The sequence below is a fragment of the Musca domestica genome, unplaced genomic scaffold, assembly GCF_030504385.1.
Source record: "Musca domestica strain aabys unplaced genomic scaffold, Musca_domestica.polishedcontigs.V.1.1 32, whole genome shotgun sequence".
Classification (NCBI taxonomy): Eukaryota; Metazoa; Arthropoda; class Insecta; order Diptera; family Muscidae; genus Musca; species Musca domestica.
In genome coordinates this window covers 6,461,840-6,533,928 of record NW_026712311.1, presented here as the reverse complement: position 1 = coordinate 6,533,928, position 72,089 = coordinate 6,461,840, and the positions used below count along the sequence as shown (strand labels likewise).

General features: G+C 36.4%; 2 protein-coding genes across 2 annotated transcripts; both read right to left on the bottom strand.

Annotated features, from left to right (window-relative positions):
* Nucleotides 1–46,667: 46,667 nt before the first annotated feature.
* Nucleotides 46,668–47,717, bottom strand: LOC101890608 (dendritic arbor reduction protein 1). Its single transcript, XM_005186725.4, has one exon. It carries the CDS (start codon nucleotides 47,715–47,717, stop codon nucleotides 46,734–46,736), a length of 984 nt encoding a protein of 327 aa, XP_005186782.1. The 3' UTR covers nucleotides 46,668–46,733.
* Nucleotides 47,718–47,720: 3 nt separating this feature from the next.
* On the bottom strand, nucleotides 47,721–50,800 carry LOC101892571 (transcription factor SOX-2). The gene has a single exon (XM_005186739.4). The coding sequence runs from the start codon at nucleotides 49,398–49,400 to the stop codon at nucleotides 47,721–47,723; it is 1,680 nt and encodes a 559-aa protein (XP_005186796.1). The 5' UTR covers nucleotides 49,401–50,800.
* Between the last annotated feature and the right edge of the window lie 21,289 nt (nucleotides 50,801–72,089).

Genomic DNA, 72,089 nt, shown 5'->3' with positions numbered 1-72,089 from the left:
TCTTCTAATGCAGATAAAAATATTGGTATGGTCAAATTTACAAGAAAATCGAACATTTATATCCAATTTTATGCGAAATCATAATTTCCATATTCATCTTAGGTTTCTGGTTGAGAGAAATATTTAAACATAGAATATGTGAAGAATCGCTGACTTGTTTCGCATGTTATGACAGATAAAAGTATTGAAAATAGTGACCCTTTGTGCCTGAGTTACCAGAAGGGGTTCGCAGATATATATCATCTTCACAAAAGATCTTGTGTTAACAAAACTATTTTTATGTGCGAAATTTGAAGAAAGTTGGATGCTTATTTGGCTTTCTTTGAGCGTTTTGTTTTTCAAAATCTTGAACCCTATGTGGGGGAGGTTCCAGAAAAAATGGTCCGATCTCTACCACCTTCATAACAAATACTGTGTTAATGGAAATATTGAGATGTGCCAAGTCTGAATGGAGTCAGATGTTAATTTCACGGTTTATGAGCTTCATACATATTCAAAATTTTGACAATTTGTGGGGGAGTTACCAGAAGGAGTGAACCGATATATTCCATTTACACAGCTGATATTTTATTATATATATTTATATAAATAAAATTATATTTAAATTATATTTATATAAAATCGTTTTGGTTATTCAAAATGTTGACCCTTAGTAGGAGAAGTACCAGAAGGAATTGTCCGACTTCTACCTTCTTTATAACAGGTCTTGTGTTGATAGAAATATTGAGATGCGCCAAGTCAGAGCGGAATCGGATGTCAATGTCGCTCTTTATGAGTTTCATGGATATTCCATCTTCACACCAAACTTTGGGTTAATAAAAAATATTGTGATGTGTCTAATTTGAAGACATTCGGACCCTTACGTCACATTTTATAAAATCTGATTATTCCTTCTCTTTTTGTGCACTAAAATATTTTTTTTAACAATTTCATGATGGTCATGTGGCTGAGGGTATAAAAAATAAGGGTTCCTCCCGTTATTTGGTATTTTGATGATTTTTGTAACATTTGTCCACGGATTTGTCTAAAAATTTGTACATTTAGGAATATTGTATGTATAAGTCCTAGTTTTCGTATAGCCTCAATGTAAGGGTACCTCCCGATATTTGGTGTTTTGATGAGTTTTGCAACACTTTTCCACGGATTTGTCTAAAAATTGGTATTTGTAGGTCATAATGGGTTCTGACTCCGTTGGCGGGACATTTTACATATAGGTCCACGTTTTCGTATAGCCCCATATAAAGGTACCTCCCGATATTTGGTATTTTGATGATTTTGCCACACTTTTCCACGGATAAACTGGTTTTTGTGGCTAGAAATAGGTTCCAGCTTCGGTGGCAGAACATTATATTTATAGGTTTACATTTTCGTATAGCCCCCATATAACGGGACCTCCCTATATTAGGTATCTTGATAGGTTTAGACCCATTTTTCCACGGATTTGTCAAAAAATTGATATTTGTAGGTCATAATGTGTTCTAGCTCCGGTGGCGAAACATTGTATACATAGGTCCACGTTTTCGTATAGCCCCTGTATAACGGTAGCTCCCGATATTTGTTGTTTTTAGACACAATTTTTTCACGAAATCGTCTAAAAATTGGTGTTTGTAGTTCGTCTTGGGTTCTAGCTCCGTTGGCGGAATATTGTATATATAAGTCCTAGTTTTCCTATAGCCCCATATAAGGGTACCTCCCGATATTTGATATTTTGATGATTTTTGCCATACTTTTCCACTCGTTTGTCTAAAAATTGGTATTTGTAGGTTATAGTGGAGTCTAGCTCCGGTGGCGAAACATTATAGATATAGGTCCACGTTTTCGTATAGCCCCCATATAAGCGTACCTCCCGATATTCGGTATTTTGGTGATTTTTGCCACATTTTTCCAGGGATTTTTCTAAAAAATTGTATTTATAGGTTATAGTGGGTTCTAGCTCCGTTGGCGGAATATTGTGTATGTAGGACCACGTTTTCGTATAGCCCCCTTATAGGAATACTTTCGACATTTGTTTTTTGATGATTTTTGCCACATTTATACACGGATTTATCTAAAAATTGGTATTTGCAGGTCATAATGGGTTCTGACTCCGTTGGCGGGACATTTTACATATAGGTCCACGTTTTCGTATAACATCCATAAAAGGGTTCCTCCCTTTGTCTAAAAATTGGTATTTGTAGTTTGTCATGGGTTCTACATCCGGTGGCAGAACATCGAATATCTAGGTCCACGTTTTCCTATAGCGCACATATAACTTTTCCATTGGATATTCGGCATTTTGACGATTTAAGCCATATTCTTCAATAGATTTGTGTGAAATTTGATATTTGTACTTCATAATGGGTTCTACAACCGGCGTGAAAACATTGTCCATATAGGTCCTAGTCATCCCAGCGACTTTATTCACGAAATTATTTAAAACTTGGTATTTTAGAAAATTAAGAAAATTGTCGGGAGCCTGTTTTAGTATGGCCTCCAACCATTCTGAATTCGAATACTTTTGTATAAAAATGTTTTTTTTTTTAACATTGGTGGAGGGCATTAGAACTTTGGCTCGGTCGAACTTAATGCCTTTCTACTTGTTGTTATTAAACAATTTAAGAAATATTTTTCTCAGCATGCCTTCTATTTAGCAACGACCTCTCAGAAGGTCTTCTATATTTAGGCAATATCAAGTATTTATAGATGACCGTTTACGGTCAAGTGTCTCTTACGGCTGCGTTAGCAACCGTTTAAACATATTCAAAGATATTCATTTAGCAGCCCCGAAAAAACACAAACTACAGCTATTTCCTACTTTGCATATCAGCGTTGTTTTCATTACCGTAATCAAAGCACCAAGCAACGCCGCACCGTATCACTGTCATTGTGGCCCATACGCTGGGTCATAAATTTAAAATACTGTGGCACTATTTGTTTTTTATTCTCAAAGTCGATTCAGTCGAGCAGGTCTGTCACTCTCGTCGAAAGCAGACAGATTAATGGTGATCTCTCTCTCACTGTTTCTCTGTTCGGGGGGAATTTACATCTCCATTCCAACGGCGATTAATTGAGGCTAACTAGCGGTACTTGGATATTTGATAAAAAAAAAAGTAATAACGGTTTCCCGCAAGATGTCCACACAATGCATGGCCAATGAAAAACAATACCCCGAGGGCCCAGTCAAATGCAAAGTAGTCCAAAATGTGAGACAAACAAACAATATTTGAATGGTGGGGTTTTTTTATTGCCATGGAAATATCGGATGAAATTTTGTTATGATCTTTCGTTTTCTAATATTTGTCAATAACATATTTTCGATTTTTTTTTTTTTTTTTTTTTTTTTTTTGATACAAAACTCATCAAAGTTATGAGTTACATGTCGTTTGTTTTGTTGGTGAATGAAAAGGTTTTGAAAAACAAAAATAAGACGTACGAAACAAAGGGGGTCTTGTCATCACTGGATCTCTAACATTGGTAAAATAATGCATCATGGGTTTCTCCCCATTGGTCTGGTGTGACATACAATATGCAGTTATCTTCTTCTGCAGAGGCTAATGCTCCATTAACACCTCATTTCGAAAAACATTAAACCCATCAAATAAGTATTGAGAATCCCCACATTTTTTCAGATTTGAAATTGGATATCTTGGCCACTTAAAAAGTTGTTAAAATTCTTGTTTGTTTCAAGTTTCTCTCAAATATTCAAAATAATTTTTTTTAATTCGCCAGATTTGACACGATAAAAAATTCATAAATGCCTCCATGCCGAATGGCGAACGTGTGAATTTGTTGGCACTTGCTAATCGCCACAACTAATCCTAAATTTATTAATTATATGGAATTGAAAGAAAAAAAAAAACATCGACAGACAAACAAGAAATCGCATGGATGAATCCAATTCTAATTAATACCCTTATTTATGTTGAAGGCTTTCGAAGGTTTTTGCATAATTTCGAATACGAATGTCTGGCCGCAAGACATACCAAAATATTTAATTCTAAACATAATAATTTTCTGTTAAGATTATGGTAATGTAAACGATTGGAGGAGCTCTATGCTATTTATAGACTTCAATGTGTTACTTGAAAGTATTTTTTTTTTCAAAACAACGTGTTAGAACCCTACATACTATTTTAAGGACCATTAGAAACCTCTTAAAGGCTTTTGTACACCCTGAATATTAACATTTGTTAAAAATTACGACCTTCAAAGTTTTGACGAATGGGGCTTTCCTTTTGTAGATTTATTTATTATTAACTCCTTTGTAGATTTATTATTGTAGGCAGAGAGCGGGAGTAGCTGGATATAATCAGCTCCAAACCTACTAGAACTCATTCCGTCCAAAAAGATATAGGTTCCAAGGTGATAGGCTATAAATTAGGTATCATTAATGTTTTTCTTTTTTTTTCACAGAAAGAACGCCTTTGTGAATTATGTAAAGAAGACGGTTGCGACTTTTGACAGGTTGTTTGGGGTTGGAAGGCCTTTTAAGAATTCTTAAACTAAATTTAAAAATTTTTAAAATTTAAAATTTTCTAAGTACAAAATCTCAAAGTAAATAAAACAACATTGGTATATCATTCGGCAGTTTTTCGTATCAAGTAATTTATTAAGAGATATAGGAAAATTTTCAAAAAAAAAAAAAAGGAAAGGTCGAAAGTCGGTCTTTAGAGCTACAGCTGCCGTAAGAAATGAAGTTGACAGGGTAAGAGAAAAAAAGTGCAACAAATTTTTTAAATATTTTTTTAACATTTATTGAATGAAAGCAAAAAATGTCGGAAATAGCATCAAATTGTAGAATAAGTTTAGATTTGTTCGAATTGGTCACCTTTGGCGCGAATTATGGCCCTCAAACGGCCAATGAAACCGTCACACGCTGCCCGAATGTTGCTCTACGGTATTTTGGCCCATTACCTGCGAAGCGCTTACTTGAGGTGATCGACACTGTGGTATTATTTAGTGCTAACCTTGCATTCCAAAATACTCCAGACACAATAGTCCAAGGGATTGGTAACCGCAGATTTTGGTGGCCATTGTGCGCTGGAAATGCAGCGAAAAACGCATTTTGTAACCATTCTTGGATGACGCGTGCGAAGTGCGATGGTGCTGAGTCTTATTGGAATGTACAAGGCCAAAATGTTTGCGAGCCCTAGCCTTTAATACACCCTCCAGAATATTTTCGCGATAATATTCGGCATTTTTTCTGATGCCGCGATCGATTAATACGAGCGGAGAGCGACCATCGGCTGTTATGGCAGCCCACACCATCACCATGGCCGGCGATTGAGTTCTGGTGGCCAACCGATGGTGCACATTTTCAGCTGACTTCTTTGGCAAGTAAACACGATCATTTTTTTCGTTTACAAACTGCTGGGCAACGAATGTTTTCTCATCGGAGACGGAGAAAACCAAATTCGGCAGTTCACCATATTCGACCAAGCGAGCTCTTAGCTCTTTTGAGTCAATTTTCTTTCTGTTGCGGTGTAAGCTCTTGCACTTTTTGGAATTTCAATGGCTTTACCCCAAGCTCATTTTCCAATATTTGCCGAATGGAATATTGCGATATGTTCAGTTCACGAGCCATTTTTCGGCCACTGCGACGCGGGTTTCGATCAAGTCGCTTCTTTACTTTTCGAACCATTTCTGCTGACTTTGCTATTTTCTTCCGTCCACTTCCTTGGCGTCGGGCTACGCTACCAGTATCACGGTAACGAGTGATGGTACGATACACAAAAGATTTATTCACATTTTAATGCTGGAGTGCTCTAACTATAGCCACTTATGGTTTTCCAGCCAAATATAAATAAATCACACTATCACGCTTAAATTCTATTACGAATAACTTGTTTTCTGAAAAATTCTCATCAAAATGCTTTTGTACGCTTGTAATCAATATAATGAGCTGTCACTGGAATTATTTTAACAGCTGTCGGACGAGTGGCTTAGAAATGACAGCAGTCTGAAGTTGATTGTAGTTTTTTCATCTCACCTTGTATATTGGGAATTATCGGATGAAGATGTATACCGAAGCTTTATAAAAATCTGAAGCGATCTCGATAAAATTTGTCAGAGGTATTTTAGAGCTATATCTGATGTCTGGTACCAAAGATCATTGTTGTATACTGCATATTACGCATGTGAGGGACTTAAAACACTCAATTCGGATGAAACATATATATGTGGGAGCTATAGCTAAATCGGAACCGATTTTGCACCAAATTTGAAAAACTTGCTTCTAGACTTAGTTCAGTCGGAAGTGCTAAAATTCTTAAATCGGATATAGACATGTATGGGAGCTACATCCAAATCTGAACCGATCTTCACAAGAGTTTTAACTCTTATTTCTGAGCTGTATCTGATACCAAAGATCATAGTTGTGGAGTGAATATTACACATGTGAGGGATGAAACATATATATGGAAGCTATAGCTACATATGAATCGATTATCACCAAATTGCATATACTTGCTTCTAGACTGAATTCGGTTGGATGTTCCAAAATTCAGAACTTTTGGGCTGATATTTTCCATTGTGTGATTGAATGTACCAAAATAAAGGTCGTACCCTTTAGTGGAATTAAAAAATCGTCTCACATCGCTTTCATGCAATATTTCAAAACTTAGGGTCCTTGAAACGATTCAACAACAATGTAGTACCATTTAATACTTATTTTAAAGTACAAACTTTCATAAATCGTCTCGGTACCTACATTTCAAAGTCATATCTGTTATTATTCGCTTCAAAACAGTGTTGTACAATTTAGTACTTCTAGAGATTTTGATACCCTCAGCCATATGACCCAAACGTTCCTCATCGAAACAACGATTTTAGACCCTAAGTCTCTTGGGGCCAAATCCGTTTCAAGACATTTGGAGTCGATTTATCGACGTCCGCCCGTCTGTCTGTCTGTCTGCCTGGCTGATGCTCACGATAACTCTCGAAGGGAGTATCCGATTTGGTCCAAACTTGGTACATCGTAATATTTTAATCAAACTTATATCCATTTCGGATATGGGCAATATCGGTCCACTTCATCAATTACCTCTCTCAAAAAGGTCGAACTTTTCAAAGAAAATATTTTACTGCGCAGAAAGAGAAGGGATTATCTGATTTTGCTTCAGCTTTGCAAATTTTAACATTTGCATCAGTGCTAGGTCAGGTACGAAAAGGGACAATATCGGTCGACTTCATCAATCAAGTACCTCCCCCACAAAAGGTCGAATTTTTCAAAGAAAATATTTTACTGCACAGAAAGAGAAAGACTAATCCTAATATTTACATCAGTGCTAGGTCATGTTCGAAAATGAACAACATTTGTTCACTCCATCAGGTACCTCCACCACAAAGGGTCCAAGTTTCGAATAACAAAAACGATTATTATATTCGAAAAAAGCATCCGGCTCTCTTCATATTACACACAACCCATTATTTCTAATTATACAAGATCTACTGTGAAGATGGGATATATCAGTCCACTTCTTCTGGCACCTCCCCCACAAAGGTTCAACATTTGGAATAGGCATGAAGCTCATAAAACGCGAAATTAATATCCAATTTCATTCAGACTTGGAACATCTCAATATTTCCTTTAACATAAGATCTGTTATAAAGGTGGTAGAGATCGGACCATTTCTTCACCGGTTCACCGACACAATAAGGCATTTCGTACTTTTTAGCACCTAAGACTATTTGGTACAGTTTTGTACAAAATCTTATATATATACTTCAGATTATCACCCTTCTACATCAGAAGTAACTCAATGCTAATTTTAAGAACCCGAGCCGTACTCCTTCATTTTGGTACTAAATTGTATTTTTGAAAATTATTTTAGCAAAAAATATTACTTAAATCTTATCTTCTGTATCGTGACCACATCCGAAATTTTAAGATTCTAGACGCAGGGAAAGATTTTTTTGTCCACAAAAATTTAATACTTTTTGGTACAAATTTCTTTTGCCCTTACCATTTCTTCGGCTATTGAATTCTAAAGGAATTAAATACTGTAAATATTGTCTCCAAAATTTCACCCACACCACCCATAAATCACTTATCCTCGTCGACAATGTTATTAAATTCAAATCAAGTCAATATTGGCCTTATCATCATTCTAATTATTAGAGACTAGCATCATCAAATATTCAACATCATTTGTTTTATCTGCAGCATATGTTGCAATACCAGCAATGAAGGCCGTATAAAAATTACCACCCCTTAAAATCTGCCTTTCTGCTCCCAGTCCATCTCACCGAAATTATTATTTGATACAAAAAACCCTGGATCTCCATGCTTTGGTTACGCTCCATTTCAAAAGCTTATGTTGGAAGAAAATTAAATTTTTTATTACCTCCCCCCACCAAAAAAAAAGTGGCCGAAGATAGAGAAGACATAAAAATTTGCCACAGCCGAGTTACTGGTGTTTCAAGCTTAGGAATATTTGCTTGCCAAGGATGGCATGTCCCAAACTCTTGGCTGTCTCCAAGGCGAAATAAGGTTTCTTCAACACCCTTGCTCTAACACAGTAGCTGGAAAAAGATTTCTGTGGTAAACCCTGAAGTTATGAACAAGTGAAGCGCATCAGCCAGAAAAAATCAAACGCAAACGCTAAAAGATAACCCCATAAAATCTCGCACACTCACACACAAACATTTAAAGAATTTGAAATTAATAGCGTGCAAATAATTGGGATAATTTGATTTACGACATGAAAAATCAACAAAACGATTTTTGGTGATGATGCAGCGTTAGGAAGTAGCAGCAAAAAATCACGGAACATATGTTCCCAAACCAAGCATAAAAAATAATTTTTATTGGATTTTTGTGGATCAACCCTTGTTTGTGGTCCCAGGAAGATGGAGACTGATTTGGAATTTGTTCTCTTTTTGGAATCTGTACAAATAGAAAAGAAATTTTAAGGAAAGCAAGACATGAAGACCTCCGGCGTTTTGTCATTGAATTGTCAAAAAAATCGTCAAAGAGAAGAACTAAGAGCAACAATTACACTGTGTAAGACAAGAAATAATTTCAGGAAGCATCCAGCAGATTATGAAAGTAGGACTAAACAAGTTAAAAAGTTTAAGTCGATTTTGCCGACAGATGTATATCCTCAGCCAATGTTCGTTTATTTAAAAAAAATTGACTTCTGTTATGATTATTTAATTTGTTGACCCTTTATGGAGCAGGTTCCGAAGACATGGGCCAATATTGTCCATTCCATATCGACCCCAAATAAATATGATATAAATATTGCGACGTGCCAGGTTTGGACAACATAGACTACTTTCTTCATTTTATATGAGATATGTGATATTTTTTAGAAAATGTTACAATGTGCGTGGGGTACCAGATATACAGGGTGAGATAAAAAAACTGCAGCAAAGTCAAACGCCATAATTTTTAATTTTTTTTTTTTTTTAATTTTTTTAATTCAATTTAATTTTTTAAATGTTGGAAATAGCATCAAATTTTAGAATTGTTCACCTTTGGCAAGATTTATAGCCTGCCCGAATGTTGCTCTGCGGTATTTTGGCCCATTCTCGGCGAAGCGCGTGCTTGAGGTGATTGACACTTTGGTATTTTTTAGTGCAAACCTTGCTTTCCAAAGCACTCCCGACACAAAAGTCCAATGGATTGGTATCCGGAGATTTTGGTGGACATTGTGCGCTGGAAATGCAGCAAGAAACCTCATTTTGTACCCAATCTTGGGTGGCGCGTGCTGAGTCCTGTTGGAATGTCCAAGGTCTGCGGCCAAAATGTTTATGTGTCTAAGGCTTTAATACACCCTCCAGAATATTTTCGCGATAATTTATTCTGATGCCACAGTCGATAATTACGAGCGGAGAGCGACCATCGGCTCTTATGGCGGCGCACACCATCACCTTGGCCGACGCTTGAGTTCTGGTGGCCAACCGAAGGTGCACATTTTCAGCTGACCTCTTTGGCAAGTAAACACGATAATTTTGTTTGTTTACAAACTGCTGGACAACGAATGTTTTCTCATCGGAGACGGCGAAAACCAACTTCGGCAGTTCAGCACTTTCGGCCAAGCGAAGCAACTCTTTAGCGCTTTTGAGTCTATTTTCTCACAAGAAATAATTTTAGGAGTCATGCAGCAGATTATGAAAGTAGAGCTTAAAAAAGAAGGCACGGAAATCGGCGTTGTGAAAGTTTGTATAGCAAAGTCACTTTTGGATATTTTGGATTAAGATTCCTTTGAATCCCTGCAATTAGGACAATATTGTCTTCGGAAATATTGCTGATAAATATACGAGGATATTCTGGCCGAAATTATTCACTCTCAAGTGGGTAAACAAAGGGGTCTTTCGGGACCTTTTTAGACAAAATGGCTAAAAATCCCTTTTAACGGGTTTCTACGATCAAAAAATAGACTTAAAAACCTTAAAAATATATTTCCTTCACATTTTTCAAACTGTCCATAACCTTCAATCAAATTTCCTTTCAAGACCATCCTTTATCCCTTCAAGGACATCCTATAGAAAATTACCAAAATTGTCATCAGTCTGTCAGTAGTTCTCCAAGAAATATTCTTAAAAAATTGTATCCTTTAAAAAAGCCTTAAAAAATTGCTGAAGTTGTGTTTCCAAACATATAGATGTTTAAAAACGCGTTGCAGGGCTTTTAAGAATATTAGGATTTGCATAGTTGCAGCAAAATCGGATTACTGTTTCTCTTTCTAGGCAGAAAATATATTTTTTGAAAATTTCCACCTTTTGAGGTGGAGGTACCAGAAGGAGTAAACCGATATTGCCCATCTCCGAACTCGATCTAAGTTTAATAACAATATTACGATGTATCAAGTTTTGACCAAATGGGATACTCCCTTCGAGAGTTATTGGGCGCACCAGTCAGCCAGACAGACTGACGGACACTCGACTCCAAATGTTGTGGTCCAAAGGGACCTAAAGTCTAAAATCGTTATATCGACGAGGTACAAATGATGTATACCCTCTCCAGTCATATGGCTGAGGGTATAAAAATAAAGTCCATAAGAATATTCGTACGTTAAGGGCCACTATGGCAACTATTTATGTGATTGAAAATAAATTTTCAAAATCAAGTCTAAGAATGATTAAGGACTTTCCACATCCTTGAGCGCATGTCCTTAAAAATCCACAAAAAGTCCCTTTATAAAATATCCTTTAAACCCCACATTAATTGTTTTCAAGGTACTTGAAAAATATTTTTCCACGTCGATTGTCCGGTGTTAAATGGATCTGAGAGCCCATGGAATTTTTTCTTCAGAAATCCATGTTAATAATTCTGCGAGAGCTTCAAAAGTAAGATTAAAAATCCTCCAAATATACTCTCCCGTTTGTTAGTTCCAATCATCCACACCCTCATAAAATTCCCTCCTTTAGCCAACCCGTCTTCAAGACGCATAAATATCTTCATGCATGGAAGAAAGCATGAAATCGACATGTCACGTTGGAAACAATGTCGCCAATAATGTTATTGTTTCATTTCATCTCATATCAAGTAAATCGAAAAGAATCTTCCTTAAAGAATGGTGGACAAACTGGGGGCCATTGCAAGCTTGTCTCAACCAAAGTTTCCTACCACGTTGTCTTCAAATGTTGCTTTGCCTGTTTGTGATAGGTTCCAGCCCTACAGGCAGAAGTTCTTAATGATAGCAATGAAGATGTGCGTCATACATGAACACGTGAGCTGTCATACGAAGCGGGGTCGTTGGGAAAGTTAGGAAATAGAAAATGCGACTTGTTCAGGAATATATAATATTTCAATATTTACCATAAACTGAGGTCTTATGTTTTCAGGTTCAGCTCTACCTCTGCCAAAAAAAATGTCTCAGCAAATATAAAAATCATGGCAAATTCCGAAACTTCTAGAACTGCCCCCCCAAATATTCTTCTTTCAATTCGCACGTTGTAAAATTTCTTAAAATTATCTTCCCCCTTCTCCTCCTCCTACCTTTACTTCTTCTTCTACATCTTGTTATTATTATGTAAACATAATAGGAATTGACAATTCCAATATTGTTCAATTATCAATTGAATGAATGGCTATGACTGTGACTGGAAGTGGCAAACAACACGTGCTCAATTACCATGCAGTTACAAATGTGTCATATGTCCGATAAAATTATGGGAGAACTTAGAGGCCACTTTGACTTCCTCAGCTATTTCTTGTTCTTCTTCTTCCTCGCCTCCATCATCATCATCATTGGCATGGAGTGGCATAATGAGGTGACACCCAGTCCAAACACAGTCGACAACTAAGCAGTGTGGCGGCAAAAAGGTATCAATGAGTTGTGTTATAAAGTTTTGACAGATCTAATGGGATGTGTGACATGATGACGTTCAAGATGAGGATGATGATGATGCTGGTTAAATATGCGTATCCATAGGTGTGTGTGTGGCTATTGTTTGAAGAGTTATGCATCGGTGTGTGTATGTGAGCATAGCAATTGAAAAACTTTTAATTATGCAATAATTCAATTTATTATTAATAGCCCGGATTTTTTTTTTGTTGCTCACCAAACACGCACACATTCATAGGTATATACTTTGTGTAAACTACAAAATAATTAAATAATAAAAAATGCAATTAATTTGCCATATATGCTCACGCACACACGCTCGTATATTCACAGAGTACAAAAAACGACTGACCCGTAGTCCAGCTAAAAATAAAATTAAATTCAAATTAAAATACAATTTTTTATTGCCAACCAAACGTAGCTGTGTGAGTTTTTTTTGTGAATTCACCCTACATCAATATTTCGGTTGGGTTGTGGGGTTGCAACATTACCAACTACTCATTTCTTAGATCAGGAAGGAAGAACTGATTTTCTTCTTTTGAAAGGTCAGAAGGTGTCCTTAGAGAAGTCCAGAATAGCATTTTGACCTAATCGTAAACCAAGAGGTCTTCTCATAGAAAAATGCCGCAAGACGTAAAGAAGACTTCAGTTCGTTGTAACAATAGACTCAATGTCTACATATCGGGGCCTAAAGTCCTAATAATAAAGGAAATCAAGTATTTTTATAGAGAACCTCAAAATACCCTCTGAGGTCTCTCTTTTAGGAAACAAGACTCTTCTTCAGGAGGAGTGGTTCATCGAAAGGTAGAAGCTATTCTCTCACTGGGGAGCAGAATATATACCCTAAAAACCGCAGATGCTCTTCTTCTAGAAAAACATCAACACTTTTCATATAAGAGCTGATGGTCTTCTCCATAGAAGAGGTGAAGGTCTTCTTCTCCATAGAAAAGCCGAAGGTCTTCTTTCCCATAGAAGAGCCGAAGGTCTTCTTCTCCATAGAAGAGCCGAAGGTCTTCTTCTCCATAGAAGAGCCGAAGGTCTTCTTCTCCATAGAAGAGCTTAAGATCTTCTTCCAGAAGAGCTGAAGGTCTTCTTCTCCATAGAAGAGCTGAAGGTCTTCTTCTCTCATAGAAGAACTGAAGGTCTTCTTCTCTCATAGAAGAGCTGAAGATCTTCTTCTCTCATAGAAGAACTGAAGGTCTTCTTCTCTCATAGAAGAACTGAAGGTCTTCTCCAAAGAAGGTATTTTCTTAGAAGTGAAGAGGCTATTATCTTGGAAGGGAAGAAGCTATTTTCTTAGAAGAGCGGTAGCTATTCTCTTATAAGAGAAGAAGCTATTCTCTTAGAAGAGAAGAAGCTATTTTCTTAGAAGAGCGTTAGCTATTCTCTTAGAAGAGAAGAACCTATTCTCTTAGAAGAGAAGAAGCTATTCTCTTAGAAGAGAAGAAGCTATTCTCTTAGAGGAGAAGAGGCTATTATTTTGCAAGAGAAGACAATATGATCTCTGAAGAGAAGATGTTATTATATTGGAAAAAAAGAAGATATTCTCTTAGAAGAAAATAAGCTATTCTAAGAAACTATTCCCAGAAGATAGGAACATAACGTTTTTTCTCAGATAAACAGAATACTCTTCTCCTAGAAGAGCTGAAGGTCTTTTCCTAAAGGGCTGTAAGATTTCACCGAAAGAGATGAAGATTTTCTCCGAAAAAAAAAACAAATCCCCTCTCTCTTTTGAGATCAGATAGACCAGTTGTAAAGCAGAGAGTACATAATTTGTATAGGGCACAATTGAGTCGATCTAGCCTTGCAGAAAATTGTTTTTTTTTTCTTATTTAATGTATTTTTATGGCCAATACACTCAAAAAAGCAAATCTGAACAGTCAGCTTGGAATATTGTCCATATACATATGTATGTTTGGCCTGGAGTGGGGCCAAGGGAACACAAACCCAACAACAAAAATAAGTAGCAGCAGCAAATAAAAAAAAAACAGAAATTGCAAAAAAAAATATAAATTAATTTATTTTTGCGCATGGAGCTGGGGGGCAGACATACATAAATACAGACGTTCATACCTGCACATATTGACCTGGGTTGGTCACATACGCACCTACATGCCAAACACACATATGTGCAATACATACTTAATCCGTTATCAGAATGTATACATCTATGTGGATCTGCCTGGGTGTGTATTTGTGTAAAATACGCAAATTAATTGGAGCTTTCAACTTGCCCCCTCTTACTAGAGAAGTATGCTTGTCAGCGTTCACCTCTTGCTCTCCGGCTAGCTTTACAGGCGGTTTATGTCCATCGCTCAAAGGTACGGTCGAGGACCATAATAGTCCATGGCAAACTGTCGGCATGGCATGGTCCGTTACTTGTCGATACTTCAGATGAATTTTCCAGGTGAATGATGCGAAACAAATAATCAATCAATCAATCGGCACCAAAAAAAAAAAAAATATTTACAACCAGACAGAGAGACAGCCAGGCAACCGGACAACCAAACGAACAACCCGGCATACCTAGAGACTTGGCTTTTGCTTATGTTTGTTGGAAGCTTTGCAAGTACGAATTCTATGTGTGGAATAAGTAACATTCAAAATACTCAACTCTGTGATTATTCGAGTATTCGGGTATTTCCGTAAAAAAACTCAGAAAAAAAAAAACAAGTAAACAAAATGAGACCAAAGGTGGGGTCTTTCGGTCACTTGTTTTTTATATATATATTGTGGAATATGTGCACATATATAAATACGTTTGTATGTAAAAGGCCAATAACAACATCAGGCATGACCATAAGCAGGCATTTTGTTGTTATGCCAGCCACATACAATACATACATACGTATATACAACAAATTTATGTATATAAGTTACAGATTTAAATTAAATGCAAATATGGCGTAGTTACGATCGGGGCCAAGAAGATTTTGGGGCTCTCTCGAGAGATGATAACAAAAAAATATTTAAAACCAGTAAAAAAAGTCTTAAAATCGGGCGGGCCGACTTTATGATACCCTACACCACTTTGCTTATTTAGTAGAACTCCACATAACAAATAAAAGTTTTTATGCACAATTAATTCGAAATCGGATAAAGATATATATGGGAGCTATATCCAAATCTGAACCGATCTCGATAAAATTTGGCAAAGATATTTCTGAGCTGTATTTCATATATTTCCCTGAATATCGTTGTTACGGAGTGCATATTACGGCTGTGGGTAACAAATATGACAAATCGGATGGTGAAGATCTGAGCCGATCTTCACCAAATATGATATACTAGCTTCTTGGCTCAATTCGGTCATAAGTGCCAAATTGCATCCCATTTGGACAAATATTAGACGTTTGGTGTACAATAAAAGGTAGATCGGACGAAGTTATATATGGGAGCTATATCCAAATCTGAACCGATCTCAATAAAATTTAGAAAAGGTATTTCTGAGCTGTATTTAAAATATTTGCCCAAATATTGTTGTTACAGAGTGCATATCACAGCTGCGGAGGCCAAAATTAACAAATCGGATGAACAATATATATGGGACCTATAGCTATATCAGAACCGATTTCGATAAAATTTGGTATACTTATTTGCAGGCCTAATTTGATGGTATGTGAAAAATTCCATACAATTCGGACCGATATTACACGTTTGATGCACAATAAAAGGCAAGTCGGACGAATATTGTATATGGGAGCTATATCTAAATTTTTACCGATTATCTCCAATTTCAATAGAGTTTGTAATTGGGCCAAAAAAATGATTTTTGCAAAATTTCACCTGGATCGGGCAATAAATGCGAACTGTACTTTGTTTACAAAAATACATGGACAAGCGGACGGACGGACATGTATAAATCGTCTCAGAATGTTGTTCTATGGAGATCCTCAAAAGGAACTATGGGTCTATCTTGTTTCCTTTTGCCTGTTACAAACAAATCCACAAAGACATAATACCCTGACCACCTTGTGGTGTAGGGTATACAAATCTCCCAATTTTCTAACAAAATAACTAGCCTTCAGATTAGTTTGGTCTACCAAATGAAAACCACTCACCTTCTCTGCAGAAATTTTTAGCCCCGTCCCTGTTTATATAAATATGTATCATATACATATTTACATATATGCATATGTATATTGTACCTTTATATACACATATATTTTTTACATGCTCTTAATTAAAAATGGTTACTTGTTAAATTGCAATTTGTCCAAATAAAAGGCAGGTTGGGAAAAAATAACAGAAAACTTTAATATTCTTAAATGCAAAATCACAAAAACACCAATAACAACACGAACACCAACAACATCAGCTTTAAGGGTTATCAGAAAAATTTCCAATTAATTATTCAGAGATAACCATTCAGGTTACATAATTGGGTGTGCAAAGCTGTGGCGGTGATGTGTTTAAAAAAAAATTGAAATGGAATAGAAATGAAGATATAATTGAAGGGTGGAAAGGGTGTGCATTCCGGATAAACCGAAGGATTCATTTAGAAAAAAAAATCGAATTAGAACACCTACAAGGGTTCTTCCATAGACTAGGTCTAGTGGTGTTCATTTTTCTGTAGATCGATGGCATTATTGAGGTTTTTTATAGATGGAATCCTATAAGATGTCTTCCAGAGATATTATCGAACCACTTTGTGACCGCTTGGCTATATTAATACATTTTTGAACTCTTGCGGAGCCATTAACTTGGATTTTTCGGTAATATCATTCAAGAGCACATTTTCGAAATACTATTTTCGGAATTTTTTTTCGATTTTAAATAGTTTTTTTTTTTTTGATATTTTAATAAATATTGCCTTTGAAAAATCTATTTTTAAAGTACTTGGAATGATGTCATCCAAGTTCATTTTTTCGACTTTTAAAAAACATCTTTAAAACAAAATGAATATGGATTTTAAAAAAAAAAAAAACATATTTTTTTTAGGGATTTGAATTTTTGAGAAATTATTTTATTTAGATTTTGATTTAAGGGAAGTTGATTAAAAGTGGACACAGCCGTGTTTTTTTTTTTTTAATTGAAAGGATCTTATTTTTTTATACTTTACTTCGATTAAAAAAAACTTTCGAAGGTCCCTCGGCAAATCAGAATGGTGGATTTTTTGTATACATGATTATACTCTCAGCCATATGGCTACAGAGGGTATATATCTTTTGATACGGCCTAGTCGAAATAACGGTTTTAGACCCTAGGTCTCTTTGGACCAAATCCGTTTGGAGTCGATCTAGCGATGTCCGTCCGTCTGTTTGGCTGGCTGGTGCGCACGATAACTCTCGAAGGGAGTATCCGATTTGGTCCAAACTTGGTACATCGTAATATTTTTGTATTTTGAAATTTTCAAAAAAATATATTTTTTGCACAGAAAGTGAAAGGATAATCCGATTTTGCTCCAACTTTGAGCATCCTAATATTTGCGTCAGTGCTAGGTCAGGTGTGAAAATGGACAATATAGGTCCTCTCCATCAAGTACCTCCCCCACAAATGGTCAAAATTTTGAAGTATTACAACTCTCATAAACTGTGATATGAGGGTCCGATTGTCTTCAAATTTCACACATCCCAATATTTACATTAACCCAAGGTCTGGTGTTAAGATGGAATATATCGGTCCACTCCTTGTGGTACCTCCCCCACAAAAGGTCTAAATTTTCAACAAAAGTACATATTTTTTGCACAGAAAGAGAAATGATAATCCGATTTTACTCCAACTTTGCAAATCCTAATATTTGCGTCAGTACTAGGTCTAGTGCAATAATGGACAATATCGGTCCACTCCATCAAGTACCTCCCCCACAAATGGTCAAAATCTTGAATAATTACAACTCTCATAAATTGTGATATAAGAGTCCGATTGTCTTCAAATTTCACACATGCTAATATTTATATTAACCCAAGATATGGTGTTGAGATGGAATATATCGGCCCACTCCCTCTTGTACCTCCCCCACAAAAGGTCGAAATTTTCAAAAAATATATATATTTTTTGCACAGAAAGAGAAACGATAATCCGATTTTGCTACAACTTTGCGCATCCTAATATTTGCGTCAGTGCTAGGTCTGGTGCGAAAATTGACAATATCGGTTCACTCCTTCTGGTACCTCCCCCACAAAAGGTCAAACTTTTAAAAAATTACAACACTCATAAAATATGATGTAAGAGTCCGATTGTCTTCAAATTTCACACATCCCAATATTTATATTATGGTGTTAAGATGGAATATATCGGTCCACTCCCTCTGGTACCTCCCCCACATATGGTCTAAATTTTCAAAAATATATATATTTTTTCCACAGAAAGAGAAACGATAATCCGATTTTGCTTCAACTTTACAAATCCCATCATTTTTTGTTGGTGCCATGTCAGGTTCGGAAATGGACAATGTATTGACCCATGGCGATTTGTTGATTTAAAAACAAAATATTTTTGCAAGGACCAACAGCACTGATCCTTGGATTTTTAAAGAATTTTTTTTTTTGAAGGACCAACGAACCTCGAATGTTGGTTTTTTAATTGGAAAGAACCAGCTACTTTGTATTGTGTTTTTTCATCCTTTTTTGAAAGACCTCTTGATCTTACATCTTGGATTTATTAAAAAAAAAAAACAAAAAATTAAGGACCAACTGACCACGAAGTTATTTCCAATGTTAATTTTTTTTTAATTTTTTTTTACGGACCGACCTTCTTAGGATGAACATCTTCTCTAGAATCATGGATTTTTACTATTTTTTTAAGGTTTAAACACCCCGAATCGTTATTTTTTAAGAATATGTCTTGAAAGACCAAATGATTTGGAGTCGAAATGTTTGATAGACTTCGCATTGTGAGTTTTTCGGCTTCGAATTTTATTTTATTATTTTTTTTTTTTTTTTTTTGAAATCGTTCGAATAGTTGATTTTTATTTAATTTATTTATTTATTTATTTTTTTTTTGAAGACACAACTGAGTCTTTGATTTCCTTTTTTTAATTTTCCGAAGGATCATTTGACTTGACTTCGAACCGTAATTTTTTACAATATTTTACTAGTTATCAGGTCCTAGATTTATTTTGTATTTTGAAAGAGTATTTTTAATGACTAGTAGACCAAACGCCGGGGAGTTTTATAATAAAAAAAAATAATTGACTGACCCACCTCAAACCATTAATTTAATTTTTAAGGAATATTTTATGAAGGACAATTTTGAGAGAATTTTATTTAAGTACTAACACAGATTGAAGATTTCTTTTTGCGTGGCACAGCACTTCATCAATCAACACCCAAGTGATGGCCTGTAGGATATTCCCGATACGAGAAACATTCCTATTTTTTTAAAGGACCCCTATTTTATATAAATATTAAAGTAGGCGTTAAAATTCTACACTGCATTCTAAGAATAAGAAAATAGTTGCTGCTACTGATATTGCGGAAGCGGTATGTCCATGTATCAAGATTCCGTCACAGCTGCAAGCTGTGATAAAGACTCACACGACGATAAATGTGTCCGAATTGCTGCCACTACTTACTGCATCACCATAATGCAGGTTCCATAACAAATTGTTTGTGTTGCAAACACGGAGCTGAAATACTCAACAACCAATGCCTTACAAGAATAAACGCTGGCACAAACACATACACACTCATAAATACGATATGTTAATATCTCCATGCTGATATTAATTATGAATGAATGCAGCACATACAAACAAACATAGTATCTAATGCGAAGGAATGAAAAAAACGCCCTCTTTTCCATAGCCGAGCGTAATATTATCACCATAAATTGTTTCCCTTCCACAAATGTCACCCATACTGCTAGAATCTATTATGCGGGTGTTTGCCATCCAATCTCTGTTTCGGGGGGAAGTCTACTTAAAATTATCTGTGATTTGTATGCATCTGCGTTGCTTTTTTAGAGATCAAATATTTACTGGGATTTTTACCCCTGAATTTTATGCGAATTTTCTGGAAAAGATCTTAAGGAGGTTTTAACTGCATACATCTTAAAATCTATATAGGATGTTAAAAAAATTGTGGAAAACACATTGACAATTATTTAAAAATGGAATTTCATTTAAAACACAAAAAAAGCCTTAAATTTCTAGAATAGTATGTGAAAGTTTTTTGGAACTTCCGTTAGAAAAACCTCTATACTAGAGGCTGAAAACTCCGATGTAAGCCTTAAAATAAATATTAAAAACGCACATCTACTAAATTTATTAAGTTTTTGAAGAATATAAACAAAATACACATCTCTGTCAGTCTTCCAAAAATATTGTCGCAAATAGAAAGAAGAAATCAGATAAAAGGTTCTGATGATATTTGAAAAATATAAAATCTGTATCTTTATTTTATCTTAAGAAAACCTGGTTTTGTATCAATTATAGCTCACTCATATTTTTAGAAAACTGCAACTTATAGTCCTTCAATAATATCCAAAAATCTAATTTTTAAAGGCCATTAAAGATTCAAACGTGGATTTTCAGGCAAAACTAGGGAGACAAAAAGGGATTGATTATTAATATTTTTTTTTTTTTTTTTTTTGTAATTTTTTGAACAATCATAGAATTTTCAAAACTATCTTAACCTTAGATACCAACAGGATTATATTTCAGGATTTAAACTCTTTAATTTACCTCATTACCAAATTTAGTACAATTACAGACGCATATCCGAAACTAGCTCCTTCTCTCAACCACAGGCGCCAAGAGTAACACATTTCAGGATTTCAGCTCTATTCCTTGGCCCAATACCAAATTTAGTACTATTTAGTAATTTTCGAAAATAGTACACATTTTCCAAACCACCTCCATATTTCAATCCCAGAAACCTCAATATCAAATTTTGTACTTTTCGTACAAATCTTAAGCACAGATACCATTCGCAATCTTAATATGAAATTTCAGAATTTTATTTCTTTCCCTTCACCCAATACCAAATAAAGTACCATTTAGTACTTTTTATACAATTATAGTGCACATTTCAAAGACCACCTCCATATTTTCCGGTAAGCACTATTTGTTCACCCAATATTAAATTGTACCAAATGTAGCACTATTTAAAACCACATCTTCAAAGTCAAACTCCATAATTTTTAATTAACGAATTATGGCCTTAAAACGGTCAATGAAACCGTCACAAGCTGCCCCCAATGTTGCTCTGCGCTATTTTGGCCCATTCCCTGCGACGCGCTTGCTTGAGGTGATCGACACTTTGGTACTTTTTAGTGCCAACCTTGCATTTCAAAATACTCCAGACGCAATAGTCCAACGGATTGGTATCCAGATATTTTGGTACCATTGTGCGCTGGAAATGAAGCGAGGAATCTCATTTTGTAACCATTCTTGGTTACAGTTGCGGTGTAAGTTCTTGCACTTTTTGAAATTACAATGACTTTACCCCGAGCTTATTTTTCAATATTTGCCGAATAGAATATTGCGTTATGTTAAGCTCACGAGCCATTTTTCGGCCACTGCGATGCGGTTTTCGATCAAGTCGCTTCTTAACTTTTCGAACCATTTCTGCTGATGTTCCTGTTTTCTTTCGTCCACTTCCTTGACGGCGGGCTACGCTACCAGTATCACGATAACGAGCGATGGTACGAGACACAAAAGATTTATTCACATTTAAATGCTGGAGTGCTCTAACGAAAGCCACTTGTGGTTTTCCCGTCAAATATAAAGAAATCACACTATCACGCTTGAATTCCATCACGAATAACTTTTTTGCAGGAAAATTCTCACCAAAATGCTTTTGTACGCCTGTAAACAATATAATGAGCTGTCACTAGAATATTTTTAACAGCTGTCGGACGAGTGGCTTAGTGGCTTACAGCAGTCTGAAGTTGGTTGCACCCACCAGCAGGGATCCCATTACAAAATGTCAAAACTCCAGCTTCATCCGTTAGTACAATACGCACATTTAGTAAATATTTTTTAAAACCACCTTCATATATCAAACTTAACTTCCAGCCTTGATTCTCATACCAAATTTCAAGTTTTTAGCTCTATCCGTTCATATAAAATCAAATGGAACCATTTTAGAATTTAGTACGAACTTAGAACTTTTCGTAACCTTAAAGGTTGAATTCCCAAAACCCTTTGGTACATCTTTCCTGCGCTCCATCATTGACTCTCCTCCCCAATTTCAGAATTCTAGCTCATTCCGTTTGTCGAATTCAAAGTATTTTCTTAGTACCATTTAGTACTTTTCGTCCCCTTTTAGTACAAATTTCCGCAAATTACGCCCCAAGACTGACCTTCGTACAAATTTCAAGATTCTAGCTTCAGCCCTTTCGACTGGGCATTGATTCTCCATCATTCAGTCATTTAACTACTCTTTTATAAATATAAATATATTGATTTAAATATTAAAAATAATTGATAATTTTTTATTTTTATTTCAGATCCTAATTTACGGCGTTTGATTGGTCAGCTATGAAGGTAAGTTGCTGGTCGTTCATAAATAAGCCCTTAAATAATTATTTAATTTATTTTCCCACCCCCATACCTTCACACAAATCTGGTACCTAATAAACTGCCAACACAATGTTCCACACTTCGTCATATCGTGACGTAGATACATGCCAACCTATCTAGTTTCTTATTATTGTAATATTAATTCATAAAATTTTATTAATTTAGACTCGCACACACACACACCCACCCCACCTCAGCCTGATGTAAACGATAAGATGGCGGATTAATGGAAATCATGCCAAAATCAAATAGACAAGTGCCATGGCAGGCAGGGCCCACAGTCTTCGAGCGCATGATTATAAACGAATGAACGAACACGAACACACAGCAGAACCCAAAACCCATACTTAATAGTAGTCTGCTATTTGTTTCTTTTTTTGTTTTTGCTTTTTGTACAGGCGCATAAGACCTCAACTGAATTCCTCTACACGTTCGTGAAAAAATAAGTTACTTTTGAATTTCGTTGCCCTGTTGGTTCAGGGCCGCCATAGGCACGGAATGGGGGCAAACCTGACATATCATATTAGGGGGCATCGAATGAGAGCACGTTGTTACCGAGTGTAACGTGATGACTGAATGGTCCATTGGGATTCTCCAAACAAAAATAATTGTGGTGTGCTCTCCCGAAAAAAAATGTATCACTTATTCTTCCGCCTCTACGCCATTTAAATATTCATTCAGACCTTATGAGTCATTCGAACTACTTAGAAGACTGAGAGCAAGTAGAAGACTTAAGTTGCATATGCATAGCTGAAACACTCTCATACATGTGTTTAGCATTATGCATTGTCTTACTTTTCCTGTTTGGCAGTAAGCTATCTCCGCTCCGCTCTGCTCCTATAACCACATAGTGGCTATAGACTACTACAATCGTAATTCTCTTTTACCAACATGTTTGCATTTTAATTGTTCCAGCAATGCCTTCCTCATTATGTCATTTGTTTCATCGCCATTCTCTGGCGAGCATTTGCCAGCAGAATGTTGTGCAAAGACATGCAACAGGTCTATCAAACTTAGCCGGTTGTAATACCAAAGGCACCGCAAGGCGGGAACATTTGACCACCAATGACCACCAATGGCACTGTGATTATAAAGGAAATGTGGAAAGAAAATTTATATTTTTACCCTCCACCATACTATGGAGGGTACATTTACTGTCATTCCGTTTGTAACTCCTCGAAATACTCATATCAGACCCTACAGAGATATATATACCAAGGATCAAGGGTAAAATTCTAAGTCGATTTAGCGATGTCAGTCTACCTAACTGTTGTAATCACGCTATCTTTCCAAAGAATTGAGAGAGAAGGCTAGAATTTTGCCAATAGGCAGGTTAGGTTCGTAAATTGTCCATGTCGGTCCATATTTCGCATTGCTCTCACTTAACTCCCCATATTCGGTATTTTTATGATCTTATAGACATCATAGACCAGAATTGTTTCCAATTTCGCGTTTAAAGTTCGTAATACAACCTACGACAGAAAATTGTCTAAGCAGATCCACGTCTTCGTATAGCCCACACATATCGGTAACTACCAATAATCGGTATTTTGATGATATTAGCCACATTATTCACCGGAATTCTTTCAAATTTCGTACTAAAAGTTCGGAATCGGTACTACAGCCTATGACAAAAAATTACTTACGCAGGTCCACGTCGTCATATAGGTCCTCGTTTTATAATATATTACGGTTTTGAGTTCAGACATTTTTCGGGGATTTTTTTGACATTTTTCAAATTTCTGTTTTTAGCTGTATCTTTTTAACCTTCGAAAACCAGGCGGATGGCCTACGTAAAATCGACTCCAAGTCTCTTTATATGTCCAAAGAGACACAGGGTCTAAAATCAACATGAGCACATTTGGATGTACCATTTATTACAATTGTAGTACGTATACCCGAAACCAGCTCCTTCTCTCAACTCCTCAAATACCAATAGTGAACTTAATATCAAATTTCGATATTCTAGCTCTATCCCTTCAGCCAATACCCAATTTAGGATCACTTAGTACTTTTCCAACTATTATAGTACACATTTTCAAATCCAATCTTATACACAGACATTAACAGTGACATCTATCACAATTTTTTGATTTCAGCTTTAGTCTTTCACACTATACCAAATTTAGTACTTTTTCGTACAAATATAGGACGAATTTCCAAACCACGGCCAAATCTCAAACACTGATACCATCAGTAACCTCAATATCAAATTTCAGAATTTTATCTCCATCCCTTCAACCTAATACCAGTACTTTTCGTACAACTATGGTACATATTTCCATCAGGCTACACATGGACAGCGACCCTAATACCAAACTTCAGATTTCAAACGCTATCTGTTCACCCAATACCAAATTGTACCAAATATCGTACTATTTTGTACTTTTCGTGCACTTGTAGTACACATTTCCGAACCACCACCTCTTTATCACAAACCAACCAAAACCTGGGAGCCAATGCAAAATTTCAAAATGCCAGCACTCTCAGTTCACCGTAGATCATTTAGTACAGTTCGCATACTAAACACAGATTTCCAAAACCAAACCAAATTTTGAGTTTTTATACCCTCCACCATACATAGTATAGAGTGTATATTAAGTTAGTCATTCCGTTTGTAACTGGTCGAAATAATAATTTTAGACCCATCAACGTAAAATTCTAAGACGATTCTAAGACGTCCGTCCGTCTGTTGTAATCACTCTACAGTCAAAACGAATGAAGATAGGAAGCTAAAATTTTGCACAGATCGGTCTTTTTTCGATATTCGGTATTTTGATGATTGTAGCCAAATTTGTCAATGAAATTGTCTGAAAATCCAGAAAAGGAGTTCCTTCTGAGTACTTTACTTCCTTGAAGAGTATTGTCCAATTAGGTCCACGATATCGTATATTCCCCTTCCGATATTCGGTATTTTGATGATTTTAGCCACATTTTTCAATGGAATTGTCTGAAATTCTACACAAGGAGTTCTTTGTGAGTACTTTACCCCCTGACCCCCTATTCAAATAGGTTCACGATATCGTATGGCCCTTAGTACCTTATCCCCTGGAAGAGAATTATTTATATAGGTCTATGATATCGTATAGCCCCCATATAACGGTACCCCCGATATTCGGTATTTTGATGATTTTAGCCACATTTTCAATGGAATTGTCTGAAATTGTACACAAGGAGTTCTTTATGAACACTTTACTTCCTGTCAGAAAATTGTCTATATGGGTCCACGATATCGTATATTCCCATTTAACGGCACCTACGATATTCGGTATTGTGATGATTTTAGCCGCATTTTTCAACGGAATTTTTTGAAAGTCCACACAAGGAGTTCCTTATGAGTACTTTATCCCCTGAAATAGAATTGTCTATATAGGTCCGCAATATCGTATATCCTCAATATATCGGCACCTTCCAATATTCGGTATTTTTAAAATTTTAAGAGATTTTTTAATGGATTTTCTATTTTTGAAAATTTTCTAATTGATCCCAAACTACTTTTTTACTTGTTACTCTATCCGTTCGTATAATACCAAATGGAAACATTTTAGAAATTTTCGTAACCTTAAAGTTCCAATGTCCAACAACCCTTTGGTACATCTATCCGCATAGAACACTTATTTCTTAATTTTAAAATTGTAGATCTATTGGTTCAAAACCCAAAGTTTCCTACCTACCCCAACCCTAAAATCTTACAGCAATCTCTATTCTATATTTTTAGGATTCCTTCCCTATCGGTTCGTCCAAATGACATGGCGCAAAAAATAGTATTATGTATAATAAGTACGAATTTCCAAAACTCTTTTACATCCCAATACTACCTCCGGCAGTAAACTTATTTCCAAATTTCAGTACTAAACTACAACCATTTCTCCAAAACTACAACCATTTCTCAATCCTACATTCCTTCAGTAATCTAATTTCCAAATTTCAGGATATCAGCTCTATTGGCTCATTCCAAATTGTATCAAATTTAGTGCCATTTAGTACACATAAGTTCGAATTCTCAAAGCTTCCAACATACCATAATCCTAGATTTTAATACATATGATAACAAATTTCCAAGTGTACCTTCATATCCCAATTCTACACTTTGACAATAATCTTATTTCCCGATTTCGGTATTCCAACTCTTTCGGTTCTCCTAAAATTTATATTATACCAAACTTAGTGCCATTTAGTACACATAAGCATAAATTTCCATAACTACCTATATCATACAATCCAATAGAAATCTTTCTTTCCTAATTTCAGGATTCCAACTCTAAAAGTTCTTCTAAAATTAAATTTGTACCAATTTTAGTACACATTTCCATAACTGCCTATATCATGTAATCCAATAGAAATCTTAATTCCAAATTTCAGGATTCCAACTCTATCTGTTCTTCCAAAATTTTAATTGTACCAAAGTTAGTACCATATAGTACCCATAAGTACGAATTTCTAAAACATCGTACATACCTCAGTCGTACAATCCCAGAGTTATCCGAATACCAAATTTCAGCATTCCAGCTCTTTCAGTTCACCCAAATCAAAATTGTACCAAATTTAGTACCAGTTGATACTTTTCGTGCATATAAGTAGAAATTTCGAAAACTACCTCCATATCCCAATCCTACACACCGCCAGTTATGTTAATTTTAAATTTCAGAATTCCAGCTCCATTCGTTCCTTCCCAATTCAAATTGTATCAAATTTAGTACTGTTTACTAATTTTCGTATACATGAGTTCCCACTTCCAAACCTACTTCTTTACATCGACCCCACACAGCAACTTTTGATTCCCATTCTAAATTTCAAGTTTGACATGATACGAAATGGTACCAAATATAGGACATTTTAGTACTTTTCGTACACTTATGGTGCGACTTTCAAAAAACCGCTTTGGTGCATGCACCATACACTTCATCAGACCCTCATTCCAAATTTAAGATTTCTAGATGTATACAAAGGGTACCATATTTAGTACTTTTCGTAATCTCTCAGTACAAGTTTCCAAAGTCCACGCCTCGTCTAATATTTCAAGATTCCGACTTTAACCGTTTCGTCTGGACGTTGGCTCTATATACTCAGTCATTAAGTACACTTATATCGTGAATTTCCAAGAGCCCTTTGGTACATCCATCGTACACTCCATCAGACCCATCCTTCCAAATTTAGAACTATTTAGAACTGTATAGATAGGGTACCATATTTAGTAACTTTTAGTACTTTTCGTACACTTTCAGTACGAATTTCCAAAATCCACGCCTATGCACCTAGACTGACCCTCGTGCAAAATATAAAGATTCCAAACTCAGCCATTGGTTGGTTCTGGGTAGTCAGTCAATCAGTACACTTACAATACGAATTTTCATGAGCCCTTTGGTACACTCCATCAGACCCTCAATCCATTACGAATTTCCAAAATCCACGCCTATGCACCAAGACTGACCCTCGTGCAAAATATAAAGATTCCAAGCTCATCCATTTCGTCTGGTCGTTGGTTCTGGGTAGTCAGTCAATCAGTACACTTAAATTGCAAATTTCCAAGAGCCCTTTGTTACACCCAACGTACACTACATCAGACCCTCAATCCAAATTTAAGAGTATTATATTTAGTAACTTTGAGTACTTATCGTACACTTTCAGTACGAATTTCCAAAATCCCACCCCTGACTGATCCTCCGTACAATCCATCAGTAGCCCTCATTCCAAATATAGTTCTAGCTCTACTGGTTCATCAACTACCAAATATTTAGCAACTTTTAGTACTTTCCGTACCATTGTGGTAGAAATTTCTAAAAACTCAGCCTTGTCTGACAACTTCGGACCTAAAGTGACCCTCAACAAAAATTTCAGGATTCTAGCTTCCGCCGATTTGTCTGGGCATTGATTTTCCGTCAGTCAGTCAATTAATCCTCTACTCACTTACATATATAGATGATTTCTGTACTTCTGTACTTCGCCCTTGTCCAAAGCAACCCATTCAATCTTGAAACATAACCTTCAAATCCAACGACCTAAATATATCCACACAAGGTCACCGCGACTGCAAAGTTATAAAAATCCAATGACCTTGATTTACTTGTTCCCAAATTTCCCACAATTAAAAGTTGTTACCTTTTGACACCTTTCAAACCCACTGTTCGTTCAGCTTCAACTTCGTCTTCTTCGATTCTTGGGTAGTCATAGTCGCTGTGAAAGCGAAATAGGCAACAACAACGACAATGTAAACATAAAACTATGAACTGTGCGGCAGCAATAACAACAATATCAGGTATAGGTACGCTATACAGCTGCGATGTAAACCGAGGAACTAGAATGAAATTCTACAAAAACAACAAAACTATATTGGTGATTATTATGATTATGTTTGGCATATTTATGAAAGCTGATGACGATGATGAAAATACTTGAAATCTATGGTACTTGAGGCCAAGAGTGAAAAAGAGAGAGAGAGAGAGAGAGAGGGCGACTAAGACTAGTTCTGTGCCTGTCTGTTTGTTTCAACACCTTGCTTTTCACCTTTCCAACATTCGATTGTTGTTGCCAACTCCCGATATATGCAATCTCTTTATGAGGGCCATAAAAATTTGCAATGTGTGTGTGTGTTTTGTGTGGGAGAGTTGAATCCTGGCATGTGTGAATTAGCCCGTGAGTACTGGGCTGTGACATGCTCGAGATGAACCCATGATTAGAGACTACTTTTGTGGTGACAACATTTTTATGGCCCCTAACAAGTGTTGATCCTTTCCTTGTTTAACCTTTCTAGGAGTCCTTTCACTCACTGTCGAATTCACCTTTCGACGACTGACTGATAGCCATCCAGCCAACCACTTGTCAGTGTAGAGATCATAAAAGGCTTTGGTTTTAAACTGCCGAAAAGGCTGCAGGTTTATTTTTCTTTTTTTGTTTTTATTTTTTTTCTCAGGAGATTTCTCTAAGAGAAGCTCCTCAGATTATGGGCATGTGCTAAGACAAACCAACCATAAGTCCATGGCAGACTCGTTCCTAGCGTTCTGTAAAGGCTTTGTTTAAGTATAAGGCGTGGATTTTAGAGGTTCATTAAGCCCTTTTACCTTCGCCCCTTCGTCCTATTATGCCATGAACCTCTAAGCCAGCGTATAAGCAGGTGTTTTGTCGTTAAGGATTTATAGCAATTTCCTCCTCCACCCTGCAGTGACAGGGAGACAAATACCAGGCCTGACCCATAATACAAACTATGAACGAGTATTAGCTAATCTTTTTGCAAATCTCCACGAAATAACGTTTGATTAATTAAATGTTCTGAAAATAATTTGTTGATTGCAACAAATTTTCGTTGACAAAACGAAGCGAAACGAAAAAACAAAACTCTCACGCTACCAATTAAACCACATATCACACATTTAAGCAATGAAATGGAAATAAATTTTATCTTGACTGGTCATCAGCAGTAACATCACAACACACAGACAGGCAGGCTGGCAGGGAGTCAGACTGACTGGTTGCTTTGGCTGACGGAATGACTGGAAGCAAATGAATTAAATTAATTGCTTGAAAGCAAAAAAAGCGAACTTAATGTATGCAAAATAGAAAGGAGAAAAAATGGCTTAGAATCGATAAAGCTGACCATGTTTTATATAAATTAGAATACTTACCTGTATATTACCTCAAAGATTTCGAAGATGCTAAATTCTGGTCTGATACTATCTCCAAAAATATTCTTAAAATATCTTTTAAAAAATATTCAATCAGTCAATATGGCTTAAAAAATGTTACACTGTACAACCTAAACAATTTTTAAACGAAAAACTCAGTCGATTATGAAAAAGTTAGATCTAAGAATTGGAGACACTTGTATCCGGATTGTTGAAGTTTACCTCCCAATATTAAATTAAATAGAGGAAAAAATCCCACTCTTCAAATTTTTGTTTTTGAAATTTTCATATTAAGATTATAAAAGAGGTCAAAATTACCGAGCTGCATACATTTCAACCAATTCGTTGAGCTTCTGCCATTATCTCATTACCTATGTATACAGGGTGAGATGAAAAAACTGCTACCAACTTCAGACTGCTGTCATTTCTATGCCACTCGCCCGAAAGCTGTTAAAATTATCCCAGTGACAGCTCATTATATTGTTTACAAGCGTACCAAAACATTTCGGTGAGAATTTTCCAGAAAAAAAGTTATTCGTGATGGAATTCAAGCGTGATTATGTGATTTCTTTATATTTGGCTGGAAAACCACAAGGGGCTATCGTTAGAGCACTCCAGTATTTGAATGTGAATAAATCTTTTGTGTCTCGTATCATCGCTCGTTACCGTGATACTGGATTCGTAGCCTGACGTCAAGGAAGTGGACGGATGCAAACAGCAACAACAGCCGAAATGGCTCGAAAAGTAAATAAGCGACTTGATCGAAAGCCGCGTCTCAGTGGCCGAAAAATGGCTCGTTAGCTGAACATATCGCAATATTCCATTCGGCAAATATTGAAAAAATAAGCTCGGGGTAAAGCCATTGAAATTCCAAAAAGTGCAAGAACTTATACCGCAACAGAAAGAAAATAGACTCAAAACAGCTAAAGAGTTGCTTCGCTTGGCCGAATTTGGTTTTCTCCGATGAGAAAACATTCGTTGTCCAGCAGTTTGTAAACAAACAAAATGATCGTGTTTACTTGGCAAAGAGGTCAGCTCTGGTGTGCACCTTCGGTTGGCCACCAGAACTCAAGCGTCGGCCATGGTGATGGTGTGGGCCGCCATAACAGCCGATGTTCGCTCTCCGCTCGTATTAATCGACCATGGCATCAGAATAAATGCCGAATATTATCGCAAAAATATTCTAGGCACGCAAACATTTTGGCCGCAGACCTTGTACATTCTAACAGGACTCAGCACGCGCCAACCAAGAATGGTTCCAAAATTATTTTCCACACTTCATTTCCCGCACACAATGGCCACCAAAATCTTCGGATACAAATCCGTTGGACAATTGTGTCTGGAGTATTTTGGAAAGCAAGGTTGGCACTAAAAAATACCCAAGTGTCGTGCATCTCAAGCAAGCGCTTCGCCGGGAATGGGCCAAAATACCGCAGGGCAACATTCGGGCAGCTTGTGACGGTTTCATTTTCCGTTTGAAGACCATAATTCGTGCCAAAGGTGACCAATTCGAACAAATCTAAACTTATTCTTAAATTTGATGCTATATCCGACCTTTTTTTTATTTTCTGAAGTTATCTGCCTGGTGCCCATTTAGACTACCAATTCACTATCAAGAATTAATAAAAAAGCAAATAATTTCGGCTGGGCCAAACAATTTTGCTCAAAATTTAGCCTATACGAAAACATGGAACTGTATAGGAAATTTTCTCTCATAGAAGGTGATGCCATTAGGAATATAGAAAATGTAGCGAAAATCGTGGAAATACCGAATATTGGGAGGTATATAAGAATATTGGGGGGGCTATAAGAAAACCTGGACCTATATAGGTAATGTTCTGCCAAACGAACTCCAAATATCGATTTTTTTAATAATTCCGTTAGAAAATGTTTCAGTGACATTAGAGCCTTTCGAAACCATAGACCCATAACAAATTTGAAAAACTTCCCTTGAAATTATGACAAAAATCATCAGATTACTGAGTATGAAATTTTACCTGAATAAAAAAAATATAAAAATAATGGCATTTGACTTTGTTGCAGTCTTTTTATCTCACCCTATATATGTAATATTGCGGAACGGAATCGTTTTCGGAAAAAATTAAAAAAAAATGTGGAAGAGAACGGAACTCTTTTCAAGTTCCTTTGCGATAGAAACTTTCCAAACGTCGTTATACGTGTCTTCTTTTTTTGCTTTACATTTATAATCTGCTGGATATTCCCTGAAATTATTGAAAAATTGAATTTAATCGGCCAACTAGACCATTATAAAATCTATAATTGCAGATCTGTCAGCACTTCCAATATTTTACGCCTTTAAATCTAATAGTCCTTCAAAAAGCTTATTTAAAATAGACCGATATATCTCATCCTTCCATTTTCATTTTTCATTCATTTTTCACAATAAATCTGCTTTGTTACCGCTTACCGCCAACCCCAATTGCTGACACAGCTCTACAACATTTAGAACTGTGATCAATTTCCAATAAATTTTAAATTAACTACCGAAAAAAATAAACAGAGAAAAAACAAATTATCGTTCAGCATGATTAACTCTTAATATCGATACCAAAAAAGCAGAAAAAGAAATACAAACGTTTGTATCAATTTCCACCCCTTTCAGCACCCCTCCTTAGCTCGATAGACTGACAGACAAAAAACCACAATCATCAAATGTATCACTTAAATTCCTTTAATAATGTCTGATGCTATAGAGGCTGTTGCATTTGTTGATACTTTTTTCTGTTTTATTTGTTTGCGTTTTTTTTTTGTTGTTGTTGTTTGTAATCAAAATAAATTTCAAAACACACTTATACTAACACAAAACTACAAATGGCAACAACTACAACTACAAAGTGAATACAACGAGAGAGAAAAAAAATAACGACTACTGCTGCCGGTGTTTTAATGTTTGTTAACATTTTGTTAAGCAAATAGATTTCGTCACCAATGGGCCATTGTAGTATCCCGCCAAAGCCCATCATTATTGTTATCATCATCGTCGTCAGCCACAGCCACGGCAGTAGCAGCAGCAGCCATCCATCGGATGGCGATGATGATACGAATTGGCAGCAGTTGTGGCAAAAAAAAGGTACAGCAACAGCGACAAATTGCTTGTTCATGTCTGGCAGATAAAATTGCAATGAAATGAAATGATGGGAAAATGAAAATTTTTAACAAAAACAAGAGCAACAACAACAAGAGCAGCAATAATAAAATATCATCGACTGCAACAGAAATAAAATGAAATTAATAAACGCCAAGCCGAAACAACGAGTCGGACAGTCAGTTAGCCAGCCAAAACATCATTCACTCATATTTTTATTACACAATCTCAACTGACGGCCAGGCTGGCTGGCTGGCTGGTTGGGCTCACTGACTGTAAATCATCATCAGAGAGTAACAATAAAACCAAAAAAAAAAGAAACCCAACCAAAATCAATAGCATCATATCCAGCCAAGCGGCCAGCCCAATCCAAACCACAATTGGCAGAACATTTGCAATTAGGAAGCAATTACCGCTTTTTTGGCATTAGAAAACAAATAGCCGCTATTTTTAATGAATTGTATCGAAATGGGGCGAGACATCACATTTTTGGGTGAACTCTTCATGGGGTTTTGAACGGAAAATGACTAGGTACTTTTGACAAGAAACAAAACGAGCCAACACAGCGCTTGTCCTTTTTATACCCTACACCACATAGTGGAAAGGGTATAATGTCTTTGTGCATTTGTTTGTAACATGGAGAAGGAAGCGAGACAGACCCATAGATACTTTTAAGGTTCTTCATAGAATCACTTTTTGAATCGATTTATGCATGCCAGTCCGTCTATGAAATTTTGTGAAAAAATGCAGATCGCATTTATTATCCAATTGAGATAAAAATTTCCAAACAATATTTGTTTATCCCAAGGACGAACCCTATTAAAATTGGCGAAAATCGTTTCAAAATTTAGATGGAGCTTCCATATAATCTTTATCCGATTTCCGGTTAATTGTGCACTAAATGGCTAATATCAGTCCAAATGACCTAAATTTAAGCACATCCGACCGAATTTAGTCTAAAAGCAAGTACATCAAATATGGTGAAAATCGGCTCAAATATAGCTATAGCTCCCATATATATGTCTCATCCGAATTGGTGTTTAAGTACCTCACATTCGTAATATATACCCCACAACAATGATATTAGGTACCAGATTTCTTATAGAGCTTGGAAATACAGATTTGGATATAGCTCCCATATATATGTCCCAAATCCGATTTCAGTTTTATTGTGCAAATATTGACTAATATCAGCCCAAATGGAGTGAATTTCCGGACTTATGTTTCCACTCCGATATATTTTTTTAATATAATCCTTCTCGCAGTGATATCATGCACTCTTTTGAAATGTTTTTTGGTATAAATGATAAAAATGTCTCCGTCGAGTTTGGTGAAAATCGATTCCATATATTAGTTACGTCTGAAACTGCTCTAAAGCCAGAGGTTGACAAGTGATATTATCTACTCCAAAAAAAAAAATCCCAATATAAATTCTTCTGTTACGAGAGCTCTACAAAATATGCATAGTGGTGTAGGGTATCATAATCCGGCTCCGCAAACTTTTGACTTTGTCAAATCACTGTAGGAAGGAAATAATTCTCATTCACTTCGTGACAGGGTATGATTTGCAGCTTTCAATCTATATTCGATTTCTGCATCAGATACCAATAAAAATTATTTTGCTTGAATAGGTTTATGTTTCCCTATAGACCCCAAATATCGGTGTCTCCCGATACTTGGTATTTTAACCATATTTTCGATCAAATTGGCTTAAAATTCTTTAAAAACTTGATACATCGTAATATTGCTATAAAACATGAATCGAGTTCGGAGATGGGCAATATCGATCCACTCCTTCTGGCACCTTCCCCAGAAAAGGTAAAGACCTCTTCGCAAAAAATAGATTCATTTAAAGAACAAGAAAGAATAATAGAATTTGGTTTAAAATTGGCAGATCCTAATATTTGTATCAGTGTTATCAGGTTGGGAAATAGACAAATATCGACCGACTCTATCAAGTCCCTCAAAAATTTGAATAATTACAACTCTTGTAAAATTTGAAATGGGAGTCCGATTGCCTTCAATTTTCTCATATTGTAACATATCTGTCAACACAAGATTTGGTATAAAGAACGGATAGAACGGATCACTTCTTTTGATAGCTCCTCCATTCCTTCATTCTGATCAAAGGGTTACAATTCCGAGCAACCAAAACGCTCAGAAAAAACGAAATAAGTATCCGATTCATTCTAAACATCACACATTCTAACATTTCTGCTTACAAGTGATCGGTTATGAATATTGTATATATCGGTCCATTCCTTCTTGTACCTGCCCCCACAAAAGTGGCCATCATTTTGAAAAAATCTTTAAAAATGCAAAATAAACATCTGATTCCCTTCAAATTTCACATATTCAAATATTTTTATCAACACAAGATCTGGTGTAAAGATCTGCCCCTGTCATCTGCACCTCATCCACTCATAAAATGTTAAATAAGCTTAAACTTCGCACATGCAAATACATCTATATATACAATATCTAGTGGAATATAGCGGAGCACCCCTTCAAATATCTCCCCGCCAGGGGACAACATTTTGAGTACTTATAACCCTTATAAATTATATGAAATTAAAATTATATAAATTAGGTATATCTCGAAGTTTCAAAAAAACCTGATGTGAATCTGGAATTTTTCGAGCCACTCCTTCTGATACCTACCCCCCAAGATGACTTTCCTTTTGAAAATCTTCAAATACTTTTCCTGAGACCCCAATAGACACCGGCGTAGTCAAGGGTTTAACCCTAAGGAACCAAAATTCTCAATTTTTAAATATTTTCGGAGCATTTTGCTTGAAAAATACAACTTTTTGTTCAATGGCTCCTTCTAAAGCAAAAATCTGAAGAGATTCCAAAAAATGCCACTATTTGGTATCTCATAGCGTGGAATTGAAGATTGGCTATATGGCAGCCTTCCTCAAAATATTTGCACTGGCAGTTGTAAGAGACTCTCTCGTCCTGACAAACCAATTACAAATACAAATCGGGAGAGAATACGTATGCGTTGTTTATAATTTTTTTTTCGTTCGTGGCTATCTATATATATTATACTGGGTTCTAGAACCCAGAAAAATTGCATATTTTTTTTTAGTTTTTGACATACAAATCGGGAACCTAAAAGTCGAGGCCTTAGTGTATCTTTATAAAATTTCATTGTTTGCTCATAATCTACTGTTGCGAATATATATGGTAATGTCGGCCTTCAATAAAAATTTATTTACTTTTTAATATTTGTCCCTATGACCTCCTCTTAAAATAACTAAAAAATAGGCCTTTAATTAAAATGAAGGTGAACTATATAACAACTGAATGTACTTGGTTCTTTTAAAATAAATTCGAATAGCAACACCTTGTTTAGGCTTATTATTTATCTTCCTTCATAGGTGTATAAAGTTTTAAGGTTTGAAGGTCAATGAAACGTTGATAGAAAAGATGCACACACCCCCAAAAAATTCTGGGGGTTGAACTGCCAAAAAAACTAATAAATAAATAAAAGAAAATAAAAAAAGTTTGCAAAGGTGAAATTTCAAATAAGTTGATCTAATATTTGCTTAAGTTGATTATTTAGTTTTTGTTGTTGTTGTTTTTTTATAATAGAATTTAGCAATTTTTTGGGCTTTTCTAAAAATGTGTTTTTTGCTTCAATTGTTTGGTTAAGAGTTGCTTCTTCTGTTGACTCAAAATATTTGCCTCCAAAAACACAGATGGTACGGAGAACTCTAGTGCCTATAACTGGCACATTTTTTATTTGCCTTAATCGTATACTAATAAAACGAAAGATATCTATATTTATATTTATTTAATATGTATTTCTTTTTTTAATTTTAAAAATAAAAAAATAAACAAATTAAGTTCACAAAAAAAAAAAACTGTGAAAAAAATTGTCCCCCACTACCCCCACCAAAGGCTGCCAAAAAGACTAGGAAAGCTTTAAAATGATCAATGTTTTGTTTTTGTCTAGGGTTTCTTTTGTTGTTGCTTACGTTGTTTCTTCTCCCCCTCTCCCCAAAAAAATACTTTATTAGTCCCTCTTTATTTATTTGTTTATATTCGTTTAAACAACACAAAAAAAAAACATATCAATATTCCAAAAAGTAAGAAACAAAAAATGCCAACACTTGCTGCATGAAATTTATTTATGATCCCATACCGGTTGAGTCTTTTTTACCATGCTTGTCTGGCCCGTCAGCCAGGGCTTTCAAATCGCCAGTTCGATTATGAATTTATTCATAGTTGTTGAAATAAAATATTGAAGAAGGTGCCTCCAATGATAAATCGTAGTTTTAAACCTCTGAACCGTAGAATATTTCCACATGTAAATCAAGGTGTTCGTATTTTTATTTTTCTTTGGATGGTGTCTCTTGTTGTTATGAAAGGTTAACATTTTAATAAAACATTAATTTTAATATTTTTTTATTGGCATCTTAATCAAATGTGCTAATATGGCATACTAATTGAGTTGACATTAACTGGCACTATATGTCAAATTTTTTGCCTTATGTTCAGATATGGAAATCACGAAAATTGGGAATGTTAAAAATTTTTAGCATATTTAAATGAAAGTCTAAAAGGAGAATTATGAAGGGACGAATATTCCGATACAACTTAAAAAAAATTAAGTTTTATTTTTCCCAAAGAAGGGACTTCAAATAGAAGGCCAGAAGGTCTTCTTAAAGAAAGACAAAAGGTCTTCTCATAGAAGGTCAGAAGGTCTTCTGACAGAAGGCCAGAAGATCTTCTCATAGAAGGCCGGAGGGTTTTTACATAGAAGACGAGAAGGTCTTCTCATAGAAGACGAGAAGGTCTTCTCATAGAAGACGAGAAGGTCTTCTCATAGAAGACGAGAAGGGCTTCTCATAGAAGACGTGAAGGGCTTCTCATAGAAGACCAGAAGGTCTGCTCATAGAAGGCCAGAGTGTCTTCTCATAGAAAACCAGAAGGTCTTCTCATAAAAGGCCAAAAGGTCTTCTCATAGAAGACCAGAAGATCTTCTCATAGAAGACCAGAAGGTCTTCTCATAGAAGGCCAAGAGGGCTTCTCATAGAAGGACTGAAGGTCTTCTCATAGAAAGCTAGAAGGTCTTCTCATAGAAGACCAGAAGGTCTTCCCATAGAAGAGCAGAAGGTCTTCTCGTAGAAGTCCAGAAGGTCTTCTCATAGAAGGCCAGAAGGTCTTCTCTCTTAGAAGGCCAGAGTGTCTTCTCTCTTAGAAGGCCAGAAGGTCTTCTCACAGAAAGCCGGAAGGTCTTCTCATAAAAAGCCAGAGGGTCTTCTCATAGCAGGCCAGAAGGTCTTCTCATAGAAGGCCAGAGGGTCTTCTCATAAAAGAGCAGAGAGTCTTATCTCTTAGGAGGCCAGAAGGTTTTCTCATAGAAAGCCAGAGGGTCTGCTCATAGAAGACCAGAAGGTCTGCTCATAGAAGGCCAGAAGGTCTTCTCATAGAAGAGCAGAAGGTCTTCTCATAGAAGACCAGAAAGTCTTCTCATAGAAGACCAGAAAGTCTTCTCATAGAAGACCAGAAAGTCTTCTCATAGAAGACCAGAAAGTCTTCTCATAGAAGAGCAGAAAGTCTTCTCATAGAAGAGCAGAAGGTCTTCTCATAGAAGAGCAGAAGGTCTTCTCATAGAAGAGCAGAAGGTCTTCTCATAGAAGAGCAGAAGGTCTTCTCATAGAAGAGCAGAAGGTCTTCTCATAGAAGAGCAGAAGGTCTTCTCATAGAAGAGCAGAAGGTCTTCTCATAGAAGAGCAGAAGGTCTTCTCATAGAAGAGCAGAAGGTCTTCTCATAGAAGAGCAGAAGGTCTTCTCATAGAAGAGCAGAAGGTCTTCTCATAGAAGAGCAGAAGGTCTTCTCATAGAAGAGCAGAAGGTCTTCTCATAGAAGAGCAGAAGGTCTTCTCATAGAAGAGCAGAAGGTCTTCTCATAGAAGAGCAGAAGGTCTTCTCATAGAAGAGCAGAAGGTCTTCTCATAGAAGAGCAGAAGGTCTTCTCATAGAAGAGCAGAAGGTCTTCTCATAGAAGAGCAGATGGTCTTCTCATAGAAGAGCAGATGGTCTTCTCATAGATGAGCAGAAGGTCTTCTCATAGATGAGCAGAAGGTCTTCTCATAGAGGCCAGAGGGTCTTATCATAGAAGACCAGAGGGTCTTCTCATAGAAGGCCAGAGACCTTCTCGTAGAATACCTAAAGGTCTTCTCATAGAAGGCCGATAGGTCTTCTCATAGAAGGCCGATAGGTCTTCTCATAGAAGGCCGATAGGTCTTCTCATAGAAGGCCGATAGGTCTTCTTAAGAAGGCGGGAGGGTCTTCTTAAGAAGGCGGGAAGGTCTTCTCATAGAAGGCGGGAAGGTCTTCTTAAGAAGGCGGGAGGGCCTTCTTAAGAAGGCGGAAGGGTCTTCTCATAGAAGGCTGGAAGGTCTTCTCATAGAAGGCCAGAGGATATTCTCATAGAAGGCCAGAGGATATTCTCATAGAAGGTCAGAAGATCTTCTCATAGAAGGTCAGATATCTTCTCATAGAGAGCCGAAAGTTTCCCTCAAAGAAGGGCGGAGGGTCTTCTCATAGATGGAAGACTAAATGGTCTGCTTATAAAAATCCAGAATGCCTACTCATAGAAGGCCCAAAAGGTTCTCTCATAAACGGCCAGGGGAGTCCTCTCATAGAAGGCCAGAAGGTGTTCTCGCCTTTATCTTTTCATACAGAACACTATTCAATCCTCCAATATCAATTTACACTTGTTCAATTTCCTCTCCTCTCTTTTCCGCGTTGGATAAGGATCAATTCTCCCTCTCTCCATACTTTGTCACGACACCTTGTCTAATCTCTTACAATCTCACTCACAAATCCCTAGGTACGCACAGAAGAAGGGCACACTTACACACCCACCCTTACATGTACCTGTTATGCTTATCGTGACTGCACATTGCGGAAATTCCCGTAATATCGGAAATTCCAATTGCCCACATTTTATGGAATGTCATAAACTCGAAAACAATAGGTGTTAGTGCGAAAATCTCTTCTGTGTCTAATCTGGTGAAGGAAGTTGTCGCAAGATGCAATGCAATTCAATGTCCTTTGCCTCTTGTAGTAACTTTAGATGCGGCGTTTTATTGCGTTTTAGTCAGATTTTATTGGGCCAAGAATTGTGAAGATATATTTGCTAAATAGGGCTTAGAGTTGTTCATACCCATTCAGTTGCTTGGATAAAAGTGGTACAGGTAGTAATCGGTTGTTCAGTTATTGTACAGGTACACTTCAAGGATTATCGATCAGTAAGCTGTCATAAAAGTTCTGTGTGATCAATCATTGGTAATAAATTGGGATTTTATTTGAAATGAAATTAATTTGATTTCACTTGATTTATTTGAGTTCAATAAATTCAATAAATTATTGATATGAGGGTTTCCAATGTAGATTGTTTGCACTCGGTAGCTTCGAAATATATATTTTAGTTCTCTTAGTTGAATTGAATTATCATTTCATTCGAACCATATTTTTTAATCTCGCTGTAGAAAATATTGAATTATAATTAACCTAAAAATATTGGGCAAAATAAACCAAAATTACAAATATTATTAAAAGAGTTTTTTTTTTTGTTAAATGTAAAAAAAAAAAAATTATAAAACTTAAAGTAGAACAAGTAAAACAAGCAAAAAAGCTGTAAGTTCGGACGGGCCGTTAGGGTCAATACGACGACATGGACCTGCATAGGTAACTTTTGTCATAAATTCAAATGCGAAACTTCACAAGTAAAAAAGCTATAAGTTCGGCCGGGCAATTTTCAAAAAAAAAAAAAAATAAATAAATAAATAAAATAAAAAATAAAATCCGTTAAAAAATTCTGTTAAAATCTTAAAAATAAAATGTAGCCGTATGTTAGGGTCTGTACGACGACGTGGACCTGCATAGGCAACTTTTGTCACAAGCTATTACAATATTCAAATGCGAAACTTGCAAAAAAATCTGAAATCATCAAAATTCAGAATATAGGGAGGAACCATGGGAGTTGTAAAATGTGGACCTGCGCAGACAGTTGTTTGTCACAGGCTGTAGTATTCATTACGAACTTCAAATACTAAATTTGAAACAATTCCGGTGAATAATATCGCTAAAATCATCAAAATACCGAATAATGGGGGGTACCGTTATATGGGGGCTATACAAAGACGTGGACCTGCACAGACAATTTTCTGTCTTAGGCTGTAGCATCCATTTCGAACTTCAAATACCAAATTTGAAACAATTCCGATGAATAATGTCGCAAAAATCATCAAAATACCAAATATCGGCAGGTACCGTTATATGGGGGCTATTTTATCAATCTACTTCAATTCGTTCGGAAGCTAGAGTGATTTCCTTAGACGGACATCGCTAAATCGACATACAATTTCATACTGATCAAAAATATATATACTTTGTGGGGTCTAAAATGTATATTTCGAGGTTTTACAAACGAAATGTAAAACTTCCATACTATGGTGGAGGATATAAAAACATAGCCAACGTCTCCTCTAGATTTTTCTCAATAACATAACGTTATTTGTTTTTGGTGTTTTCTAACAGAATTAGTTGTAATTTTACAAATTAGACTCATAGTTTGTTGATTTTGGATTATTTACCATATTCACACAAATTGGCGGTAATTTGTTCACACAAATTTGGCGGTAAACAGTTTCATGTAGTCTAGCCACCCTCGAAAAAAATGTCAACATGGGTTCAGTATTCGATACATCCCCCATATAAGTCAGAAAGTCATGAGGTACAACTTTCTGTATTCTTAAGTATGGAAAACTGCTTAATATAGGATTCTGTCAAAAGGGAGAGGCTGGAGGGGTTTGGGTTTCCAGTCCTTTAGCAGGCTCTATAAAGTACATATATTATTAATCAGTGTAAAATTCTATGCCGATTTAGTCCCTCTGGCCAGTCTGTGCGACTTTAGAAATCACTTTCGAACCCGTTATATCTAAGGTAGAGCTATGAAACATTGTGAAGACATTGATATTACTCCTAGGATATTTAGAATGGAAACAGTATAAATCGATCTACGTCTAGGTATCCAAAGTTTAGTATTTTCAAGATTTCAGGTTGTGTGAATAAAAAATCTCCAAACCAGGTTTATAATTTGATATATCCTCAATACAAAAATACCATTTATCCCTAACCGAATGGGCGGGCCGTAATTGGAAATGTTGGGATTGTATAGGCTCTACAAACATTTTTCAATATAGAGTCAAGGCTTGACATAAGCCTCCTATTGTCAATTAAAAATTTTGTAGTTCATCTTTCTCTAGCCGAAATGATTGTAATGACTGAAATCTAATTGGGTAGTACGTGAACCATAATGGGTTGTTGTATATATGTATGTAAAATAAATAGATCTTAGTTATACTGCTTATAATCCAAAAACCGCTGGACAGAATTCTCATCAATTCAGAATGGTCTCTTGCCAGACAATAAAAATATTTTTGTTACATTTTTTCAATTTTGTCATATTTTTATCGCATGCGATTTTTTCAATTTGACTTACAATTTTGAATTGTTAATTTTCTAAAGTTTTTCTACGCCCTGCAACACTATGTGTTGAGGGTATTATATACATGTCGCAATTATCGTGCGATGTTATATTCTTCTGACTTTTTTTTGGAATGAATTTTTTTAATTTTGGATGGAGCCTGAGATGTTGTGGATTTTCTTTTAAATTTTGCTGACAATTTCGTTATTTTGTACCATTTGACAACTCAAAAGAAAGTGAATGAATCTGATTTCAATTTAATTTTAATATTTTTACAACAGAATTCAATACATAAATTAGAAATACATAATGAAAAAGTCGTGTGTTTTTGGCCCGGAATACTCATTCACCGAAGTGGTTTAGACTTTTCCGAAGTGGTTTAGACTTTTTCACATTTTATGTGGTTACGTTTATATTTTATCAGTTGATGGTCCAGGAATAGGTTTCAAAATGACTACGTCAGAAATTTTTTGAAGGTTGAAAATTCGATGATATTTTATCTAGTTTGTCATTCTGTTTGTAACACTTCGAAATATACATTTTAGACCAAACAAAGTTTATATATTCTTGATCAGCATAAAAATCTATGTCGATTTAGCGACGTCCGTCCGTCTGTGGAAATTACTCTAGCTTCCGAACGAAATGAAGTAGGTTGCCAAAATTATACTCAAATGTATATTATGTCTGCAGAACTTTTGGTATTGAAAATGGGCCATGTAGGTCCACGTTTTGGTATAGCCCCCATATAACGGTATGTCCTGATATTCGGTATTTTGATGATTTTAGCGACATTATTCACCGGAATTGTTTCAAATTTGGTATTTGAAATTCGTAATGGATACTACAGCATATGACAGAAAAGTGTTTGTGCAGGTCCACATTTTGGTATAGCCCCCATATAATACTACCTCCCTATATTTATGATTCTAGCTACATAATTCACCGATTTATTTAAGTTTCGCATTTGAATATTATTATGGCTTATGACAAAAGTTGCCTATGCAGGTCCACTTCGTCGTATACCCTAATATAAAAGCTTTCTTACTTGTTTAATATTATATTTTAATTAGATTCAGAATCTTGAAGCTGAACTGTGCAACATGGAGGCATGTTCCCCACCGAATTGATTAAATTGTAGATATTTTCTCAAAAAAAGTTTCGATATGCTTTCTGTCCACGCCGGCGATAGATGCTATTTACTTTTAAATAAAAAATAATTAAGAAATATTTTTTGATGAAAAATATCAAAAACTTAGAAAATTTAGCTATATCGTTGAGCCTGAATAATATTAAAATTAAACTGGGATGACTACTAGAATTTATTGGTCTTAATTCACATTCTTTTAGTTCCTGAGGACATCACAGTCTTTCCGATTTTAAACATAATCCTAACATTGGATGTATAATTCTCTGCCTAAACAATTTTCCTACAAATAATTACTTCAAAATCTAAATATCTTAAACTTTTTTTTATTTCTCCTTCGAGACGAGCTTAACGATCAAAAATTTATGGTGAAACTCAACTAGGATTTCTGTTTAAAGGCAAAAAATTAAATTAAAATATAAAGTATTGACTAGCATGAGTTAAGCCAGATAAAAATTTCCGTTAATAGTCTCCTCCAAATTTAACTAAACATCGGAAAAAAGTATTTAGGTTTCCTGTCTCCGCAATCAACATCATTGTATTTTTTAATCATAAAGTCGAAAATTTATTATTTAGAAAGACATTCAATCGGATTTATCCTTTTCAATTTGAAACGAAATTTCCCCCGAAATATAGTATAGTAATAATAAAAATATATAGTAATAATAAAACTGTGAACATGTATCAAAATTTCGAGGAGATTCCTACAAATATTTTTCATAATTTTTGTTGTATTTTATATGAGTTAAAAATAATTTCAACCCTTTCCAAAGGTTTTCTTTTTTCTCAAAATTTAAAATTATTATCAGGCATTGTAATCATGATCTGACTGCAAATTCTTAGATTACTTCCGATATATTTCTTACATCGGAAAATAGAATTCTTCCTCAGTTAATATTGTTTCTCAATACCCTCTTTAAAATCATTAATAAGTGAAATTTTCCATAATTTTTTTACGTTTTTCCATTTTTCCTATTATTTTACGTTTCACAAAATTCAAATCCAAAATTTCTCATTTGGAAAATATAAAGTTTTCCCACACCCAATGTTTTTCAAAATTCTCTGTGTAATATCCCTAAAAATCGGTGCTTTTCTTCACTTTTTCCAGGTTTTCTTTTTGTTTGTGTTTAAAAAATCAAAAGACAAAATATTTTCAATTTTTTTCTTGTTTTGTGTTTTTAAACATAAGTTATTTTACACGTCATAAAGTTTTTTTATTCGAATTCAAATAAAATCAAATATATAAAAAAGACTTACAAACATAGATTTGTTGTTGTTGTGGTTTGTCGTTTTCGAAAAACTACTAAATTACAATTAACAAAAATAAAATTATATCCAATAATAATAATAATAATAATAATAATAATAATAATAATAATAATAATAATAATAATTAATAATAGTTATAATAATAAGTGTAGTTTGTTTTATCGTTTTTTGTTGTATTTTTGTTTTGTTTTTTTTTGTTTTTCATTATATATAGTAATAATCATATAATAATTATGAAATATAATTAACATTTTTTATCACACATTTTACAAATTATATTTTTTTTGTGATTTTTGTGAATTCTGTTTTTGTTTTTTTTTTTTAATAATTTTACAGTTTGAGAAAAATGTTGTGAGAAGAGAGAGGGAGAGGAAGATGAGGCGAAATGTGTTGGTTGTCGTTTAATTTTTAGTTTAATATACAAATAGTTTGTTGTTATTTTTTTAATATTTCAGTTCTTTTTCTGTGTGACTATTTTTTGAAGAATTATTTCAATTCGGAAAAAAGAAAAATTGGGAAATCAAATGAGGTGTTGCTTTTTCTTTTCATTTTTGATGTGGAATCTTTAAATTGTCGGGAGAAAGAAATTACGTTGAAACACCAGCGGCATTTTAGAGGCTTTAAAAAATCTTGATATAATGAGCTCCATCAGGACACTCAAGAACTTAAAATGAATTTTTCTGGAAGTGCTTGGAAAAGCCTTTTCCATAAAAAATTAATTTGAAAAGTTAATCATTTTCTATGCCGGAGTTTTGATAGAGAAAGAGTCTTGACCCCACAATGCCGTCGGATAACTGAGAAGATTTTCTAATTTTCTATTTGGACTACGAGGTTTTCTTTCTTTTCGGATTTTTAGATTTGTGTGAATTTTTTTCTGCCATTTTTCTCTTCGTTTTCCTCCAAAAAACAACGCTGAGTAGGGAATTAACTATCGCTGTTTTTTTGCTGGCTTCTACTTGGTGACGTTTTCTGGGGTTGTTTAAATTATTTAATTAATTTTCTAAATATTGTACGTATTTTTGTTTTAATAATTATTTATTTATTTATTTTTTTCATTATAGTATTATTACTAATATTAATTAATATATAATTTTTTGTTGCTTTATACACAATTTTTAAATGTTGTTTTTCTATTCCATTTTTAAAGGGGAATTTGGTTGTTGTAAGGGGAGGTTTTTTGTTTTTGTTGTTGTTTTTTTTTACATTAGAACTAATGTCAAGAACTAAGTTTTGTTTTTTGTTTAATTAAATTTATTTAAAGTTAATTTAAAATTAAAGTTGTTTTTTTTTTGTTGTTGCTGTGGGAGGAGGTTTTTTTGCTGATGATTTTACGTTTGGAATAATTTACAATGGCGATATATCCAACAGTCCTGTTGCATCGTGCGGATGATGGTGGTGATGTGGATGATGGTGATGATGAGGATGGGAGTGGTGGTGATGCGGATGATGATGATGAGCGGCCGTTGCTAGCGATGCATATGGCAAATGGGCCAAATGATGATGACTGCTCGCATGATGATGGTGATGGGGATTCTGCAGCAGGGACAGGGATCCACCAGCGCCGGCATCTGACATGCTGAAACCATTGTTGTCCACAACCACACTGCCACTGCCCCCGCCGGCTGTTAGCCGACCCATTATGGAGGCTGAGGTCACCACGGTAGCTCCGCTACCGCAACCATTGTCGGCCGACGCTTGCACTTGATAGCCAGTCAAGTTGTGGTGATGCAGGGCCGCCGGTGAATGTGAGGGCAGGGAATGGGCCGATGAACGGCTACCTCCGCCCGACGAGCCCACCGAGGCAATGGGACTTAAACGACCCTGGCCATAGGCAAAAGATCCCCGACCACTCTCACCATTACCATTGCCCTCCACCGAAGAACTGGAAGAGTTCAGCTGCAAATGGGAGGACAACAATTCGGCCGATTGCTGCAACTGGTGGTGATGGTGCTGCTGATGATGTTGCCCCATAAGCGATGATGGTGAGGGATTATCCTCCAGCTGCTGTTGCTGCTGATGATCATCCGCTAAATGCATTTGTTGTTGCTGCTGTTCATCTTGCTGCTGATTGCTGAGCAATAAACGCTGATTGAGGTGGTGGTTGGCGGAGGAGGCAGAATTGGACGTCGAGGACGATGACGAATTATTGGAGGAGGACAACGTGGGGGCAGGAGGTTGTTGGTTGTTCTGAGGGGTTAGCGATAAGCCACAGGCCGTACTCTCAACAGCTATCGACGACGACGACGATGAGACACTTCTTGAAACCATGGGCAGCGTGGCGGCTGTGGCTGATGCTGTTGAGTGTTGAGCTCCAAATGCCGTTGCCATTTCTCACATATGGGCCAATGGAGCCATGGAACGCATCGACTGCTGATGGTGGTGATGATGGGCGGCGGCCGCTGCCTGATGTTGTTGCAAGTCCGGCGAACTGTTCTGATAGTGCATCAGATTGCGTTGATGATGTTCAGCGGCAGCTGCTGCCGCCGCGGCCGATACTTGCATGCCGTCGGACAGGTGGTACATGTTCATCAGGTGATTCAGTTCCGGCTGTTGGCCACTTAGATATTCCCGTTTCATGACATGATTATTGTTGTTGGTTATGACAGCGGCGGCTGCAGCAGCGGCGGCGGCGGAATTCTGTTGTTGTTGCTGCTGTTGTTGCTGGGCGGAGGAGCTGTGCATCGGACTGGGTGAGACGGGTTCTGATTTGACGCTGGAATCGCTGGGACTGTGACTTTGGCAGGAGACTTGAGAACCAGGTTGGCCGGAGGAGATGCCGTATGGTGAGCCGGGCTGGGGTTGGGCGCTTCCCGAGCCATAGGGTGAGCCGGGTTGCTGAACATTGCCATAGGGTGAGGTTTGACCGCCGGACACTGTGCCGTACATGCCATAGCCGGAGCCGGCATTCATGTAATTGGCGGCCGCAGCTGCCTGATGCATCTGGCCCATGTCGTAGCGATGATAGTTGCCCATGTAGGCACCGTGTTGACTTTGATAGGCGGCCGCAGCGGAGGGATCATGCATCATATAACCATTGGGCATATAGCCATTTGGAGCACTCATGGGATACATGTCCCGATTGACTCCCGCCGCCGCTTGCTGGGCGGCGGATGAGATCGAATTGGCTGAACTGGCCCGTCCAGAGGGGGCATTACCTTCTGAGGCCTGTAACAGGCCACCCACACCCATGGGATATTTCTCCTTGGTTTTAGTTAGAGTCTTTGTCTTGCGGCGGGGACGATATTTGTAATCGGGATGTTCCTTCATATGGACAGCCCTTAGGCGTTTGGCTTCATCGATAAATGGACGTTTTTCGTTTTCGGACAAATCTTTCCATTGGGCCCCCAGGCGTTTGGAAATTTCTGAGTTATGCATTTTGGGATTGTCCGAGGCCATTTTACGGCGTTGACCACGGGACCAGACCATAAAGGCATTCATGGGGCGTTTGACACGCTCGGCGGCACTCTGGGCAGCTTTGCTGGCACTGGAGGGGTTATTGTTGTTGTTCATTGGCCCACCGCCATTGGAGCCACCACCTCCGCCAGCAGAACTGCCACCTGAACTTAGGGGAGTACTTTGGCCACCCATACCACCGGCGGAGTGATGATGTGAATGATGATGATTTTGTCCCGGCGAAGTCATGTGATGACTGCCAATGCTGGTGTGTGAACTCTGGGTGGGACTCAAGTCACTGGAGCTGTGCAATGGCGAACCGGAGTGATTACCGGAATTACCATTGAGGGTTTGGGCCATGCTGTTCTGCAGAGAGCTGAGGACACTTGTGGTGCCGTTCGGTGTACTGCCCGCCTGGCTGGCCAGATGTGAGGACATGTGATGTTGATGATGATGGCTAAGATGCGATTGGGTCAGATGCGACTGGCCCAGATTCATGAGCGGTCCCAAGGCGCTGTACGGTGAGGCGGCATGGCCATGTAGCGCAGCTGAGGCATGATGTGGCGGCATTGTGGCATGTAGAATGCCACCTTTCATGTCGGATTCCATGGTTAGCATAGTGAGGGGGGAGTTGCAGTTCGTTTTAATTGAATTTTTGCTGGTTTTTTTATTGAGTGATGGAATTCAAGGAAGTCTGGTGGTGGGGGTGGGTGTTTTGGCACTGTATTGTGTTGAGTTTCTAAGTTTTGGAATCTTGATTTTGAAATTAAAAAAATATTCGGGTTTCTTTCAGTTATTCACAAGTGGTCATGGTGTTCGAAAAAAATATTTTTTATTTATTTTATTTTTCACTTCCAGATATTGTTTTCCTTATTTTTTTGGGTACTTATTCCTTCCTTGTCTTGAGTATTTTTTTTTTCCACACTTTGATGCTTGTTTTCCGTTTTTTCTTTGTGTTTATGTTTCACAAAATTTATTTTATTTCATTGCTTCTTTTTTTTATTATTTTTGAATGAAAACAAATCTTGCGATTATTGTTTCGTTATTATTTTGCACTTTTCTCTTTGTTTGTTTCTTTTGCTTGTTATTCTACCACTTAGTTGTGCTTATCTTTTGTTTGTTACACAATAATAATAATTTTATATTTTTTGTGTGTTGTTTTTTTATTTTCCTTTCTTGTTTTTTGATAGATAAGTTCTTTTGCTCTTTGTTTCAAAAGTGTTTATCTTTTTTTTTTTTTTTGTTGGCTATTCTCTACGACACATAAGTGAGCGACGCGCCGCTGTACGACATGAATCGCCGAATTACAAAACGCAAATGATCTTTTCAAAACGTGATTTCCCGTAAATCCCGTGAAGGAAAACTCCGTAGTTCAATTCAAACTCACACACAGCAGCCACGACACGCACACCGATTCGGCTTACAACTACACACACGCACTTACGACAGCGCACCAACCAAACAACGGCAGCGGTAACGACGACAACGACGGGGAGAGATAACAACAATGTTCGAAAGCTGGTGCAGTCTTGTAAACGAGCGAACAAACGAGTTGGCTGGCAGGCAGGCAGCGAGCAGGCGACACGCAACTAGAACCTTTTTGGTGTGTGACAAGGTTGTGGGAACTACACAACCAAAGGCCAGAGCAGTACGCACACACACACAGATACACAGCTGGCGGGCGAACGAGCGAGCGAGCGCTTAGAACGCGTTGGGTTGGATCTTACGGCCAACCAACAATGTTGGCTGGTCTGTAGGTTGTTTGTTGCAACACCTTCAAATTGTTGTAAAGGGCACAAATGTTCTCCCTTCAAACGAACTTGGGAAGATATATCAAAATTAATATTTTTCTTTTTCAAGATTCTCTCAATTCAAGATTTTTTTCTCAATTTTCAAATCCGCTTCAAATTCAACTTTCAAAACGAACACGGAACTTCACGTTCAATAATAAAAACCAATAAAGAAAACGGCGTTTCGTTAAACGACACGATACAAAAATACCTCCACACTGTACTAGATAGAGCACCTTTCTGTTGATACTGGCCAGGCTTGAAACCTGTTCGAGGTGCTTGAAAGTCCACAGCGGGGTTGTGTGTTTGACTCGGTCGCTTGGCTCGCCGCACACACGCAACACACACGTTCATACACAGAAGAGGCAACGAAACACTATACCTTATTACACCAATCAATCTCTTGCTGCCTTAAACACACACAAGAGAAAAAGAGATGGCAGTAGTCTGTTTATGTTGCTCTCCCAATTGTTGTTGCTGTAAGTTGTGGTTGTTTCTGGTGCTCACAGCCATAAATCATTTCGAACCTGTAATGGTATGTGTAAAATGGGTTGGATTTTGCGCAGCATGATACCATGGTTTGATGCCCAGCCCAGCCAATCATCATTGAGAGAGAAAGAAACCACATGAGAAATTACAAATCATGCCATCCCATTCCTGGCAACAGCCAGACTGGTTGTGTGTGATTGCTGCCTAACTCTGCCAACTAGTGGAGCAGCTCACGAACATAAATCGATTTCATATGCGTTCGCATAGCTCCCTCGTCCACTACTTTCAGCTGCGAGGGCAAAAATCTATGCCATAATTCGGCATTCAGGGCTCCCCGCTCTCTACGCACTTTAGAGAGCACAAGATTTACGCATTATAGCACGGGGTTGCCAAATTTCATGGTACCACTGGAGCAAAGCAGACTATCTCAAGTAAATCCTTAGCCGGCTAAAGCTAACTCTCTCCGTCTCTCCCAATCTCTGCGAGTGAGTATTTGGTTGGGTGCCACATTTTGGGCAATGGGTGGGCGTTATGTTTTTTTCTTCTTCTCCGTTGGGTGGGTTACTACTGGAAGTGGTGGTGGCACATTATTGGACACAGAGTATGTGTATCGTTCGCTCCCTCAGCCATCTTCTATGGATTTTGGTGGAGGTTTGGATGAGGTTTATAGCATTTCTGTACACAACATATTCTCCAAGAGATACAAATGGTCACCAACACGGTCTCTCTCTCGCTTTCTGTATATTTTTGGTTATATACTTATGTAGCTAGGTATATTGAGGAATTTTTCCATGCCACTCATCGTCGTCATCATCATCCGTCACACATAACATTTGTGGACTTGGGCATTGGTTCGTTGTGTACGCGCTTAGAGAGACTTTTTTCGGTACTTCCACCATTACTCTGGGTTGGATGGTTTTCTTCATACTTCTCCAGCCCCTGCTTGCTCATATGGACTTGTGTTTGCAGTTTGGTTTGGTTTAAAAGCTTTTTTTTCTCCAGGCTACCAAAAAGAAGCAAAAAAACCTTGTCCCAACACATTACTTTGCTAGGGTACTATGTACTAGATGGTGCGAAGTGGGTACGTGAACGTGATAAACAAGTTGAAATCCGCTAAAAACTAACGCGTGACGACAACTACTTCTTATTAACTTAATGGCGAAGCATATAGTAAATGTAATGGAGGAACATATAGCTAAGTAGGTACATGCTTAGTTTTTGTCCAGAAATTTGCTTGATTGCTAATGGTATTTCGTGTACATTATTCCCCAGTTAAAGGGGACACATTAGGCAGAAAATATTGGTAATTTATTGAAGGCAACTTTAGGTTTGAATTCTGAATTTCGTGAAAATTTACTGTCAAAAAATTACTGATGACATAAAGCCTTAAAGAGGATTTCCCTTAAAATTCTTCATTGGATTGTAGTTTGGATAGAACGAAAACGAAATGGATCGAAATCTATTAAAACAAGTTAGAAAGTTTCAGTCGGCATTCGGACAGATATTGCCCTCAGTATTTTAAATATACGTTTTTTGGAAGACGTACCAATAGATTGGAATAACATATCAAAAAATTACTCTAGATCTAATATTAATACAAATATTGCAATGTATGTACAAATTTTGATGAGCATTGTAGATAATTTTCGAGTTTTAAGAAATTTATTTGTTATATTTATGCGATGTCTAACAAGGTCCCTTTAGAATAATCAAAATTTGAAGAAATTCAGAAACAGAATTTACATTTTACTGGAGTTGTTATTATTTAAAAATTTTAGCTTTCGAGGGGAGGTACGAGATGCAATGGACCAAGTTTTTTCATGACTGTTTCTGATGTCCGTTTGATAGAAAATTGTCTACTTTCGATGCTGACATATTGCTAGGTGTCTAAAACCGATATTTTGATAAGGAAAAAATAGCAGTTTCAATGATAGTTATAAACCCTATGTAGCCATAAGGTTGAGGGTATAAATCACAATATGTACTCATAATATACAAGTCAGTATCAGTATCAGTCAGTCAGTATCTTGGACTGGATAATAGAAAATATGTTTCCGCTTAAAGGACATATCTCTACCAAAAGGACCCAAAAATACCATTAGGAGTTGATACCTGTAGAAATCAAGGAGTTGCAACGTTTTTTCTTGGAGTTGACATAAATAAATTAAAAGGTATATTGTGCTTAAGAAAATATTTTAGAACATGCTTGATCTTGCACAAGAATTTAACACTATTTTTCTGGTGACTTATTTGGAAATATTTGTAGATGTAATTATTTGATTTTTTGTGTGAAACCGCTTTTTAGGGAAATTAAATGACTCCAAATTTCGTCATTAAAAATTAATTGTGTAGCTCCCATTCAATTCTCAAAATTTCGTATTTCTCATAGATTTGAAGTTTGTATCGCAATTGTTTTGAACTCAAAAAAAACCTTTTTGGCTCAATCAAACTTATAATACCCCAACACATAGTGTTGTGGGGTATAATAACGAGTAAAGGACAAATCAGGAGATTGAGGATGGGGCGTGCTTTAAAATATTCGATCTCATCTAAATTTAAACAAGTCAAACAGTATCAGTCAGATTTGCCGACAGATGTATACCCCCAGCCAATGTCCGATTATTTTAATATATTTTGATGGGTCCATATATTTAAGAAGTGCCCATTCTGAATGTAATTTGTTGTTAATTTCCTGTTTTATAAGCTTGATGGACATTCAAAATTTTGACCCTTTGTGGGGGATGTGGATAACAGAAGGAGTTGACCGATATATCCCATCTTCACAGCACATCTTGTGTAAGTGGAAATAAGGAGATGTGTGAAATATGAAGAGAACCGGATGCTTATTTCGGATTTAATGATCGTTTGGTTATTCAAAAATTTGGAATGGACCGATATATTCAATCTTCGTACCATACCTTGGTTGTGATGTGTGTAACTTGGACTTGTAACTTGGACAAATGGACTCTTACATCACATTTTATAAGAGTTATAATTATTCAAATTTTGAACCTTTGTTGGGGAGGTATTTGATGGAGTGGACCGATATAGTCCGTTTTCTCACGTGACCTAAAACTGATGCAAATACAAGAATTTTCAAAGTTGGAGCAAAACCGAGTATCCTTTCTCTTTCTGTGCAATAAAAAATATATTTATCTTTTGAAAATGTCAACCTCTTTGTGGGGGATGTACTAGAACGAGTGGACCGATATTGCTCATTTCCGAACTCGATCTAAGTTTGGTAATAATAAAATGATCTACCAAGTTTGGACCAAATCGGATACTCCCTTAGAGAGTTATCGTGCGTACCAGCCAGCCAGACAGACAGGCGGATGGACGGACGTCGCTAGATCGACTCCAAATGTCCTGAAACGGTTTTGGTCGTATTAAATGATATATACCCTCTCTAGCCATACGGCTTAGGGTATAAAAAGCAAGAACAACGTTTTTTTCGCCTGAGCCGACCGTTTTATACATTCCACCATCAGAAATATTTAGTTGTGGCCAAATCGGCTATTCGCAAAATGCCTAACATGTGGATTTTACGTTACATGGGGACGATATTTACATTGAATATTTTTTAAGGGAAATCAAACTACCCACCGAAATTTAACATTTGGTTGAAATTGGAACTGGTTGAAAATAAGGTCTAAAAGTCATGGAATTACGAATATCAGGTCTTTTTAAAACACTCAACTACAGTCATGAACATTTTACAGGACCTTCATTTACACTCTACCTGAATTGGAATTTTTTAACATTTTAGTTCATGGCATCGACTTGAATATGAAAAATTTTAAGTTTTCTTTAATATGGATAATGTGACAAAATATAGAGGTCAGTTTTCAAAATTTCCGTACTAATGGAGTTAATGTTTCCTTGTAATTTGCAATTTTTTAAAGGACGCGAATGAAGCTAATAATATTATGATGAAAGTTTTGCACAAAGTTGAAGTTTTGGCCAATAGCGATGCTAAGAGATTGAGATCTAAACAGTGTATAACTTTTAGCCTTGGATTTAATCGATTTGAATGCCACTCACACTTCTTGATTCATTTGATGCTTTTAACCCTTTTTTAGTTGGCTGAAGACAGATAATATTGCTGAGGATAAGAAGATATAATGATAATTTCTCTTTCAACTGGGAATTCGCGATATTCCGATTTTCAGTAAATTTTTTTTTGGGTCATTATTTGCTCAATTTGAAAGCAATTATCGATAATTCGTAGGAAATTATTTAATATCCAATCACAAATGGTATTCGCTCTAGTAAGGCAAACATTTAAATACAAATGAGTTTATCTCTGAGATATGGTCATTGGAAAGATTTATCCAAAAGACATGTAAGTAGAAATTGTTCTAAGGCTTATGGCTATATCTCATCATATGCCTTTAACTAGATACGTGTAGAAAAATTCTTCGTAATAAATTTGTCGTAAAACACTAAAAATTGTTTCCACCACCCCTGTCCTGCAACAAGTTCAAATGGAAACCAAATATCAGACTGTTAAAACCACAAATGTAAAATCTAATGCAGGCCAATGATTGTGAGCAAATTCTTGCTAATAGAAAAATGTGAGTGGATAGATGAATGGATGGGTAGATGGATGCCATAATATTCAATACAATAGAATGTGAAACTTGTATGGTAATCAGATGTTGCTGTTACTGTTGAAGCTAATGCCACAGCGACAATGCCGTTGACGCCAATGTCATCGAAAACAATACATAATATGTCCTGTTGATATTGAGAATGAAAAAGCGACTGAGAGATATTTTTGCGAAATTTGAAATTGGAAATAGTTTAACTGGTATTTTGAAAAAAATTTGGGGAAATTGGGAAATTAGTTTTTAGAATGTATCTTTAGTCATAATATTGCTATATAACATGGAAGTCAGGCAATGTTTTTACAATATATAATTGAACAGAATTGAACAACATTTTGAAAAATTGCAAAAAAAAATATAAGACTAGTATTTTATTTTTATTTTTGTCGGATTTTTATATTTCTCTTTGTTACTGGACGAGAGTAATTCGTGTATTTTCTCGCAATTGAGATTCCCAATTTGAAGGCTGTAAATCCACAGAGTGGGTCTCAACTGCAGCCAAAACATCAACCGCTTCAAACCCCTCCCACGACAAGCAACCCGGCTTCAATGGCAACTAATACGGTCATCGACGTAATCAGGAATGGGACATTTTGAGGGTTCTTTTGCCGAAATGGTAATTTATTAATCCCTTGAACTTACTCCTTAAAATAATTTGTTTGATTTGTAGTAACGCTCGCTATGACATGACATATTGTGAAATAAGATGAAATACATGATTTTCATAAATGTCCGATGTGGATTAAAGAATTTTGAAGGGTACTATAGATTTAAATAATTTTGAAGGTAGCTTTTGTAGCACTGTCGAAGTCCAACATAGTAAAATTTCATAAAAGTGGCGCCCAACGTGACAATCACAATACATGAAACTATGTGATTTGTATAAACCTTTAACAGATTTAAAGATACTTAATGGTACTCTTTGCAATATTTTTCAAAAAATTCAACTTGGTCAAATTATATGAAAGTGGCGCCCAATGTGATTAAGTGTGATTTTTATGTAGATCTTCTTCATTTTGGGCATGTTAAAGATTACTCTTTCAAATATTGCTCTGGCATGAAAAACAGTTATTTTCAGTAGGCATCCCATTGACTTTAGATTTGCATACCCTCAGCCAGATAGCTAAAGAGGGTATATATCATTTGATACTATCAAAACGTGTGTCATCGAAATAATGGTTTTAGACTTAGGTCTCTTTGGACCAAAACCGTTTGAGAACATTTGGAGTCGATTTAGCGATGTCCGTCCGTCTGTCTGTCTGGCTGGTGTGCACGATTATTCTCGAAGGGAGTATCAGCTTTGGCCCAAACTTGGCACATCGTAATATTATTATCAAACTTAGATCGAGTACGGAGATGGGCAATATCGGTTCACTCCTTCTGGTGCCTCCGCCACAAAATGTTAACATTTTCAAAGACAATAATTTACTGCACAGAAAGATAAAGTATAATCCGATTTTGCTCGAAGTTTCCAAATCCTACATTTACATCAGTGCTAGATCATGTGCCAAAAAGTGATAATATCGGTTCATTCAATCAAGTACCTCCCACAATGGGTTAAAATTGTGTATAAATATAACTCTTATAAAATGTGACGTAAGAGTCCGACCGTCTTCTAATTACACACAACACAATATTTTTATTAACCCAAGGTCTGGTGGTAAGATAGAACATATTGATCGACTCTTCCTGGCATCTCCCCTACAAAGGACCAAAACTTCGATGTTCGATTATCTTCTAATTTTGTCCGATATTTTTATCTGTATTAGGTGAAGTATGAAAAATAAATACTTCGCTCCACACATGTCTCATATAAAGTAAAGGAAGTAGTCGATGTAGTCCAAACCTGACACGTCGCCATATGTATATTTATTTAGGTCCGATACGAAATGGACAATATTGTCCCATTCCTCCGGAACCTACTTCATATAGTGTTAAGAGTTTGAGTAATCATAACAGATTTTAACTTCTATAAATCATTGAACATTGACTGAGGGTATACATCCGCCGGCAAAACAGACTGATATTTTTTGACTTGTTCAAAAAAGGAAAAAAGTCTAACGGAGTAAATTTACATCAAAGTGGCGCCCAACATGACAATAGCAATGGCATGAAATAAATGGAAAAGTTTAAGGGTTTAGCTGGAATTTGACATATCGGATTCTAAAGAAAAAGGAAGCTTATTCGAAAGGTTTTTTATTTGGTTCAATATGCTTCATATTGGCAATATACATATAAATAAGACCTACCGTAGCCTGATGCATTTTCAAATATCTTCAACGAAAAAAGTCCAACATCGTCAAATTGCATGACAGTGGCGCCCAAAGTGACAATAGCTATGGGGTTAAATTAAATGATATTTCTATGGGCCCTCAATAGATTTAGGATTTGACATGGTTGGATTTCTTTCTTTGATAACAATTGAATAAGTATCTTTAAAAATCTATGAAATATGTCAAAAAAAAGTAGTCAAGTAAAGTAAAATTTAATGAAAGTGGCGCCCAACGTGGCATTCACATGGAAAATTTTCGGTTTTCTAAAAAGACATATAGTCCTTTGAAAATCTTTAATTATAAATTAGAGGTACCCTCCGAAATTCCTTAAAACGAGGGTACCTAGAAAACCCAAATTATTCCATGTGAATGCCACGTTGGGCGCCACTTTCATGAAATTATATTCTACTTTGCGTTTGTTTTTGGGCATATTTCATATATTTTATATATGGAAGACCTCCTATTAGCCCTCTCTTGATAGAGGTATTCTAAACTCACTAGTCTACCTTTTCAGTATATATTATTCAAGTGTCCTTCGATCTGGGTCCATTGTAATAATTTTTTACCGATATTATTTCATTACCTCATTTGTTGTGCTACAACTTTCAGCCTTATAGTGTACCAGGATCCAAAACTGGTCTTTGTTAACCGGCCAATCCCACGGGTAGTAGATGACCTACCTCAATGCTCCCAAGCTCACACACAATGCAAAAAAGAAGAAATTAAAGCGTTTTGTTTTGCAAATGTAGAACAAGTTAAGAAATGACTCTAACTGAGCACTGACTGAATGATTGCTGAATTGTGAATGAATAAATGAATGGGAATAATAATGGCAGGGCATAAAATGAATGAATGAATGAACCAAACAACCAGTCAGCCAACCGACCTACCGACCGACGACCCAATGAAAAGGCAATGGATGCTACAACGTCATCATCATCAGCATCAGCATCGCCATCGTCATTTTTACAACAAACAAAACAAACGAAGTTGTACAAATCCTCGATTGAAAAGAAACAAAGTCAAGGTCATTGCAAAGAGTTTAATTGTTCGTTGGAACAACAATGGCCCCCATATATACAATAATAACAGAAGCAGCAGCAACAACAAAGCTGGCAGTAGTAGTGGCAGCAATGACAATAACAATGGCGCTCAGACTGCGTTAGCTATGCCAAGAACCAAGCAAATAACACTATCAAATAACCAAACGTTAACGCTGGCGCCGGCAACAACGCTCTTGCCATTATTGTCCTCAGCCATAGCAGCAGAGGCGGCAGAGGAGCATCTGAAAAATGAAATAAACAACTCAAAGCCCCCCAAAATACTGAAAAAAAAAGTTAACAACAAATTCCATAGCGAGCCACACACACACCCTTTAATAACAACAAAAGTCAACAAACGCTTTTTGCATTCATTCAAAGCAGATAGGTGGGTAGGTTGGTGGTATCTACGAACCTATTCGCATTGGCAAAATACAACCCTGGCTGGAACAAGTGAATGGTTTCGGCTGGGGCAAAACAAATGAATAGGGCCATCAGGAGACGAGATGGGCTCTCGTCTCAATGAAATACTGCCGGGTTGCATTATAATGGCAATGGAGACAACGGCAGCAGCAGCAACAACAACATCAGCGGGGACAACAACATTGACGTCGTTGACGGCAACAACATTATTATTTGTTACCTCGCCAAATACAAAACAAAAACCGGCAACAACAAAAATGATTCTTCCAGCGTTTCCTTTTTGTTTGTAGGTTATGTTCGCTAATGTTTTTGTTTTGTTGTTGTTGTTACTTTTACAACAAAAGCTGAATGTAAACAACAACAACGACAACAAAAAAGAAAACATTGTACACAATTTTGTTTTTATAACACTTGCCACACAAAAGAAACGTTAGCTGCTGCCAACGCCGCTGCTGCTGCGTGGCATTGCCAAAACGCCAACGCCAACTTGGCTCACATTGACGGCGTCTACTACTTCTTCTTCTTCTACTTATTTTTACTATAGAAAAATACAAAAGCGGAACACATAACGGTTGTAGACTTAGACGCCGCTCTAGAAACAAGAACAAAGAGGCCAAACAAACCAAACAGAAAAAAAGGAAACGAAACGAAAATTTAAATACAAACAAAGCAGAAGGCGACAATTCAATAGCCATGAATGTGGCAAAAAAATCGCAGACTCTCAAACACACACACACACACACACACTCACACATCTTTAGACTGTCTTGCAGCAAGTGGTGAACAAAAAAAAAAAGAAATGTCACCCAAAAAAATGGTAACACTCAAAAGATCAGGAAAAAACCAAATTCATTCCTTTTTTTTTTGCCCAGCAAACAAATGAAAAACAACAATTCAATGAAATCGAAATTCAATGCGTCTCGTGCGGCGCAACAACAGCAACAGCACACAAAAAACAGGCTGGAGGAAACAGACATCACACATGAAACGCAAAAACACGAAACAAAGCAACAGAAAAAACGTGTTATCTGTCTCTATTGAAAAGAAGATGGGGGAGATATGGCCTCCAATAATGCCGTCTTGGGAAAAAGCTCTCGAAAACCCAACGAGGAAAAGAAGTGAAGGAGAGAATGTCAGCGTTGAGATAAGTACTTTGGCATGTCTATTACGAAATTTGGGGTTTTATAAATTGAAATCATCCTACAGATCCTTAAAGGATGTAGAGAGATGAAATAATTCTATTGGCCTTCTACAAGGTTTTAGGATCCAAGTACAGCCTGTCACGTTGGTCGCCACTTTCTTAAAATTTAACTCCGCTAGACTTCTTTCCCTAACGATATTTGATGCAATAAACGGTTGTCATGTTGGGCGCCACTTTCGTGAAATTTAACTCCGGTTTACTTGGGCGCCACGTTACGTTGGGCGCCACTTTCTTAAAATTTAACTCCGCTAGACTTCTTACCTTAATGATATTTGATGCAATAGGTGTTTGTCATGTTGGGCGCCATTTTCATAAAACTTAACTGCGGTTTACTTTTTTTCTTTGCAAATACTTCGCGCCATTTTCATGAAATTTTAATCTATTGAACTTCTCTCTTTAAAGATATTTGAAAGAGAACTTTGAAAGGCCGTTGAATGTCGTCGTGTAAAATGAAAGTGGCGCCCAATGTGAAGTTTCCTTTATATGAAGTGGCAATCTGGATTCTTTGGAGCATATAGTTTTATGTTAGATCAGTATAGAAAATGACGATTGGATACATATCCATTCGTTTAAATTGCTATTAATTATACTGATGATGATATTCAAAGAAAGAAGTCCAGCGGATTTAAATTGCATGAAAGTGGCGCCCAACGTGACAATCACATATTGCAGCAAATATCGTTAATGGAAGAAGTCTATCGAAGTCAAATGTTGAAGAAAGTGGCGCCCAATGCGGCAATCGCTATGACATGAAATTATGATAGAGTAAAAGAAGTGAAGGAGATAATGTCAGCGTTGAGATAAGTACTTATTCACACATTCTGAGGGATCATCTAGTGCGAAACTTTTCAGTTTAACCTACTATGAGGTGTTACGAGTACATATAGAATACATCCTTCACGTCTTTTAAGTATGGAGAGAAAAAAAAAAAATATATTGGCCTTCTAAAGATTTTAGGCATTTCGAAGGATTCATGTAAAATTTGTCGCGTCGAGCGCCACTTTCTTAAAAATAAACTTCGGTAGACCTCTTTCCCTAACGATATTTGGTGCAATAGGTGATTGTCATGTTGGGCGCCACTTTCATTAAATTTAACTTCTGTGCACTTCATTCTTCATATATACTCTGCGCCATTTTCATGAAATTTTAATATATTGAACTCTTCTCTTTAAAGATATTTGAATTTCTTTGTGTGAAAGAAAGTGGCGCCCAATGTGAAGTTTCCTTGGCATGAAGTGGATATCCTATATAGAATTCCTTGGAAGAGATAGCTTAATTTTAAATTATTATAATTAATGGCAATTGAATACATATGTATTCTTTTTTTTCAATTTCCATTAATTATACTGATCTTACATGGAGCTATCTGCCCCAATAAGTCCTATAAAGGCGAACCACTTCATGTCAAGGAAATTTCAAATTGGGCGCCATTTTCATCGGATTTGACACTGTTAAAAGGCAATGATCATTTTCCACCTTTTCTTTCAAATATCTTCAAAGAAATAAGCCCAGCGAATTCAAATTTCATGAAAGTGGCGCCCAACGTGACAATCACATAATTCAGTAAATGTCGTTCAGGAATGAAGACTATCGGACTCAAATGTTGAAGAAAATGCCGCTATCGCTATGACATGAAGTTATGTGATTTTTCAATAGTCCTTCAATAGATTTCAGAAATTTTGAAGGGTTGAGCTGGAATTTGGCAAATCAGATTCTAAAAAGAAGGCAGTTCTATCTAAACTTTTAATTTGAGATTTGTGTAACACATCGAGCTATTCAAATGTCAAATCACATAAAGTGGCGCCCAATGTGAAATCGGCATGACATGACGTCAATGCTTGTAACGAGTAGACAGCTAATGTCCATTTTTGTACCCTCCACCATAGTATGGAGAATATATTAAGTTTGTCATACCGTTTGTAACACCTTGAAACATGCACATTTTAGACCCCGACAAAGTATATATATTCTTGATCAGCATAAAATTCTATGTCCATCCATCTGTGAAAATCAATCCAGTTTCCGAACGAAATGAAGTAGGCTGATAAAATTTTACTCAAATGCAGAACTTTTGGTATTGAAAATGGGCCATGTAGGTCCACGTTCTGGTATAGCCAGGATATAACAGTACCTCCCGATATTCGGTATTTTTATGATTTTTGTGACATTATTGACCGGAATTGTTTCGAATTTGGTATTTGAAGTTCGTAATGGATACTACAGAATGAGACAAAAACTTGTCTGTGCAGGTCCACGTCTTCGTATAGCCCCCATATAACGATACCTCCCAATATTCGGTATTTGCATGATTTTAGCGACATTTATCACCGGAATTATTTCAAATTTGGTATTTGAAGTTCGTAATGGATACTACAGCCAATAACAGAAAATTGTCTGTGCAGGTCCACGTTTTGGTATAGCCCCCATATAACGGTACCTTCCTATATTCGGTATTTTGATAATTTTAGCTACATTATTCACCGATTTTTTTTTTCAAGTTTCGCATTTGAATATTGTAATGGCTTATGACAAAAGTTGACTATGCAGGTCCACTTCGTCGTATAGACCTTAATATAACGGCTACATTTGGTATTTTTAAGATTTTAACAGAATTTTTTGAAAATTGCCAATTGAACTTACAGCTTTTTTACTTGTTAAACGTGTTATTGCCTAAAGCCAGTAATTCTTGAGGGAGATAGAAATTATCCTTAGACTCCTTTTGCCTAAAAGAATGTATATTTTTTATCAGTACTGGGATATACAGTCAAGAAAAAATAATTAAAAAACGTAAATTGTTGCATACTTTTTGGAGCGCATAAAAATGGACATTTTGGCATAAATCTATAGTCGGAGAAGAGAAATACGTGATTTTTAATTATTATACTGCAGACAATAGTAAACTTCGGCTTTTAATAGTTTTCATTGGCAAAAGTCCGAAAATCCAACATAAAAAACATAATAAATCGTTGCACATTTTTAGGAGTGAATGAAAGTGAAAAATCACCAAAAATGTATAATCGAAAAACTGACAGGAACATTTATAAAATAGCTCTAAGCTTGGATTTCGTGAAATATACACCTAGAAAGAAACTAGAACAAATAGCCAATGTCAGAATGGATATTTTTACAATATGTGCACAATTTCCGAGATACCGAATGAAAACCATGGCTGTCATCAACTCTCTTTTAGAGTTCCCTAGAAATTATTCCAGGTTTAATTTATTCCATTATCAGTTCAATGAGAGTTCCCTCCATTCTTAGCATCAATTGTCGTAGAAATAGCAAATTGAATAGGAGTTAAAGCAACAGGTTGCAATAATTAACCAAGTTGAAATGCTGCTGCTTCTTTTATCATCCTGGAAATGCCAAACAAACATACACATACATATTTACATATGTATGTAGTGGGGTGGTAATGCTTATTATTTTCCATACCATGCATGATGCATGGTTGGATGAATACCAAGAATTGAGTCGTCTTGTCTTTATGTCTGAATGAATAAATTTTGTGGGAGGAGTGAGCATAGCCATACGAGAAATAAATGCAGGAGCAAGCGAGCAGCACTGCTGCACATTGTCATGTGTGATTGCTAATTTCATGCCCAAAATATTATTCAATCAGCTTCAGTTGCAGTGGCAGTAGCAGCAGCAGAAGATGATGATATGCTGCCGCTACTGCTGTTGTTGGGTTGAATGAATTGAGAAATGCTGTTGATGTCATGTGAACTGCCTAGGCAGATAGGACACAACAAATACATACAAAGAAAAATATTGCATGGATGTTGTAGGCACATATGTATATATCCTTATGGCAATGACGTTGCGGTGATATAAATGTAGATGGCAGCCATGATTTTTATGAGATTGTATTTAAGTATACTTTGGTTTCACCACATCTACAGGAACCCAAACTATGTGGAAATATTCTTCAGTTTATTTTAAGGGTTTGATATACTAATATAGAATATATCAGATCCTAAATGAGAAACAAAAAATATTAAACAATTCTGAAGAAAAATTAATGGGCCCTGCAGAGCCTTATGAACAACTTTTGTATAACATTTCGTAGAATAAAGAAATAAGTTCTATCAAATTTTGTAGACCCGAAGGCCTACGACAAAAATTGCTTGGTTCTGTACACTTATGAAGAACTACCTACAAAAAAATGTCGTTAACAATTTATAGACTTTGGAGAAACTTATGAAGGCTATAGAGCTATAAAAGTGTATTGGCTTCAAATTAATTTTAGTTTGATACCCTCCACCATACATAGTATGGAGGGTTTATTAAGTTCGTCATACAGTTTGAATAAAAAAACAATTTTAGACCCAACAAAGTATATCTATTCTTGATCAGCGTAAACTTCTAAGACGATTTAGCCCTCCGTCCGTCTGCCTATCCATCTGCTGTAATCACGCCAGAGTCAAAACAAATAAACATAAGAAGCTAAAATTTTGCTCCGATCTGTCTTTTGTCTTCGAAGATGGGCTATACACCCCATGGGCTAGCACCCATATAACGATAACCCCGAAATTCGGGATTTTAGCCACATTTTGCAATGAAATTGTCTGAATTCTACACAAGGACTTCTCTCTGAATACTTTGCCCCCTGAAAGAGAATTGTCTACATAGGTCCACGATATCGTAAAGCTCCCATATAACGATACCCCCGATATTCGGGGTTTTGAGGATTTTTGCATGAAATTGTCTGAAATTCTACACAAGTAGTTCTTCGTGACTACTTACCACCTGAAAAAGATTTGTCTATATAGGTCCACGATATCGTATATCCCCCATAAAAGGTATCTCCCGATATTCGATATTTCGATGATTTTAGCCATATTTTTCAATACCATTGTCTGAAATTCTACACATGAAGTTCTCTGTGAGTACTTTACCCCATGAACGATAATGTTTTATAAAGGTGCACGATATCGTAAAGCCCTCATAAAATGGTACCCCCAGGTATTCAATATTTTGTAGATTTTGACCACATTTTTCAATGGAATTGTCTTAAAATCCACAAAACGAACTCCTTACCTTACCCTCTGGAAGATAATTGTCTATATAAGTCTATGGTTTAGTATAGTACGGTACCCCAGATATTCGGCATTTCCATGATTTTAGGGACATTATTCATCGGAAAAAATCATATTAGAATTTCGGAATCGTTACTATAGCCCCCATATAAAGGTTTTCATATGAGAGGTATATTTCGACGGATTTTTTATTTTTTTTTTAAGTTTTTCCGAATGGAGGAGGGTATAAAAAGTTTGTCCGGCCGAAATTGTATTTTTACTTGTTAATATATTTTTTTTTATTTGGGGGAGTTCTGAAGAAAGAATTATGCTAGTAATTTAAAAGGTATGCGACGATAAATTCCATATTCTCATCAGATCTCTAGCTAAAAGAAATATTGAAAGAAATCTGTGGGGAAGGTACCACTAGGGGTGGACCGATACCTGTCATCTTCACACCAGATCTTGCTTTACTATATAAATTTTGGGATGTGTGAAATGTAAAGCGAATGGGGTGCTTATTTCGCATTCCATGTGAGTTATCATTCAAAATTTTGGCCCATTCAAAATTTTGATCTCCCCCAAGGTAGCAGAATTAGATGTCCGTTATATTCCATTTCCACATCAGATCTTGTGTAGATAGAAATTGTTGCGATATGCTGAGTATAAAAGAAATCAGAGGCTTATTTCGCCTTTTAAGGTTATTCATAATTTTGAGGAAGGTACCAGAAGTAGTGGTGCGTCACATCGGTTCTTCATACCAGATATTGCGTTAGTGGAAATATTAAGATGTGCGAAATTTGAAGACCATCGGACTCATATTTCACATTTTATAACAGATATCATTGTTGCAAATATTTACCCTTTGTGGGGAAGTTACCAGAAAGAGTGAGCCGATACATTGCATCTTCACACCAAATGTTTTGTTAGTAAAAATATTCAGATTTGTGAAATTTTAAGAAAACTTAATGGTTACTTCTTGTTTCATAAGAGATATAAGTATTAATAACGTTGACCCGCTTTTGTGGGAAGTATCAGAAGGAGTGGTTCGACCTTTCCCATTCACATACCAGATCTAGAGTTGTTAGAAGTATTAGAATATAAGAAATGTTAAGATAATTGGATTCTTATTTCACATTTTATAAGCGTGGAGATTATTCAAAAATTTGACCTTTGTAAAGGAGGTACTACAAGGATTCGGTCTATATTATCAATTTTCACATCTAACCTAGCACAGATACTAATACTAGGATTTGCAAAGTTTAAAGAAAATCGAATGATCATTTCTTGTTCTGTGAGGTAAATAAATGTTTGCCAAAATTTTGACATTTTGTGGGGGAGGTACCAGAAGGAATGGACCGATATTGCACATCTCCGAACTCGGTCTAACTTTGATAATAATATTACGATGTACCAAGTTTGGACCAAATCGGGTACTCCCCTCGAGAGTTATAGTGTGCACCAGCCAGACAGACAGACGGATGGACGGACATTGCTAGATCGCCTCCAAATGTCCTGAAACCGATTTGGTCCAAATAGACCTATAGTATAACACTGTTGTTTCGATGAGGCACGTTTTGGTCGTATCAAATGATATATACCCTCTCTAGCCATGTGGCTGAGGGTATAAAAAAGGCATATTAAAGAAAGGGAGGACAAACCTGAACAGTTGCGAAAATGGACACCAATGGCCGCCACTTTTGTTTCTTCTCTACGGAATAATAGCACTGGTACAATATCAAATTAGTGTCCGATTATCATTAAACTTAGTGCAGAGGTTGGATATCATTTTATACGGGCAAAACGTCTCTCATCGAAATAAAGGTTTTAGACCCTAGGTTTCTTTGAAGCAAATCCGTCTTAGGACATTTGGAGTCGATCTGATTTTAGTTTTGCAAATACTTATATTTGTATCAGTGCCTCCATTTTATGGAGGGTATATTAGCTTTGTCATTCGGTTTTTAACTCCTCGAAATATTCATAATAGACCCTACAAAGATTGGACATTATCGACTTTTTTATACCCTCCACCATTTTACAGAGGGTATATTAGCTTTGTCATTCGGTTTGTAACTCCTCGAAATATTCAAAATTGACCCTACAAACTAAATCTATTCTGGATCAGCGTAAAATTCTAAGACGATCTAACGATGTCCGTCCGTCTGTCTGTTGTAATCATGATATTTTTCGAACAAATTGCATATGCATACATGCAGAGTAGGCAGGTTAAGTTCGTAAATTGGCAATGTCGGTCCACGTTTTCGTATAGCCCCCATATAACGGCACTTCTCGATATTCGGCATTTAGATGCATTTTGCGACATTATTTACCGGAATTATTTCAATTTTCATATTTAAGGTTCGTACAGGCTAAAACTAACAATTTCGTATGCAAGTCCACGTCTTCGTATAGTCCCCACATAACGGTTTTCATTTAAGTGGTAGTTTTCCGATTTTCAAGTTCCTTTCAAATAGTGGATGGTATAAAGAGTTCGGCCCGGTCGAAGCTAGCTGCTTCTTTGTTAGTTTTCTTTTGGCACCTCCCACATATGGTAACAATTTCGAATAACCAACGATAAAAAAATTTCGGAAAAATCTTCCGATTTTCAAAAGTAGCCGTCCCTCCTTCCCGAATACTAAATTAATTCTACATTGATTTCATCTCAGACTAAATAAATTCTAAATTTCTGATTTAAATCATGACCAGCCGTCAAACATTGAGGTATCACGTCCTGATGATGATGATGGCTTCCCCAACAGAGATATTTCCTCAAAAATGTGAAGAGACTTCAAGCGAATCATCTTCCTTAAATTATAAATAATGATTCTATTTAAAATTCCATATTCAGAATTTCTTGCCATTTTTTTTTCGTTCTCTCTCCTTTTTTTTGCAATTCATTGTTGATAATGGATCAAGGTTAATTTTATTATTGTTCGAGCTTTTGTTCTATAGGAACATGGATGAGACAAGGCAACACCAACAGCCATCATTATTCATTGCAACAACAAAAGCAGGAAAAAAACTTTTATCAAATCATTCATCCACATGGAATAGGTCACGATCGAGCCTTTTTTATTTTTTGAAAATGAAAAAAAAAAAATGTTTTCTATTGAAAATCTAAGAAATTCCTGTTGAAATGAGCCATTCAGCAGCGGCAGCAGCTCCTTTTGCGCCTCCCCTCAAAACAACATTGTTGGCACCCTCTGACAAAACACCAACGCAAACTATTCACAAAAGCCGTGAGCAGTGCAGCCGCAGTAGCGACAACGACAGCAATTCATTGCCGATGTCTGGCAGCTAAGTTTTGTTGCCATTGTGTTAATGTTGTTATTTGCCATTTTTGTTCTCGTTGTTGTTGGCTTTGTTGTAAAGCTATTTTGTTTTATTTTTATTTTTTTGAAAAGCAGCCATCATTGCTTTTGGTAAATGCAAAGCAGTTTTGGAGCGGAGCAGAGCAGAACAGTATCGACCGAGTGAAGCTGAAAAACAAAGCCGGCGAGGAATTGAAAATTGAAAGTTCAATGACACTATTTTTCCTTTTCATTTTTCTGTTGTTGTTGTTGTTGCTGTTATTCAACTTTTCACTTAATAATAGTCAGTCATAGTTGTACACATAGTCGTCGCTGGGTAGTACAACAAAAATGACGACGACGTACCGACCATGCCATGCCATGGCATGCCGAATGAAAAGAGATTTTATTTCATTTCATGTCTTTTGTAGGATGGTATTGGCATTGTTATTGTTGTAGCATATTGTATTGTTGTAGTTTTATGGCTGGCCAACTCAGCCATCCATCCAGGCAGGCAGCCAGCCACCAGCCAGTCCCAATGTGGCAATGTTATATTAATGCAAAATATAGAGTACGTGTTTCTTTTTTTCTTTCTTGTTGGTTTTCAATTCCAAATCCTGCCCCAACATTACCCTGCACCCCACCTCTTCCCCCACCCCCTTTCTTCTAACACTGTTTCGTTATTTCTTCTGTTATGGGGGGCGTGCCAGGGGTTTTGCCACTGTAAAATTTCCATATTCATCATTTTTTGTGTTTTTTCTATTCACAACAGCACAAAACGATTCCTATGCAAAAAAAAAGTTACAGAAACCACTGAAATGTAGGTCAAATTTGTATTTTTTGCTCTTCTTCGTCTTCGCCCTTTTTTTGTTAGAAGTCGTGTATGATAGATACTTCAGACATTGGTAGTTGTTTGGTGAGAATGTGCCTACAGTTGGTAATGATACTTTTTCATAGTTTTTCATTTTTTCTCCGGAAAACATGTTGAGGAATGACCAGGATGTCATCCACTCCCTGCCAGAGAGCAGAGATTGCCAAATTGTGAACAACATTTCTCGTTGATGTATAAGGTCTTTAAAATTTTATTGACAACAGATGTTCGATTATTTAAATATATTTTCACTTCTGTTATTGTTGACCCTGTATGGAGTAGGTTTCGAAGGAATGAGCCAATATTGTATGATAATTAAATTTCAAATAAATATTGCGGCACGCCAGATTTGGACTCATTCTTTAAAAAAATGTTAAAATGTGTATTCCATTTTCTACTTCATCTAATACAGATAAAAATATTGGCATGGGCAAAATGGCAGGAATATTGAACATTTATATCTAATGCAAAATCATAAATTCCGTTAAATTCTATATTCATATCAGGTTTCTGGTTGAGGGAAATATATAGATAAAGCAAGTTTTAAAGAATAGCTGACTTGCTTCGCAAAAAATGACAGGTAGAAATATTGAAAATTGTAACCCTTTGTGGATGAGGTACCAGAAGGGTTTGGCAGATATATATGATCATCTTCACAACAGATCTTGTGTTAGCAGAAGCGTTTGTATGTGTGAAATTTGAAGAGAGTTGAATGTTAATTTCGCTTTCTCTGGGCGTTTTGTACTTTTGTGGAGGAGGTACCAGAAATGATGGTCCGATGTCTACCATTTTTTATCAGATCTTGTGTTGATGGAAATATTGAGACGTACCAAGTCTAAATGGAATCGGATGTTTATTGGCGTTTTATCAGCTTCATGGATATTCAAAATTTTTACTCTTTGTGGGGGAGGTACCAAAAGGAGTGGACCTATATATCCCATCTTTAAAGCAAATCTTGTGTTAGTAGAAATAATGAGATGTGTGAAATATGAAGAGAAGGGGATGCTTATTTCTGATGCGCTACAAGCTTCAGGAATATTCCACATTCTGACCTGGTGGAGGATATATAAGAATGAATGGACCGATATATATCATCACTGCTGCAGATCTTGTGCTAGTAGAAATAATGGGATTTGTGAAATATGAAGATAACCGGATGTTTATTTCGGATTTTATGATCGTCTTGGTTATTAAAACTTTGAACCTTAATGGGGAAGGTACCAGGATTAATGGACCGATATATTCCATTTTTACACAAAATAATTTGAAAACAATCAGACTCGTCATCACATTTCACCTGTTGCAAATATTAGGATTTGAAAAGTTGGAGCAAAATCGAATTACCCTTTCTCTTTCCATGCAGTAAAATATTTTGTTTTTGTTAAATTTCGACCTTTTTCGGGGAGGTATCAGGTCTCAGTTTGGACAAAATCGGGAACTCCATTCGATATTTATCGGATTTGGTCCAAGAAGTTTAATACCTCCAAATTAACAGAACGCCGAATACTTCCAAGCTGGATGCGAGAAAGCCTATGGCCCATTATTTTGATGAGGCAAAGATACCTAACTTCTTTAGCCATATGGCTGTGGATTGAAAAATCGGACAATTTGACATACGAGTGTTTTTATGACAAGTTTCGACCTTTTGTTATTATGACAAGTTTCGATCTTTTGTAGGGGAGGAACAAGAAGGTACGGACCCTGATGTCCATTTTATTTAATGCGATTTTTGTTTTTTTTTGCAAAATTTGGGGCGGACTGAACCGAACTTTATCCAAATTTGGTAAAGTATACGACGGACTGACCAGGTTTGGACCAAATCAATCAATTGAGAGTTGCCGTGATCAACTTTGAACCATGTAGACAGACAGATGGGACTTGGTTATATCCTCTCCAAATGTACTGCCATAAAGCTGTATATACATAGTTATCTATGAGTGAATATAAGAATCATGCCTCCGAAAAACTCTCTCGGGTTTGTACAAAGGTTGAACCTCACTCGATTTTGAGGGGGAAGCAAAAAAACAGTCGGACAAACATGGTTTCCTCGTTTTTGAGTGGAAACAAAATTCGATCAAAATCGAGCAAATTCTCCTCTTGCCGAGCACTCTCTTAGTTTTTGTTATATCGTTGTTGTATTTCTTCCTGCTTTTCCTCCCCCTTCCACCCTATTCTAGAGTACATAGCAACATCATAACCAGTTTGCTATTATAGACGCATTTTCAAAACAACCGCAGAGGCATTTTCAACCTTGGGTACGAACCGTGACCTTAATATCAGGGTTTCAGCACTTTTACTTCACTTA

Coding starts and splice junctions, on each gene's coding strand:
- LOC101890608 (XM_005186725.4), bottom strand. CDS start 47,717: ATGGCAACGGCATTTGGAGCTCAACACTCAACAGCATCAGCCACAGCC.
- LOC101892571 (XM_005186739.4), bottom strand. CDS start 49,400: ATGCTAACCATGGAATCCGACATGAAAGGTGGCATTCTACATGCCACA.